Source organism: Pseudochaenichthys georgianus, chromosome 16, assembly GCF_902827115.2.
Source record: "Pseudochaenichthys georgianus chromosome 16, fPseGeo1.2, whole genome shotgun sequence".
Taxonomy (NCBI): domain Eukaryota; kingdom Metazoa; phylum Chordata; class Actinopteri; order Perciformes; family Channichthyidae; genus Pseudochaenichthys; species Pseudochaenichthys georgianus.
The window spans coordinates 5,070,843-5,142,931 of record NC_047518.2 but is presented as its reverse complement, the minus strand read 5'-3'; positions in this window follow the sequence as shown (position 1 = coordinate 5,142,931).

Below are 72,089 nucleotides of genomic sequence, written 5' to 3'. Positions count from 1 at the left end.
GATAGGGAAAGAGTATTAGCTACACCTAGAGTTGACAAGTTTAGTCCTCAAGCTCCTCCTGCAACGCTTCCTAGGTTTGAGGCTTTCTCTCCGGGTAGCTTAGGTGCAAGTAGTGATGCCAAACTAAAAGTTCGTCTTGTCCGTCTTCAGATGGAGGGCCAGGAAAAGGAGCGTAGAGCGGACTATGAACACAGGCTGCAGATTCGCAAGTTAGAGATAGAAGCTGAGAAAGAAATCACGTTAAAGCGGCTTGAAGTTGATGCCCTGAGAATCTCTTCAGAGCAGACATTTGAGAGGTCAAGACCTTCACATACAGTCTCTCATACAAAGAGTTTTGATGTTAGTAAAAATATTGCTTTAGTGCCAACTTTTAGAGAGTCAGAGGTTGACTCATATTTTTGTGCTTTTGAGAGAATTGCTACCGCACTGGTCTGGCCTAAAGACATGTGGCCAATCCTACTTCAGTGCAAATTAGTAGGTAAGGCTCAGGAAGTGGTATCTTCACTTTCTTTGGAAGAAAGCTTGCAGTACGAAGTGCTTAAAGAGTCGATATTGCGTGCTTATGAGCTTGTGCCGGAGGCCTACAGACAAAAGTTCAGAAACCATAAAAAGTCTGCTACGCAGACATTTGTTGAGTTTGCGCGAGAGAAGGGCATTCTCTTTGATAAATGGTGTGCGGCTAATGAAGTGAAGGATCATTTTGAGAGTCTTCGTCAGTTACTTCTCTTGGAAGATTTTAAGAATTCTTTGCCTGAAAGGATGGTGATATTCTTAAATGAACAGAAGGTTACTTCACTGGCTAAGGCAGCTGTTTTAGCAGATGAATTTATGCTCACTCACAAGACTGTGTTTTCTTCACCCTTGCGCCCAGATAGTGTTCAATATCACAACCGGAAGACCTGATCTTGGCCCAACAACTTTTGAAAGGTCTAGAGGACCACCATCACCTCCACGGGGGCCCCGTGAGTGTAACTACTGCCATAAAACAGGACACCTTATTTCAGGGTGTCATTTCTTAAAGCGTAAACAACAATTTTCGCAACGCTTTCAAACGCCAAAAGGCATGGGACTCATTAAAGGAGTTTCCCTATCAGACATAGAAATGTCCCAGGAAGATGATGTACCTGATCCCTGTTTCAAACCCTTTATTTCCAAGGGCTTTGTTTCTTTAACAGGGGATCCTAAAGACCAGCTGCCAGTACAGGTACTTAGGGACACAGGAGGTTCTCAGTCCATTATTAGGGAAGGCATCTTACCTTTAACCTCCAGATCATCATGTGGATCAAGTGCTGTTGTTCAAGGGGTAGGCATGACACTAGTTGCGGCTCCTTTGCACAATGTTTATATTCACTCATCTCTTGTCAAAGGATTCTTTAAAGTAGCTGTCCTCCCTGCCTTGCCCATCAAAGGTGTTGATTTCATCCTCAGTAATGACTTGGCTGGGGGCAAAGTTAAGCCAGTACCTGAGGTCATTGATTCTCCTGATCTAAGTTTAGACGCAGAGAAATCAGCTGAAGTACCTCCCGAAATCTTTCCTGCTTGTGTTGTTACAAGGGCACAGTCAAAGAAATACGGAGAGGACTTGTCTGATTCTTTTCTTGCTACAGGGCAGTTTCTTGAAGACATGACAGTGTCGGACCGACTGCCAGAGGAGGCCCGGTCTGCTGGTGCTGGATCACCCAGTAACAGCTCAGAGCTTGTACAACTGCCTGCCACTCGGGAAGAATTCATGGCAGCCCAGTTAAGTGATGAAACACTTTCTAAATGTCTCTCTTCTGTTATCAGTCAGGAAGAGGCCAAGTCAAAGAAGATGGCCTACATTATGGAAGATCACCTATTAATGCGTCGCTGGATTAGTGATGCCTGTGAGGAGTCAGACTCCTTAGCAATTTATCAAGTTGTCGTGCCAACAACCTATCGTTCTCAGGTGATGTCCTTGGCTCATGATCATCCATGGTCAGGTCACATGGGGGTAACAAAAACATATCAAAGAGTTTTAAAACACTTCTTTTGGCCAGGACTTAAGTCTGATGTAGTTCTTTATTGTCGAACATGTCATGTGTGCCAAGTTGTTGGTAAACCGAATCAGGTGATTCACCCTGCTCCTCTCATTCCTATTCCGGTAATGGGAGAGCCATTTGAAAGGGTGATTGTGGATTGTGTGGGACCCTTACCTAAAACTAAAACTGGAAACCAGTTTCTCTTAACTGTCATGTGTGCTTCCACTAGGTTCCCAGAAGCCATCCCACTACGGAAAATTACTGCCCCGGTCATCACCAAGGCACTTCTGAAGTTTTTCTCCATGTTTGGTCTACCGAAGGTAGTTCAAACAGACCAAGGTACCAACTTCATGTCTAAAGTGTTTGCCCGGGTACTTGACACCTTAGGTATCAAGCATGTGACATCCAGCCCATATCATCCTGAAAGTCAGGGGGCATTAGAGAGGTTTCACCAGACTATGAAATGCATGTTAAGAAAACATTGCCATGAGTCTCATAAAGATTGGGATGACGGTGTTCCTTTAGTGTTATTTGCTGCCCGTGAAGCTGTTCAGGAGTCTCTAGGTTTTAGTCCTGCTGAGCTAGTGTTTGGACATGAGGTCAGAGGTCCTTTAAGGGTTCTTAAAGAGCATTTGATCATGCCCACGAAAACAGTTTGCAGTATCCCAGGGTACTATCGCCGTTTCTGCAGAAACTTCTCATTGGTGGCGGCCCCACTCACTACGTTGACCAGTCCCTCAAAGTCTTTCGTTTGGTCCGGTGAGTGTCAGCAGTCATTTGAGAGCCTAAAAGGTATTCTGTGTTGTACTCCTGTTCTTTCTGCACCAGACTTTTCGAAGCCATTCAAGCTCGAGGTCGATGCCAGTGGAGTTGGGACAGGGGCTGTTCTTCTACAAGAAGATGCACAGGCTATCGATCACCCCGTGAGCTACTTCTCCCGAAAGTTCAACAAACATCAGTTGAAGTACTCTACTATTGAGAAAGAAGCTTTAGCTCTATTGTTTGCCTTGCAGCACTTTGAGGTGTATCTTGGCTCCAGTGTAAAACCTATTAAGGTATACACTGATCACAATCCGCTGGTTTTTCTTTCAAGGATGTACAACCACAATCAACGCCTTATGCGTTGGTCGTTGATTGTCCAGAACTACAACCTTGACATAAGCCATAAAAAGGGGTCCGATAATGTTCTTGCCGATGCACTATCTCGTGCTATGTAAATGGAAGGTTCATTGTAAGGGCCAAACATACTGTTTGGATTTATATGTGTGGGGGTGTTACGTGCCAGGCAGGCTGTACATGTGTGGTTTTCCTTCCCTCCTGTGTTTCTCTCTTCTCCCTGTCGTCTGCACAGCTAATCAGCAGCTGATCGGTATCTGCCTGTGCACCTGAGTCTGATGGCTGATTGGATCCTCTCACCCTCAGCTGGCCTATCAGCAACCAGGGCCGACCATAAAGGAGGCACCCAGGAAGTCTTCTCTCTCACTCTGGGCCTGTTGCTGAGGAAGGAACACGGCTGTGTTTAGCAACTAAAGCTATTTGAATAATCTGAACTTTGTTAATGTGTGTGTGTTGAGAGGTGGAGGAGTTAGGTAAGTCTGGGGTACCCTGTACATTTCTCACCACCGAGCTAACTATTGTTTAGACACACTAGGTAAGCGGATTGTTGCCACCCCTGTATATTGTTTTGTCAAATTCTTTGTAGTTAGTTAGTGAGGGTTTTTGTTTGAGTTTGGTTTCAAAGGATAGTTGTAGAGATAGGCCTGGTTTTGTTATGCTTGTTTCTTTTGTTTGGCACAATCCTTTGACTCCTCCTCCTCCTCACAAACAGAGTGTTTCTGTTTAATTGTATTATATGATAGGTTACAAGGAATAAACCTTTTGTCAACCTTTACTCTGACTCTCTCATAATTATTGGTTGTACGTTATTGTCTCCAGGTCCCCTAGACCTTAGTGGGGACATAACAGTTGGTATAGGTCATCCAGTGCTAAAGCACCGCCTCTGGCGGTCAGTAGGGACGAAATAGAACGATAGTTACGGCTGTAACTACGGTTCTATGAGTCCCGGATGACCGCCAGAGTTCCCTGTCACTCAGAATTCTTGTGTGCTCGCGAGAAGATTCGGGGAACAGATCCTCTGACAATACCGGCGGATATAGCCGGTGTCACGTGGGTCACAGGTGACTTTGTTGTTATTGGTACTCGAGCTGCGCATGCGCGCGATGGACATATCCAGTGCTAAAGCACCGCCTCTGGCGGTCATCCGGGACTCAAAGAACCGTAGTTACAGCCGTAACTATCGTTTTATGAGGGGTTTTGAGAACTGATTGGTACCATTGCATGACATTGTGAATGTCATGGTATTTGTCATTAACTAAGGATTGTACTTAATTATATTTCAAGGAAAACAATTATATTACAGACAGTAACGTTAAGGGAAAGTAAAAAGTGGTTCACGTTAAAACAGAGCATTGGTGGCATTTTCAGTTCATTGCTTACTTCCACACGCCTTTTCCCCTCCTTGTCTCTTTCATGACTTTATTTAATGCATTAGAACGATTGTTATCGTAACTTTCCGTGTTTATAGAATTCAAACTCACTGTTCACATTACGGAGTATATTTCCGGAACGGCCTTTCAAAATAAAAGCCACAGGCCGCTGTTCACCAGAGATGCCTTCACAATAAAACAGTAATTAGATTAACAATATATTTAACTTATATTACGTCCTTAAACATTGATTTTAATTCATTACAGCTTTCAAATACGGCGCGGATTGAATACAGTTATTTGTATTCCGTTACAACCTCACCATGCTTGTAACACAACTTAGATAAACAATTTGAAAATGAATAGAATTAACCAAGTAGATAAAAGATTAGTATAGTGGTTAAGGAGGGTGTCTTTGTTTTGCCTATTAACTTATAACTGAAGTAATAAAGAATAGGCAGACTACTATCATCATTAGTTTGTTTTAACACTCACATGTTTCAGCATTCCTGACCTCAGCCGTTTTATTTTGCAACCCGTTGGGAGAGAGATTTAAATTGAGTTTTTCTCAGTGGCTGGATGGCTGGGATTACAACAGCATTGGATAGTTCTGCACCACCTTTTGGGTTCTCTGAATCAGTGTGTTGGTGAAGAGTTGCTCACTGCGAACAGAAGAAGTGTGCAAAGAACGCATAGGAGATATTGACATTATGCTTGTGCCTCGTTGTCAAGGCAACAGTGGTGTGAAGAGGTACTGCGGTTTTGGGGGATTTCTGCTGTACAGCCGACAACGTGTGTCTGCAAGTGATTCCTTCCCTCATCCCAAAGCCAGGGAGAGTTTCCTTGGAGCCCACTGACCAGGGCCGGTCCTAGCTTTTTGGGGACCCTGCCACTGACTACAGCTGCATCACTGACTGTGCTCATTATGACAAGATCTTGAGACATGCTTGTCTCAGATTGTTCTGGAGGAATGATGCAATGATTTTACAGCATAATTGTGCAAGAGTTTCCCAGGGGGTGGTGTAGAAACCTTAATGCTTAGTGTTTAGATAGGAGGCTGCTTGTTTAAATGATGGTCTGGAATACTGAAAAGATTAAAGTTTAATATTCTTGTTTAGCAAACAAGACATCTGATTATTATGTCACACATAATAATCTTGTTATAGAAACTAGCTATGGGTAAAACGTGTGGTTGTTATACCATTGTTATCATGAACAAAAGATAAATAAGGAAATAGTATCTGCTTAAAGATGAACGGATTTCATACCCTAGAGAGGATTAGTTATTGTGAATACTCCACAAGGTATCTACTAATGTATTGTAAAGAACTTGAATTGACTTGATAAATAAGTGAAGATAAGAAGATGTATTAACCATGAATTAATCAATTGGTAAATAAACATAGCGGTAAAGAGAAAACTATTAAAGTGAAGTGAAAAATCATCCTAAAACACACTGAAAAAGGAGGGGGAGGGCATGATGGAGGTATGCACTGGACTTTAAGTAGTGGGTGTTTGGGAGTTAGGAGTACAGAGTAGAACCCTTTTCATCATGTTTACAAATTATTCTTTTAGAGTTTTTATTCAAGTGTGAATTTGGTAGTGTTTTAATTTGTTACAGTATTGATCAGTTCAAAGGGAGAGTTTTAGTAACAGCTCTATAAGATCAGACAAATATTTCTTTATATAGGTCATGTTGAAGGGAAAGCTAGTTCTAAACAAAATATAGTATTTCAATTTGAGGTACTGGTTTTACCATTGTGGCATAGTTATTACCATAGGAGGACTTTCGGATGGACATACGAAATGACTTCTGTTTTTAAATCCTTGATAAAGTAGGGAGTAATTGTTGCATGTTCGGACACCCAAGGTTCCACGCATTGTTAAAGAGGGTAACATTGTTCTTTAAGTGCACCAGAATTGAAGATAAATTAATATAATGAGTTATGAAATACATAGCAGAGCTTTACAGATCCTGATAATGTTTTGACTCAAGAAAATAATTATAGACACAAGTTTCTGAAGTGAGTTTTGTACCAAGTTGCAGGGAATTGGGAAACAGCTGTCCCAATGAAAAGTTAGAGATATCTTGAAAAATATAGTTGTAATCGTGAATTAATAAATGATGGCGCTCCATATATGACATATTTGTGTAGACAAAGGATACTGGCCTATGCTGACATGTCAAAGTCTCTGCAGAGCACGACACATGGCCAAAAAGACTGAGACCAAATGACCTTTGACCCTGACCGACAGTGTAACTTGAGAAGGCACTGACAATGACTGACTCTGGGGTGAACCTGACCAAACTTGACTTTACAACCTGACAGTGTGAGTGTATGTCTGCATGTGATCAGTGCAACTGCATGATTTAAAACAATGACTATCAAGCATGCTTTTGGACTAACACATTATTTTAGGGGCTACTGTGAGAGATGTAATTCCAGAATGGAATACTGAAGAAGTTGACCTGTGATAATGAAACCATTTTGTAATATTTCAACAGGTATTAAAGTAACTGAGGTTTGAAATGTAGAAAGAACATATTACAGTTAAGCTAAAACATAGTAATGTAATGACACATAATTTAGACAACATCATGTAACTAGCCTGGTAAAGAAGTAAAAGCCATAGACTTTATTGTTTAGGTCATTATGGGGATATACATTTAATCTAAATTCATAATAGAAAGACATTTGATGATAGTTTGTTGGAATTCTGTATTCATACGCAGTGGAGGATCAAAAAGCTGAGGGCCCAGGAGCCCTGAGCGTAGGCTTGAGGGATTTGTATCAGATTTCTCCACACAGGTTGCTGGCGCCAAAAGGGGGACCCAGGAGGCCGACACAGCGGAGTTCGTCTGGCTGAAGGTCATCAGGACAAAGTGGCTCTCCGGCCCCGACCGAGTGACCCAGCGGACCTCTCATGCCGTCCGCATAGGAGGAAAGGGGGACAGCTGGTGCCAGTGTGCGGCGGGGAAACCACCTGCTAGGACCAGGGACGACATCAGGACGGACGGGGCCCTCGCAGAGGAGGTCGACTCGGAAGGAGCCATCAGTGGACCGGAGAAGGAGGATCGTGAAGACATCTCTCCAGCATCGACCCGGAAGCCGCCATCAGCGGGCCGGAGGAGGAGGATCTGAAAGACATCTCTCTAGCAGGCAGCCCAGAAGCCGCAGTAAGCGGATCGGGGGGACAAAGACACGGCAAGCCAGGACGGCCTAAAAGGGGCCTACGCTGTGAGTTCGCGGACGAATCCACAGCAGCCAGAGCCAAAGGACACACAGAGGAAGCTGAGGGCAGCAGGGACGCTGAATACGTCCGCCTGAAGACGTCCGCCTGAAGACGATCAAACCCAAGTGGTGTGCTCCAAGGTTCTCTGAACCACTCAAGGTAACCCAGCGAACAGATCATGCAGTCAGAGTAGACGGAAAAGGAGACACGTGGTACCACTGGAGCAGGTGTGTGGAAGCACCAGCACCTACCAGGACCCTCGCTGACACCATCCAGGACCTAGGCCAACTGAACATCAGGCAAACAACCGAAGCCCCCCAACCCCCAAGTGCGGACATCGACTCAACTTCCGAGGAGGAGGAGACAACAGGAGAACCAACGGCAGCCCAGGAGATAACAGCCGGCGAGGAGGCACAACAAGGGACCGCTCCCCCAAAGTAGGCGGTACACCACACGCATCACATACACACACCACACAAGAGACACTCACCTACACTGATACACCAAAGAACTTTTACAAGAAAAACGAAGATGAAGAAGAACTCAGGACCTAACCAACACCTCTATTGCTTGGCCTTAACACTTTGTTTTTTCATCATTGTTGGAATAATCATTATCATAGTGGGTGAAAGGGGGAGGCAAATCATTGACCAAAGTAATAATCCAAATTCCCCACAAAATGAAACTACACAAGATATCAATGGCCGTGTTTGCAGCAATTTTGACCTTGTGCGGGTGCTGCTGCATCCCATGTATCCGCTCAATGGTGGACAAAATAATTAGTACCGCCATAGCACCTTCTACTCCCCTGGGCCAACAACTCGCCTTGCTATCCTTAGAAAACAACCCAGACATTGAGGAAGGCGAAGAAGAAGCAGCAGCAATGGACACTTTCCCGACAGCACCACCAGTACCACCGTATGGCAGAATGTGGGAAAGAGAGACAGAAGCCTAAAACAGCTGACATAAATGTACATAAACAATAGCGTTGTTTTGTTGCCCCAATCATTAGAATGGGGCAAAAGGGGGATTGAAGGATAAAAATAAGGCAAAAAGTAACTGTGAATATAAGATATAGTAAATCCTGTTATAGGAAACGCTAAAAACATTGAGCTGTCTGAGTGGAAAAATAACGTGTTAAAGTTTACTGTTGAGATGCCTCAGCCGTTTGGCCGGCTACATCCTGTTATCTTCAAGGACTAGAAAACCATGGTACGGTATGTGGGGCCCTGACCTTCAAAAGGCGCAACCGTCTTGTGAGAAAACCAGTTAAAACAGGTAACAAAGACACACCGAAATTAGGAAAAAGGGAGTAGGGCCCTGGCCGTGACCTTAGCTAAAACTGTGTGTGGCTGGGCAGAAAAGGCAGATTGCAGCACAGAGAGCACCAAAGGTGGCTTCACAGCAAATACTATAAAGAACAAGATTTATTCAGAATTCGACACTCACTTCAACTGGGATCTCACACTGACGAGCTTGTCACGGTGGGAACTCAAGAAGGAGTCCAAGGCGCTGGCGTTTTGTGGTATAGTATGGATTGATATATCTTTGTTGAACTGTGTAATAAAGTGCTTATTTGAAGAAACAATCCATTGGAGTGCAAAGTTTAGTTTTGTACAGCTAACAGAGAATAGTGTCTAGGACACAATTCCTTTTCCCTCAGAACTAAGAAAGGTCATCGGCAGATCCGGACGGCGACCCCGCTCTGGCCATATCCAAACGATCTGCGCGGAGGACGGACCTGGTCCGGTAGACTCCAACAGCAGCCACGGGGAAGGGCTGCCCGACCTCGGCAGGTTCATCAGAAGCAGAGAGCGGCCGGGTGGGGTGCGCCGTCTGCCCGAAGCTGACTGGCGGGGGGAGGTAGCGTCTCGGTGGGGGGAGGAAATCTCTTCGCCCGGGACGCGAGGGTGAATCTCGCCTCCTCCCTATTCGATGCACAGATTCCTTTGAAAACATTTTAAAATAAAGAAAAAGTTGATCTGTATCCAAGTCTAAGTGTCCTTTGTTTCCACAATGCTACACTTACACATGATGTCTGTACAGATTCCCCACTCGCCGCCCCAGCCATAGCTCCTGTAAGGGAGGAGGCTAGTGGGAGTGCGCAGAGGAGAGTGATGAAACGTAAACAAAGCTATCGTAATGTTATACGGGTACAGAGGCATTATGGCCGGCATATTGCTGTTGGGGAACACACTAAGCCTGGGGTTAAGACTCCAATTAATGCAGGTTACCAGAGTTGCATTATGGCAGCGCCCGCACTCATAGAAGAGCGCGTGGCGGTGCGTTCAGGGACGTTAGTAGACCGCACTACTCCTATGAGGACTCCGATTAATGATGTTCACCGTAAGGGTGAAAACAGCATTTTGAGGGAGCGCGCGCTCACACATCAGCGTGCGGCGGTGCGTTCAGGGTCCTCAGTAAATAATTGGCCCTTTCTGTGTCGACCCTCCATGGGCGAATCTTCCCTTCACGGGGAGTTTTGCGGCGGGACGGGTCGCCAGAGAGTACCACAGCTTTATAGCTGCGGCCCCACAGCTGAGGGCATGCCCTTTAACACAGTGTTATGGGGAATGGAAACTCAGCTGTGTACTATCAAAGTGGATGGACAGGACGCTGAAACGGGGCTATTCACTCCAGTTCTGCAGCGTCCCACCCCCTTTTATGGGCATGCGAGAGGTGAAGCTATCCTCTCGAGAGGGGATGAGTTTCCTCTCAGCAGAGATTCAGGCTCTGGTGCAGAAACAGGCTGTGTCTGTTGTGCACCCTCAGCGCAGGGAAGAGGGTCTTTATTCCATATACTTCCTGGTTCCCAAGAAGACAGGGGAATTCAGACCTATTCTAGATCTCCGCGGCCTGAATGGCCACATGTCCCGCAGGAAATTCTGCATGCTAACTATGAAACAGTTACTGGGGCTGGTGCAGCCAGGCAATTGGTTCACCACCATCGACCTGAAAGACGCGTACTTTCATGTAGAAATTGCTCCAAAGCACAGAAAGTGTCTGCGTTTTGCCTTCCAGGGAATAGCCTACGAGTACAACAGACTGCCGTTCGACTATTCCCTATCCCCACGCACATTCAGCAAATGTGTGGCCACAGCGCTTCAACCGCTGCGCGCACACGGCATGAGAGTTTTCTTTTACATAGACGACCTCATAGTCATGGCTGGGTCACGGGAACAGGCAATGTTTTGCACAGCACAATTGATCACACACCTAACCAGATTAGGCTTTGCGATCAATTGGAAAAAGAGCACCCCCATACCTCACCAACGGGCGGTGTATTTGGGTGTGGTGCTCAATGCAGGCGCGCTACGCGCCACCCTGTCAGAGAGCAGACGTGCGTCCCTTCTTCAGGGGGTACGCAGACTGCGACAGGGGGCAACAGTGACAGCTTTTACTGTCATGCAGACGCTGGGTCTCATGGCGGCTGCTCACATGATGGTCCCGTTAGGGTTACTACATATGCGCCGCCTGCAGAGATGGTTCTCCAGCCTGCGCTTGGATCCCAAGAGGCACAAGTGGCGGCTGGTGACCCAGTGAGGGGCAACCTCCAGTTTTGGGGGTCCCCGGATCACCTCCGGAGGGGGTCTCCACTGGGACGGGTGACCTCCTACATCACAGTGTTCACGGATGCATCCGGAACAGGATGGGGAGGGACCTGCCTGAAGAGGGCTATAGGTGGGCGCTGGGCTCTCACAGAGTCTCGACACAGCAACCTCCTAGAGCTACGGGCGGTAGTGTTAGTCCTCCGGCATTTCAGGCCCCTAATTCAGGGGGAACATGTAATGGTCAGGAGAGACAACAACACCACAGTGGCTTATATCAACAAGCAGGGCGGAGTTCGATCCGCCGCCTTGTTGACCACAGCGGAGGAACTGTGGTTATGGGCTTCAGAGGTGGTGTTATCTCTGAGACCCCTCCATATCCCGGGACTGGAGAACAGGGGGGCCGAACTCATATCGAGGGGCGGCCCCCTGCCAGGCGAGTGGGTGCTTCACCCGAAGGTGGTGAAGCAGATCTGGGCCCAGTTCGGGAGAGCGGAAGTGGATCTGTTCGCCAGCCGGCGAAACAGCCACTGTGCCCTGTGGTTCTCCGTGGCTCGGAGCGACGACCCACCCTTGGGGGTGGACGCGTTTGCACACGAGCCATGGCCAAGGAAGCTGCTATACGCCTTTCCACCGCTGCGTCTCATTCTCCCCCTCCTGAGGAGAGTGAGGCGAGAACGTCTGTCAGTCATCCTAGTGGCTCCGGATCGCGTTGGGGCGCCGTGGTACTCAGAGATGACACAGATGAAGGTGGGCCAGCCCTGGGCGGTTCCCCAGTTCTGGGGGGCGATGTCTCAAGAGGCAGGTGCAATCGGGGCGTTGCCCACTCTCGGCCGTCCTCTCCAGGTTTGGCTCCTGAGAGGGACAGGCTGAGGCAGGGTGGATTTTCTGATAGTGTTATTCAGTCTATCCAGGCAGCGAGAGCTGGATCCACCACAGCCTGTTACAGGCCAAAGTGGCTAGGATTCCAGCGATGGTGTGAGGAGCGGAGAATAGAGCCCCTATTTTGTGAGTTACGGCCCGTCCACACAGCGGCGTGCGCTGACGCTTGCCGGCGGGCGCTGACGCTTGCCGGCGGGCGTGTCTGAAACTCGACCAACAACCAATCACATGAATCTCCCGCCCCTGACACACAAGCAGCGGTTTGATTGGCTAGAGCTTGTACTGGCATATGATTCGATTGGCTGACGCCTCGCCGAGGCGTCAAAAGTTGAATATTGCTCAACTTTTGCAGCGAGCCACGCCAGCTACGCTCCACGTCGCTTCCCACGATGCATTTCGGCTAAAAGTGACGTCACCCCATTCAAAATGAATGGGGAAGCGTCAACGCACGCCGCTGTGTGGACGGGCCGTTAGGCTCTATTTTATCCTTCTTACAGTTACTGGGGGACAGAGGGCTTGCGCATTCAACAGTGAAAGTGTATGCAGCAGCCATCTCGTCCTGCCATGAGGGATTTGGCGGCAGGTCAGCCTTTAGTCTACCACTGATGTCGCGGTTTTTACAGGGGGTCAGGAGGCTGCGCCCAGTAGTGCACGCCTCCACCCCACAGTGGGACCTGCTCCTAGTGCTCGAGGCTCTGGCCTCGGGCCGTTTGAGTCTCTGGAGCTCTCCTCTCTGAAAGCATTGTCGTGGAAAACAGCTTTGCTTCTTGCCTTAACGTCAGCCAAAAGAGTGTCCGAGTTAACTGCTCTGTCGGTGCACCCGAGCTGTTTACAGATTCGGGGTGACCGGAGCGGCGCGACACTCAGACCGAAGCCCTCCTTTGTGCCCAAGAGCCTTAGGAGTGCGTTCAGGTCAAGGGCTATTCAGTTAGGGGGTTTTAGTCTTCCCCCCCATGTGGGACCAGGGAAGCTAAACTGCACCTCCTCTGCCCGGTGCGTGCGCTAGCATGTTATGTAGAGCGCACGGCTGCCCTTAGACGCACCGAACAGCTGTTCGTGTGCTTCGGGGGCGGGGTGATCGGGAAAGCTCTGTCCAAGAAACGCCTGGCAGGCTGGCTCTGCGAGTGCATTGCACATGCCTACGGACAGGCAGGGAGAGCCTGCCCCACGGGGGTTCGTGCACACTCCACACGGGCTGTGGCTGCGTCAACAGCCTTATTCAACGGTGTGAGTGTGGAGGATATATGCTTCATAAGGTTTTATCTCTTGGACAGGTCGGGCTCTTTCTCCTCGTCTGTACTTGCGGGGGCAACACAGGACTAGTAGGGGGGAGGGGGGTTGTGGGTCAGTTGGCATCTGACCCCCTCCCCGGACGTAATGCGCCTTCGCTGTTCTCGGGCCTTCGGAGGGTCCGGGAGGGGCGGGGGTGGCGCACTGGGCCCTTACAGGGCTGGAGGGCTGCTCTCCTCCTGCCGAGAGCAGGAGGGGGGGGAGCCCTCCACACTTTAGTCCACACACTCGGCATGGGGTCAGTGTTTGAGTGTGGGGCAGGGGCTCTGGCGCTCTCCCTGTTATCCTTAGGGATTCAGGGAGGCAGGCGTGTAGTAAGCCCTTTTGGGGCCGAGGGGGCTCTCCCCATCCAGGGTGGGGGGGTCCCCTGGCACTGTTTTTTGAGCACACTTTTTGCGAGGTAAGCGAGCAGGGTGTGCTCTGTCAGCCACAGCCCAGATTTCTCCTCGGTTACAACCAGGTTAAAGGAGAAGGTGGGGCAGCAGCTGCTGATCATAATAGCCGGTCAGGGGCAGTAGGGTGGAATATTGTTGGACGACAGTGCGCGTATACATCGCGGCTCCACCCACTGTACCCATAGAGTCCAGTAGAGGGCGGAGCCTGTGAGAGATATAATGTCGGGTTACGTAGTGTAACCCTTGTTATATTAGCACAGGCGGAGCCCTCTACTCGGGGCACTGTCTGTCCTATTCCGCTCGCTGAAAAGAGGTGTAGGATGATAGTCAGGAGGCAAGGCCTCCTTTTATACGGTGTGATGCGCGCACATTCAGGTAGGCCCGCCCAGGGCCGGCTACGTCTATAGAAGTCTCAGTGGGAGAATTATTGCGGGGTAAGAGAGTACCCATAGAGTCCAGTAGAGGGCTCCGCCTGTGCTAATATAACAAGGGTTACACTACGTAACCCGACATTTCCAGTAATTGTCACATGGGTGTGGTTAATGTTATTTAGGGCACCTGGTGTATGTGGTTTGTGGTATGACAATGGGGGTGAGCTTAGCTCAGAGATCTTTTGTTGACCGTATGGTTCTGCTTGGTTATTGTTTGTTTTTTTACTTTATCAAAAATCCTAAAAAACTTTACCTTTAGTTTGGACGTTTATTATTTATATGCATCGCAGTGATGAGGTTTAGCGCCTGAGCGGCTTAATTCAATGGGAATCAAGCACACTTGGGTTTATGAATACCATCAATTCAAATGTGATTCCCATCAGCTCCTGTACACTTTTGGTTTATTATAATGATACTAAATGATGAAAGTTAACATTATTAGATGGAGAGCATGGTTAACCAGTTGGTAAACAACCATGAGAGCTCTCAGCGTCACAGAGCTGCTAGCATGGCTGCAGAATGTTTTGGACACAAAGTAAAAGAAAGTGTTTGGCAACCCATGACACACCAGTACTATAGCACCATACATGAAAACAACTTCATATTAGACTTAGATGATGATGTTCTATTTCAATTTCTTACAGTATTTTCAAACTGTACGCATATTGTCTAAAACACTATCACATTTCTAAGATAATAATTAGCATCATCAAGGTTTCAAGGTTCTTTATTTGTCAAACGGACATAGTTACAGTGTAGTTATGTCAATGAAAATATTGTGTCACAGGCTTCTCCAACAGTGCAACACAAAACACAGATAAACATACAAATATAGTGCAAGTAAATAGTAAATACAAGAAGAAAAATAGTTTAAGAAAAGTGAAATAGTGAAATAGTGCAATAAGAGTCTATGCAAGTCATTGAAATATGATATATTAGGTAAATATAAATAATGTTTAAGTTGCAGCCAGATGAATATTGTGGATGTTGTTTCAACAGTTCAGGTGTTTAACAGAACTTATACTATAAGTGAATGAAATGATTATAAATATTTCATTCTAAGCCCTTTGGCTACATTGTCCTATTGACTTTCTCTTAAGAGTGTGTGTTGTGTTAAAGCTGCTTTACCCGCTCTGCCAGAACCCCCCCTTGTAATAACAGAGCCCGTCCACTTCTCCAGCTTCACTGTGTGCTGTGTGGTTTGAAACACAGATGTGTCAGAGTGGATGTAACCCAACACTAGATACACTAGGCTCCTTTTTCAAATGTCCACATCCTCACCTCTCACATTGTACCATGTATGTCGAATTACACCCTAGGCCACACACACACACACACACACACACACACACACACACACACACACACACACACACACACACACACACACACACACACACACACACACACACACACACACACACACACACACACACACACACACACACACACACACACACACACACACACACACACACACACACACACACACACACACACACACACACACACACACACACACACACACACACACACACACACAATAAACATCCTTATCCAAAGAGTCACATTAGCTTCCAACACTCTTAATAATGCTGCCCAAATAATGCTTTCCATTTTGAGTATTTTCTCATTTCTGTACATATCATTTTGCACACGCTGTGTATTGCTTTTAAATATAAGCACATACACAAGGACATGTTCAAACCCAGAGTATGACCAAGGTTACAACGTCCTGCCGGGCCCTCCCTCCCCTCACACCTGTTCGTCTCCTCCTGAACCCCCCTACCTGCCCCCACTCAGCACCCGTCTACACGCTGACTGACAGCAGCTCCATGTGACCTCTGAAGGTCATCACACTGTACATGGACAACTTTTTTATCGGTGGAGCAATGTTACCTTCATCAAGGATGGGAGTTGTTGTCATGGATACAAACTGTGTGGAGCACACAGGTGCGCTGGAAATGCTTTTATTATTACTGGTCGGTCGGTACCGATTTAATAGCTTATCCAAATAGTTGAAATATGATCCATGTTTTCTATGTGTTTATTTTTTAGATCTGTTTTGCTGATCTCCATCCTGCTTCACTCACCTCAGGCCTTGTTTACTTTCTTTAAAACAGCTGGAATAAAACAGTGTGTGTGGCAGTGCCACTTAGGAGCAGAGGTTCCTTTCTTGCACTTCAAAATAAAAACATTTCCTTATATCATTTTGAATTGCACTCATGTGTTGCTTATAGCAGCTTATGAACTTATTTCCCACATATTTACTTAAGTCAAAATTAATTAAAAATGGTGTTTCTGTAAGCCAAAACAACTTTTAAGTTAAATTAAAAGGTTAAGGGGAGCACATGGTCAGTAAGACACATCTTTTTGGTATTATCTCTACAAACTTTAATGGCAATCCCACCAGTAGTTGTTTTAATGCTGACAACAAATCATTATTATCCCTAGAAACATGCTGCTCTGGAATAAAGACATGACAATTCAAGAACATTCTTAAAAAAAATGTATTATCAAAATATATTGAATGGTCTATTTTGAAAAATAAGTCTGTTTTGAGGATTCAAAAACGATTCAAAAGATAGCATTTGTCGCACTACCTACTATTCTGCTTTTCCTTTATATCCTCACCTGGAGGCTACTGGGTACAGCCTCAGCTTTCTGTACAAGGTGTATTATAAATGTCTCCTAACAGCTCCCTATACCCATAATGTAGCATGTATCATTTATTATTATTATTATTATTATTATTATGTCTGGCTGGATAGTGGGCTGGCTGTTAAAGAATGAACCAAAAGCATAAACCCAACCCTCATTAGATATCTGATAACCTTATTAGTCATTATTCTAACAGTGCTTGAGCATAAGATGCCCCACTTAATCCTATGGCGTTACAAATGCTATTATTGAAGTGTGTGCAGTTGCATCAATATTCATCCCTCAGGGGAATATAGGTTTCAAAATTGCATAATGAAATGTAACAATAGCTTTTGCCAAAATATGCAAAAACCTTCTGTTTCCCATTTGGATTATGTTAATTCATATCCAGTATCCTGGTATCTGCAGTGTGCATAATGAACCAAATCTGTCGTACAATATGTCCTATGGGTTTGATATGGGAGGAGGCATTATGAATGTGAATGCAAATACAACGGCTGCTGTAAAAACAAAGTGAGGATTACGATTGGAGGAAAAATAAACCTGGCCTGGACACACAGCAGAGAAAACAGGGTCCTGAGAAGAATCTGCACACAGGCCCTGTTTGAACGCTAGCTGATTTAAAGGTCAGCATTGAGAAAATATTTAATATTTGGATTTTCCATCCAGCACTTGGGACATGGTATATCTGGTTTTCCATAACAAATACAAACTAATCCCTGATCTTTGCAGAAAAATCAATTTGCCCAGAAAGAAAGTAATGACGGACCATTTCAGTTTGCTGCAGAAGGCTAAAATGTAATGAAACAAATATAGCCACACTATAAAGCAGTGGGATGTGTATTTGTATCGTGATGAAAAGTAGAAAAGGGGCAGATTTTTTTCGGCTGCGTAATTTCAAATTCTAGCGCACTCGAGCTGGTTTCTCCATTCTTACCTACCCTACCTTTAATTTCTTAAACATATTTCCATCAAATAAGCCTTGATATATGAACTACTACATGTTAATAATTCAATGTAATTACCATTGATTGATCATTCTTTCCATGCAGATGTGAATCCTAACAGGGCCTAAGCATGTGGATCACAGGAAGTGATGCAAGATTGACAGGGAGTGATGCTTTCAAATAACTTTATGAACAATGTCAAACAATGTAAGTAGTCTCATTTCCAACTTATCCAACATTGGTTTGCCAGAACGTGGAATTCTCTCAACTGTTTTGTGTACAGATCTCTCTCTGAGAAATCGCCTATAGGGGAGGTGGAACACCGGTCTTTTGCACGAGAAGCATCGATGGAGAGAGGATCTGGGGTTGTCTGGGTCAGTGGATACTGGTACAAGGCTGCGCATTCAAGATGGCAGTCACTTCCGCCATTAAGGTAGAGAGCACTTCATGAGTAAGGCGAGTGTTTAGCTAGAGCAACATACAATCCAAGATTCTTCTCGCAGTCCCTATCATTCTTTCCCAACAGCCCCCCATATGGGAGGCGTGAGGTGGTTCTGCGTAAGGTTCATCCCATTTGCGATTTCACCTCCTTCACCCTCAGTGAGCATGTTGACCTAGAGCAGGGGCGTCCAAACTACGGCCCGGGGGCCATTTTGAATCGGCCCTCAGCAAATTAAAAAAGTATAATGGAATGCGGCCCACAAATTAAACTTGAGCTTGTCTTGTACTTCTTAAGTATACCGTAGTGTTCATGTGTTAATAAGCTCACGTTCAGTCAATTAAAGTCGAAAATATGTTCTAACAAATCTATGAAAAAAGCCCAATAACTTATTTACATAACAACCTTGAAATATACCCTTCCTATTTTTTCTTATGATAAGCAATCTAAGGCTTCTGTTTTAAGGAGTGAGCAGCTAACATATAGGCTGTTAATTGACTTACATGTGATTTATTTTGCTAACTTATAGGGCAATAAACCTGACCTCTAGTGAGCGGCCCAGCCCTTCGAATATTTTTCTGAATGTGGCCATCGGTGAAAAAGGTTTGGACACCCCTGACCTAGAGGTTGGGTTCTACAAAGGACTGCCTCCCATCCTCATGGCTCAAGATCCTGTGATGTGGTAGTGGGAGAAGAGAGCTACTCTGCCCCTCTTCACAAAAGTTGCACACTCTAGTATTTCGTTGGACTGCCTTTAGCTTGGAGTACGGCACCCATTCGCCGTGGCATAGTTTCGATAAGCTTCTGAAATGTCAACCCAGTCTCACGGCATTTCTTGTTATACACACAAAATAAATGTAATCTATTGATCCGTGTTCACCAACACGATTATTGTGTGCACCACGTCTTTTTGTCCGGTCGGGTCTTGGAAGACCATGAAGCTGTGTGGTTCATAAAAAAAATGTCTTACTCAATATCAAGCAACGGTTATTGTTTTTATTGTGGGTATTGTCCACAGTGACCATTGCATGTATATACAAAATATGTGTGTAATGTGTATCTGTAAAGCGCTTTGAGCATCTGGAAAAGCGCTATAATAAATGTAAGGAATTATTATTATTATTTTAAATTGTATAATTTCTGACTTTTTTTGCCATCCGTGAGGAAAATAAATGGGGCTCAAAATACTGAAATCTGTATTTTTTAAATATTTGTTTTCCGTTTAATTTGTTATTCTTTTCTAAATAACACACTGTTATTTACTCAACAATTACACACAATTATCCTTGTTTTTATTTTATTTGTTTAATTCTATAAAGTCTGGCTTTTTTGCCGTCCGTCAGGAACTTAATTTCAAAATAAAGTCATTAATAATATTATGTATGAAATTATTTTGTCTATTCAGGGGTCGGCAACCCGCGGCTCTCGAGCCGCATGCGGCCCTTTAAAGGTAGGGTAGGTAATTTTGGAGAAACCAGCTCGAGTGCGCTAGAATTTGAAAATACACAACCGGAAAAAATCTGCCCCTTCCTCCAACACACACGAACGCGCACATGACCAATGAGGGCACGGAAGTATTCCCCTCACTGTCAAATGATTTAACAGTGATATCTGCAGTACTCATCAACTAAAAAACATCAGTTTATCCTTGTTAATTGCACAACATTGATTGGTTTAAATTGTGTACAATGCTTTAATGTTTTTTCCCTTCGATTCGGAGAAACAAATAGTTTTTTCAGAGTTTAGGATAGCCGAAGACACTACACACCCATAATCCTCAGCTATCGTTTGGGACTAGACCAGTCCGCTTTGCTCGAAAAACCCTGTGATTAGTCCTCAAGCTCTGTGATTGGATGTTGGAGTGGCAGTGGTTACGCCGAGCGTCAAACAGCACTTTGAGATGGAATGAAGCCCATCCACGGCACGCTATCCAAAACAGGATTCGAACCAGTCCCCCCAGAACTACACATGCTGGCTACTTGTGTGTTTCGCAAGATGTTATATGGCACGTCTCTACTGGGAATTGTTGTTTTGTAAGACGTTTTTGTATTTCCCAAAATTAGAAGTTGCCAGTCTTAAACTGTGTAAACACATTGGTGTTATCAAATTTAAAACATATAATTAATAAATGGGTGAAAATTGCTTGTGTCCATAATGGGCAGCATTAATATATACCCACATGACAGCTAAGGTCAGAATAGCTTTATTTAACAGCTGGTCTTATGTCTGTGACCCCTCCTGTTGAACCTGTTAAGCCCTGAGCCTGTTTTTGAAGTCTCAGGCTCGATAATGAAATTTCCAGAACAAATGACCATATCTTCCCTTCTAAAAGGGTTACATTAATAATCTTTTTTCTCAAAGTAATAATAAACTTGTGAGTTGGATGTAGAAAAGTCAGAATCAATATAGATGTTTTTTATTTTAAAGGAAATTCAGATTGAACAGAGTAAAAAACTGTAAATTATAGTGTCCGTCCAAAGATTCTCTTTTACTTATAGTGAAAACTACCCTTGGATGATGGTAAGGTAGAATAAATGCTTTAGGAATCCAAATGACAACATATAATAAGTACCGTGTATCAAGATTGATGCAAAACAAGTGACATTTGACCTTTTTATAGAGATTTAGCAAAAAGAGGTGATTTGGGTGGAAATGGGCGTTTTTGCCGTTTCTCTGGAACCCATTGGTCGATTTTGGTGAATTACATTTATTTTTAACCGTTAGAGCCAATAGAATCGAAGGAGAATTTCCACATACACACCAACGCTTCGCGCATGCTGGTTTGCATCAGAGCGAACCTCACGCTCTGAAATCTGAAACCGGAAAAGCAGGTGTATTGCTTATGGATTATCAGAAATAATTTCAAAGTGACACAGACACATTGGATTAACCTATGGAGTAACTTCAGCAGTGTTTTTATCGTTTTAATGCCATTGAAGACAACTTTTGATCAGACAACAACGAAGGTAAGAGATATTTCTGTTTTAGCTACCTAGCGCCAAATGTTGTGATGTCTGTTTTTGTTTATAAAGTCGCGAGTTCTTATCAGAGTGATGATGTACAGATGTAGCACTCCAGATCAGACTCAAAAGGGTGTGTCCCAGTCAAAAGCCCAGCGGATGCCAGTGGCTGGGGGTGTTGCCAAATTGCTAGAGGGCGTTGCCCAATTTCCCCATTTGTTCAATTACAGGATTTAACCATGAGATGGCGCTTCATTCACAAAATACACAATGGGCGTTGTAGAAACATCAATATTTTAGATCAAATAAAGTATATAGTTTGCTTTATGCAGTATATTTCCTGTAATATTGTACAGTAGATTGAAGTAAATCAACTTATACATTAAGATAAGATAAGATGGACCTTTATTAATCCCGTGGGGAAATTCAGTAGTTCAAACAGCAACAGGGTGAGAGTGAAAAACAGGACAGCACAGATTCACACAGATTAATAAAATCAAAAATAAGATGAGCGATAAAAAATAATAATAATAATGAGAAACTATGAAATAATAAATGAATAAAACTAAAATGTAATTATCATATCATATATTATAATGTATTGTATTATTAAGTAATATCATACATTAACCCCATTATAGCTGATGCCACATTAAATGGATGAACACATGTATGCATCAATAATTACAACAGAGTATTTCTAAATACAAGTTGTAAAAATACTTATATGTATTTAATATTAACCCTTTGGAGTCGACCGTCACGCCGGCGTGATCAGATCACATGACCTGTTCAAGCCGGTGCCGCATAAAAACAACAGTCCGGACAACATTGCCGTGTGTTTCTGTCGAAAGTGCTGGCTTGAAACTACTGTATATCCCAGTCTTTGATTCATGCAAAAAGACCCAGTAAACACGGAGATACGGTGATATAAAGTTAATACATTTCAAAAGTATGAAATATGGAAGCACATATTTGAATATCTTCGCCATATTTGATCATTTTACGAAACGGAAACTACTGGAAACTGTAGATCCTGCTCAACAGGATGTATATGTGTATTTCTGTCGAAAGTACTGGCTCGAAACTATATGCCAGTCTTTGTTTCATGCAAAAATACCCAATAAACACGGACATACGATGATATAAAGTTAATACAGATATATTTCAGAAGTATGAATAATGGAAGCACATATTTTAATATTTTCGCCGTATTTTATCATTTTACGAAACGGAAAATACTGGAAACGGTAGATTCTGCTCAACAGGATGTATTTACCAGGAAGGGGTGAGGTAATCAGGTAAACGGAGTGATACGAAACGAGACGAAAAGAGACGAAGAGGGACGGCGGGAACCGAAGAGAGACGGCGGGAAATGGAGAGAGACGAAGATATACGAAGACAGGCTGCGGGAGACGAAGAGAGGCTGCGGGAGACTGCGATTGAAGTAAAGTGACAAACAAACATTGAAAATGTAGATATAGTTAGATATATTTAGAGTTTTGAAGACTCAACTATGATGAAGAGAACTCTGAACGTGAGTCAAGCTTTAAGCTTGTTTTTTGACATGGAGGAGGAGGAATCTGTGATGTTGCCCTCTGTGTCGTAGTTGACAGAAACCGCTTTGAAGCGTGGCACAGATAAAGACAGAAAAAACAGATTTTTGTACATAATGTGTATATATATATATTTGTATTATATTTATAATAACACTTTTGCCTTATCAGAATGAAATCCCATGCTACCTCAATCAAACTTTCACATTATCATAGTCACATCCCATGTATATATTTCCAGCTTTTAAATGGTTTCGTTGTGTATGTTTGTGTTGTGAAAAATAAAATCATTTTCAAAATCTGTTTTTACATATATGTTGTGATTTTGGGTCCAAAATGTTCATATAGTAGAAGATCACCTACATCCAAACGAAATAAATATAATTAATTATGATGAATACGTTAAGTCTTGTTCATTGTTTTTCACTTTTATTAAATGTTTGATATTTCCGGTGGAAAATCGGACATTCAAAATGCAGCATATTTTCACTCTTACACACATATATTCTCATTTTACATACATACATTTTCACTCTTACACACGGATATTCTCCTTTTGCTCTCATGCGAAATCTACTAAATCAAAGTATGTCATGTATATTTAGTTTTCGTTGATGAGACGAGACGGACTAAGGTGTTCATGGCGGACTATCGGACATTCAAAATGCAGCATATTTCCCCCAAGTGTCTGTCAAAATGCATTTTACGTTTCTAACTTGCAATATCAATATTTCAGCTCTCTTCACTCCAGAAGAGCGATCTCCCTCTCTCTCTGTGTGCAGGGGATCACAGGAGGGGGGAGAGCTGTGGAATGTGACTCCACACATTCCGATGGCCAATTAGTTTTAAACAAAGGGTCCCCAACATACATATGAAACATGGGGGGGTTGGGGCTGGAGAATGGTATGGTCCTACCGTTTTCATACTTTATATATCTTAGCATATTCATACACACTGTTCATACTGCTCACAGGCTGATATCTAGTGTATTCATACCCCTCACTGTTTATTCATCATTCAATTAATTATATATTTTATTCTGTAGATTGTGAACATTACTTTTCACTTTACTGCTTGTTGCTCCTGGTTAGAAGCTAAACTGCATTTCGTTGTCTCAGTATCGGCGGTCACTCCTGATGAACCCACCAGGGCTGTTTCCTCAGAACGAGAGGAACGTTTTTACCAGGACAGCTTTTTTAAGGGACAGCATCGCCCTGAGATCTATGCTGCTAATATGTTCATGGCCATAACGCCATTTGTAACATATGGGAGAATGGTGAAAATAACCAACTGGACTGGGACCAATGGGAAAATGCCTATTCCCCTCAATGTGAAGCAACAGATTGAGTCTTATGTTTCCAATCGGTTCCCAAATCTGAACATTGACCAGTGGCATAAGATCAGGAGCCGGGTAAACGAGAGACTGAGGAGCCCCAGAAAAACAGATCCCGAAATCGCTCGTCCTGGTTTCCGCAGAAGATAGGCCTACAGCATATGTCTGTTACTGTATGTCAGTTATTTTAAATAAAATGGTGAAAACTGAACTTGAAAATTGTTTCCTCTTTTTATTTTTGAGATGGGGAGACGTGTGTGATTAAAAATTCATTCGCAGAAATGTAAAGTGATCTAACTAAGTTCTATTCATATTCTTGACGGGAAGAGCCGTGTAAATGGGTGGCCATATGCATTTGAAAAGCAATATAAATCACACAGTTATTATGCAATAGGCTATAAAAGCACCACCGATTACCTTTCTCCAATTCAAACTCTTGACGGGAAAAAAGGCAGGTGTAAATGGTTGGGCTATACTGTACTGTATACATACAAAGGCCATTCAATAGACGTTCAATATATAGTATTCGTTTATTAGAGTCGGCTTGACTCGGTTTGCATTCATAAAGAATGCACAAATGTGTTTAATCGTTAATGTCATAGTATTCGTTTATTAGTCCCCGAGGGGAAATGGGTAGCAGCACATCACAGAGGCATTTAAAAAGTGAAGAACATTCAAGTTAAACAATACTAAGTAAACAATTAACACAGTAAATTATGTGGATTAAATCACATTTATTTCGTTAAAAATAAACGAAATCACTCGGTTTTAAAACGTGTTTAATCGTTCATGTCAGATATGTAGGCCTACTAAGTAAATAGCCTACATTAGTTCCTGCTCAAGATTAGATTCAACTTTATTGTTATTGCACAGATTATAGGTACTGAGACAACAAAATGCAGTTTAGCTTCTAACCAGGTGCAACAAGCAGTAAAGTGAAAAGTAATGTTCACAATCTACAGAATAAAATATATAATGAATTGAATGATGAATAAACAGTGAGGGGTATGAATACACTAGATATCAGCCTGTGAGCAGTATGAACAGTGTGTTAATCGTTAATGTCAGATATGTACTAAGTAAATAGCCTACATTAATTTCATGATGGATTAAACCACATTTATTTAGTTAAAAATAAACAAAATGATTAAATGTAGGGTGAATTGCCCTAATGTGGAACATTTTTGCATTTCAGACTTCGGAAATATATTGCGACATGAAACCGATACAATAAATCAAAATCCAGTAACATTCTGAAATCCCCAGGATGTGTCCTAATCAAACCAAAAGAGAACATGCAGATATTAAACTCATACAAGAAATGGTAGACATATTAGTACTCTTAGTGCCAAGTTGTCTCAGACAATCTGTTTTCCTAATGTGGGACAGTTCTGTGCAAAATGTGGGACACTGAAAAGTCTATATTAAAAAGCCTCAGTCACCTTCATTCATGTAATAAAAAAATCTCAGGCCAGTAACACTCAAAGCTACAGTAAATGTGCAATACCATGCTATGTTACTATTTATAATGTTATTGTTGTTACAACAGAAGATGTTTTTATTTAAATTGAAGTTAAATGCATCAATCTGGTGCACTGAGGGCAAAATTAGTAGATTTGTGGATACGGCTCTCAACACTCATATGAAACAGAACTGTTCTTACAATGTGTGTTGGAAGGTATTAAATTACTATGCATATGTTATTGTGTAAACACACAGCTGATCACCTGAGAGCTGCCGTTTCATTCAGAGCGTTTAAAAAAAACGACGGTCTGATTTCAACAACTCAATGTGTGATTATTATAGCAGTAATATTAGACACTAATAATACAGTAAACTATGAACACTGTACATATTATTGTTTGCCCGTGGGATTAGGATGATCGGTAGAGAGCCGCTGCGTCGGATGTGATATAAAAACAAAGCGATTATTGTCGTTGTTGTAAACTCACGTGGATTAAATGTAGTGCATTAATTTCAACTCGCGAACATATGATACATTAAATGATCGCGAGGATCACGATCGAACATCTTTTGTTTGACCCTGGATGCATTTCCTGATCTAAAAACATAGTGATGGTTTTGTACTTACGCCAACGTGAATTAAACATTATTTTGTTAAATAAAAACATGGTGATGTTTAGTAAATGATTACATGTCTCTTACTTAAGCACAGAATATGATCCTATCCGTGACATATATGGATCTTAACAAATATCCGCTATATCAGATCCCTGTAGATCAGCTGTTTATTTCACATGAGTTCCAGTGTGGCAGCTTTTCACGGCTCCCCCTGGTGGATCCATGATCCATTGCTGCTGGTTTCATTATAATTAAATGTATTTATCAAGGGGGCGTTTCAAGTCCTGCGGGGGGGTTTTCCTTTTCAGCAGGGGCCCACCCCGTGCCGATCACGGACCCGCCCGGGTAGGCGTCTGAAACGAAGCGCTACATCTGTAGGTACCGATCAATTCTGTGTCTTCTCATGATGCTAGTCGATATGTTAGGTTTGCAGCTACGATAAGTAATACGGGTGTTATGAGTGAGTTTCTGTGCAACCGCTATTAGCCTTTTTCCCGCTCGTGGCTAATTCAGAGGCTGAGCGTTAGCTTTGTGGGTTTTTTTGGATAAAAAAAAATAAAAATGATCAGTTAGCTGAGTTTCTTCCCATTACATAGATATAAAACATTCATAGTTTATTAAATATTAAGATGCCCTCAGATGCTGTTTCCTGCAGATGATGTGGGCGGGGCCCCCGGGCGGATGGGGAGAAAAAAAGGATGGGGTTCAACAGGTTAAATTATGTGTGTGTGTCTCTGTATTCCTGAGAGAATGAGCTCACAGGGCTGCTGATCACCATAAGCTAAACAGTCTGTATATTGCACTACATTTGTATAATGTAAGCTTCGTTGTTACTTTGCCTGTGGGAATAAGAAAAAAATAGTTAGATATACCAACCCAGTCTCATGGCATTTCGTGTTCAACAACACGATGTTCCCCTTTTTTTCGTGTTGCACAGCACGATTTTAAAAGCAATATATTTCTACTGGTAATGTGTTTCGTGCCTGCAGCACGTCTTTTTCTCCGGTCGGGTTGTGGAAGACCGGAAGCTGTGTGGTTCATAAAAACATGTTCTTACTCAATATCAAGCCACATTGCTTTTATTTTAAATCGTATCATTTCGGACTTTTGTTGCCGTCTGTGAGGAAAATAAATGGGGCTCAGAGCCTCAGAATATTGAAATCTGTATTTAAAAAAAAAAATTCCTTCTTATTTGTTATTCTTTTCAAAATAACACACTGTTATTTACTCACCAATAACACACAATTATCCTTGCTTTCATTTATTGGTTTAATTCCATAATCTCAGGCTTTTTTGGCGTCCGTCAGGAACTGAATTTCAAAATAAAAATAACCGGAAACAGACGTAGGCATTTCGAGCGATTACCCGACATCCTCAGCTATGATCTAAGCTCGCTGATTGGATGTTTTAGCCACAATGCATGCTGGGATTTAGTATTTATATGATATGAAATCCGGAAAACATTTAAAAAGAATACATTAATACTTAATTCCGAGTGTTCTTGCTTTTCTCTTTGAAAGTCATCACATAACGGCATTGTAATACACGGTTCGGCTGCATTACATATTACAGATATGTAGTTCTTTATTTATAGAGCCCTGATGAGAAGACCTTTGGAAAAACTGGAAGAAATGCCGCCGAAACTAAATACTTGACATGGATCATAAATATATCAACAATTAAACAACATCTTCAATTTCTCTTCACACAATACATCTCCTTGCAGTATCAACACTAATTTGATCTAATTCATAGACAGGTTATATTTACACCATAACGGTGCACAGCTGATATAAAAGGACTTGCAGTTTTTAAAGATATTACTGATTTTCTTTGAATATAAGAATGTAAATACTGAGTCTGAAATAGTATAGCAATATGCTGTGACCCAAGATTTTCATTCATTGCATACACCGTAGTTGTGTATATGATATGTCAATAAACCTTTACAAATCTTTAAATCTTGAAAGGGATGTGCAAAATAGCCATAATATACAGTCTTTAATTAACTATTAGTTGTGGTGACACCATGTTTGACCATAATTCACCTTTTGTATTGTGTTGCCACACGGACCCTTTAGTGGGGACACTTAGCTTTAGCTCGTGATTCCTGCCTAGCTTGTCATACTGTTAGGATTTGTCTGTGTTGGTATTTTTCTTGTCCTTTTCTATCTTTGGGTTTCCTGTTTTATTTTGTAAAGTGTTCACCCCCGTTTCCTGCCTGTTTGCTTTCTGTCGGTTTCCCTCTCTGATTACCCAATTGTGTTCACCTATGTGTTTTCTCCTCCCTCCTCACCTGTCTCGTGTTTATGTGATTAGTCCTGGGTGTATTTAAAGTGCCAGTGAAGTGCATTTTTTTGCACCAAAATGAAATGGCAGTTTCATTCCTTACATATCATTGTGCCTGTTCATGGCTAAAATAATTTTAATTATTGATTAATTAATTATGAAAAATTAAAAAATATTTTTTAATAATAACGGCCGTCTGAGCCTACCGGAAGTTGCAGACGATAGCGGCGGTGACGTCACAAGATGGGCCCAGTTGTGATTGTAAACATGGCGGAGACTTTGGAAAGTGATACAAGTGTAAGAGAAATGATTGATTTTGACAGTTTTTCTCGATTTAATTCCATTTCCTGCCTTTCTACAAATATATTAGGGACTATAGTGTTAACAAATCCAAGAAAAATGTGTAATGTACATAATGAGTGTGCACACTTATCTAGTATCCTATCCATGTGAACCTGTTTTATTTGTGATGACCTCACACCCTCACCCGGGAAGATCTGGTGCACTTTGAGGGCAACATTAAGAGATTTATGGATACAGCTCTCAACACTCATATCAAACATATATTTCAATAATCAAAAAACATTGGAAGGATTTCTTAACCTATTTTATACAACTAACAGATGGAAATATTTGTTTACATAGATGACCAAACCAACTGAGATAACTTAGGCTACAGTTTACAATCTAATCACTCAGAGTCCTTTACCTCCCTGAGCTGACATTATCTCTCTCAGTCCAACAGGAGAGGACTCTCCCTCTTGAAACAGCTAATCTCCGTTAGCTCCGAGCTAGCACTAGATGCTAACAACAACCCTGTAACTCTCTCAGTCTCTCTCTCTCGAATCGACCAGTGGCCTTTATTTGTCATGAACAATCAACGAATCTACGAAACAATGACACCAGCCAGACTCACCTTCATCTTTTGGGAACAGAAACATCGCCACTTCGGCAGACTTGACATTACTACAGCCAGCGGCAATGCATCGCTTCCCGTGTGTTTTTCCTCCCTTTTTCTTCCATTGTCAGGTTTTCTCGATTGGCAATCACTTCCAGTCGACTCCGACACACTTTCCAGTAAAATACTCGCTCAAAAACTTTGATAAATTCGACTTTGAAACAGAGAAACAATACACTGTGATGAATGTAAACACTTCGGAGGCGACCATCTTGTGACGTCACGCAGTAGCTCGCAAGCCACGCCCACGAAGGCGGAGGTCAACTGCGGATTTCACGGCAGCAAATTCAAAACTCATCAAATTAGTTGCTATTCCAACATCTTTTGATATGGGTTTCAATGGACAATTTTGGTCATTACTATATGTATTAGCATAACAGATCATGCACAGGCGCACACTTCACGGTAGGGCTGTGCATCTTCACTGGTCTCACGATTCGATTCGATTACGATTATCCTGTCAACGATTCGATTCGGTTCGATATCCCGGTGCATCACGGTGCATCACGATTCATACCAATGCGTTGCATCCTCAATTTTCTATATTACTGCACATGGCTTATTTTTCATCAATGCATGCATGCAGTAAATACATATGAACTCTCTTTTTATTATTTAGAAAGTGCTTCAGAAATCAATAACATAAATGTCTTGACATTCATTTATAAACCAAAATAAATGAATTGTATAGGTCTAGCCTCCGTGTGTGAAGTTGTTCCATCCTCAAAAACAAAAAGCTAATGCTCCTGCAGTCGAGCTGCAGCTTCTAGCCGCGGCCTGCTGTTAAGAAAGGACACTGAAGGTCCTGAAGGAGGCATCACGCACAGGACCTGAGTCTGAACACAGCAGACAGCAGGAGGATTTACAACAGCATATACAAACAAAGATACTGCATGTGGGTGCACACTTACATTCTCTGTCTTACTGTGACATGAATCCCATGAATGTATGAGACTAAGTTAGCTTCATTATATCTCAGTGATTAAGTGAATAACAAAGTTTCCATCGGGTCACTGTCAGCCTGTCACTCATTATTTTCAGGGAGGGGGCGGGGCTTGGAGGAACGGAGGAGACGGTGATCGCGGAAGCTTTTTTCCTCCTGCCTTCACAAACTTTACACACGTATATATCGTCTGAAAATTGCTAGAGGACATTCATACTTTGCAATCCAAGACTTAATTAAATCCACCAGAAACCTGACCTGATTGTAACGCGATTATTTTTGAAAAACATAAATCCCTGTCTGTGTCTCTGAGCCGCAGCGACACGGAGTGATTCGGAGCGGGTCCTTCTGCTGCTGGTTCTGGTCTGGTGTTCTTGTGTTGGTGGATAAAGCAGACTGCTCCGTGTTTGGTGTTGCTGTGCCGCTGTCACGTCTGTTCCCTGATCTCTGCGTCACCGACCGGTTTGATATTAAAGTGACAGAAAAAACGTTATAGTAGAGCCGCGGCCGGAAAATCAGGAAGCAACGTTACTACGCTATAACCGATTATCTTCCGTCACTGCATCGAGACCGAATCGTCCACTTCCGCATCGCAATGCATCGTAGAAACGATTATTTTCAACACCCCTACTTCACGGTGTCTTTAAGTTCTGGGTTTTCTGTCTCTCTTTGTCGGGTTGTCTTGTGTGATAACTAAGTTCGTCGGTGAGTGTTCTGTTTTGTCCCCATAATGTCCGTTTCAAAGAGACGGCATTGTGACGGCGCACGCGGCCCCCCTCCCCCGAGGGCGGGCCACGGTGCGTTCAAAGACCTCAGTAGAGAGGTGAGACGAAGGGAGAGGTGCCGGCATGGAGATCCCGTGCCTGTGGCGCCCTCCACCTCTTCGACTCACCCCGTGGAACCGGCGTGCCGGTGTTGCCGTTTAACTGGTTACACCGGGGAACTCGTGACGTTACGTTAACGGTAGGAATGGGGCGTGTACTTTGAGGAGCCATTGTCGAATAACCAGGAAATACACATTTCGATCGCTTCTTTTGTTGTTTACATTGATATGTTGGTATATTTGGCTCCATAGGAACACTTTGATGCACATTCAGTACCAGTGTGTGAGGTTATGGTTGTGATGCCGTTCTTTTTTCGTATAAGGCTTCGCCCTCTAAGGCTATCGCTATTGGGTAATCCCACTGCACGTGTGCAGCACTGACAGACTTAATCCACGCCCACCTATGACGTGGGCCCCACCGCCGGCCTCACTTCCGTATAAATAGGAAGTACGCCCGTCCAACTGCTCCCACTTTTCTTCAGCACTCCGTTGCAGAAGCACTGTACAGGCACAAGCTCTTTTCAGAGCTGTTTACTAGAAAGCAAATATTTCCCCCTGGCCCCATTCTCCCTCTCCTCCGGACGGGGGAGACAGGGTGGGGCTCGGTGTTAGCTGACATATGAGTTACGACCGGCTGTGGCTGGCTCGCTCCAGGGAGGAAGCGGCTTTACACAGACGATACAGGTGAGTCCTGCCGGGGATTGGAGCACGCAAACGCGGCTCTCAATTCCCAGGTGTCGTGCACTCATTGTGTCTGTCTTCCTCTGGCCCACAGACAGCAGAGAGCGAACGCTCTCGCGGCTGCGACCGGGGATGATTGGCCAAACCCTTAATTATTGGATCCGAGTGGCGGGCAGCAGTCAGGTGACTACTTCCCCTCCATTCACAGATCACCATGTGGTTCCCCCGGCCCCATCCTCCCTCTCCTCCGGACGGGGGAGACAGGGCGGGGCCCGGTGTCGGCCCGGCGGCCGCGCCTATAGGTTCGGCTGCCGGGCTGACACTATCCGGCATCTCGGCTCTGCCGTATATCAAATCAAATCAAGTTTATTTATAAAGCACATTTTAAAACAACTTTCGGTCGCGCCAAAGTGCTGTACATGAATAAAAAATATACGGAACATATTGCAATTTGTAGCATTTAAGTTAAAAACAACAAATATAAAGGCAGACACAGTTAAAATACAAAATGAAAAATGTCATGCTCTGCTCACTTTTAAAAGGCCAGAGAGAAAAAGTGTGTTTTTAGAGAGGATTTAAAAGCCCCTAGTGTCTGGGCCGACCTCACAGGTAAGGGCAGAGTGTTCCAGAGCCTGGGACCAGCTGCTGCGAAGGCTCGGTGCCCTCTAGTTTTTAGCCTGGTTTTCGGCACTACCAGCAGCATTTGGTCGGCAGACCTTAGAGCTCTGGCTGGGGTGTATCGCTGGATTAAGTCAGCTATATAACCCGGAGCCAGCCCGTTTAGGGCCTTAAAAACAAATAAAAGGAGTTTAAAATCTATTCGGAACCGAACTGGAAGCCAGTGAAGTGAGGCCAGAATGGGGGTAATGTGGTCACGCCTTTTGTGGCCAGTCAGGAGACGTGCAGCTGCGTTCTGTACTAGCTGCAGGCGTTTTATGGATGCCTGATCCATGCCCACATACAAAGCGTTGCAGTAGTCCAGTCGCGATGTCACAAAAGCGTTAATTACCCTCTCTAAGTCTTTAAAAGATAAAAACGACTTGGTCTTAGCCAATAGTCGTAATTTAAAAAAGCAGGTTTTGACTACGCTGCTGACCTGTTTATCGAATTTAAAAGTGCTATTGAAGGTTACTCCAAGGTTCGTTACAGCGGGGAGGATGTTTTTACTCAGGGAGCCAAGAATGTCAACCTGGGAGGCCGGAGGTTGGGGTCCAAAAAAAATTACCTCGGTCTTGCTCTCGTTGAGGGTGAGGAAGTTTTGGCTCAGCCAGGATTTAATTTCAGCCAAGCAGTCCATCAATTGCTGTAAGGAGTTGGCATTAGCATTGAGAGGTAGATATATCTGAACGTCATCAGCGTAGCAGTGGAAGGGGATGTTGTGCTTGGAGAGAATTGCACCTAGGGGCAGTATATATAATAGAAAAAGGATGGGGCCCAGAATAGAACCTTGGGGAACCCCACAGGTAAGGGGGGCTTTTGCAGAGGAGAAGGCACCTAGCTGCACTGAAAGGCTACGGTCTGTTAGGTAGGACCTGAACCATGCCAGAGCAGAGCCTGTGATGCCTGCGGACTGTTCGAGCCGCGAAAACAGAATGCTGTGGTCCACGGTATCGAAGGCCGCTGTAAGGTCCAACAGCACCAGGACAGCTGGGCTACCTGAGTCGGCGGCTAGGAGGAGATCATTAAAAACTCTTAAAAGGGCTGTTTCAGTGCTGTGCATTGGTTTGAAACCAGACTGAAACTTTTCATGGATGCCATGCGTGGTTAAAAAAGACTGCAGCTGGGCGTAGACTACTCGCTCCAGCGCTTTAGATAAAAACGGTAGCTGGGAGATGGGCCTAAAATTTGCAAGAATGGAGGGGTCGAGATTTTTCTTTTTTAGCAGTGGCTTGACCACAGCATGTTTGAAGGCAGCTGGGACAATCTATTTGACACAGCTGAAGCTCTGGCCTTCCTTAAAAACTAACTAATTTAATAAAAATCACAGTTGCATTACACACAATGCACTGTTTTTTGAGAACACAAATTCGTAACTAATGTAATTTTTACATTCTGACGAAAAATTAAAAATAATTATGAATACAAATAAAATAAAAGAAGCCTCCGTGAGTTACTACAAGATATAAAGTAGATTTAAAAAACGTTTTATAGAATAAAAGCTCACTGCGTGACGTTGTAGAAATGCGTGTGTGCACCACGACAAAGGAGCCTCATTCACTTTACATTGGGGTTGTTTGCGTGGTGCCGACACGTAAATGTAACAAAGTTCGTGACTCCACCACGCATTGTGGTGTTAAGGAGTCGTGGTGGAGTCACGCATTCTGGTGAGATCAGGTTGTTTAAACCTGATGCTCCTAACCTGTCGGTTAGCGGCAGCAGGGCTCGTGGCGCAAGCCAGCTGTATTTAACCAGGCGGTTATTAGACAGCAAGGCTTGACGTTTAAACCTGATGCTCCTAACCTGTCGGTTAGCAGGCAGCACGGTTTTTTTCCTCTGTCCCAGATGTGCCTACTACACACGGTCGTAATGAGCCCAGGGCTGTTATTATGCACTGTGTGAATAGCACTGCACACACCTCCGTTCATTCGTCAGCAGGTTTGAGCGTGAACGCGCCTCAATGTCCAGTTTACGAGCCTTCTCCTAAACAGAGACAGGATGAGAGTGTTGTGACTCGACAGATATGTTAGGTTTAGTTATGTTTTTATTTTGAAAGTAATCTTTCCTGTCATTTCAGATCCCACAGTTCCTGTCTTTGTGTGTTTCCCGCCCGTGAGATTGCTTGGCCCTGCCCTGATTGTTTTCACCTGTGCCCATCCCCCTCACCTATATATAGCCCTGGTGTTTCTTTGTTCCTTTGTCAGTTCGTTATGTTTCATGTCGTGAGCACCCAGGCCTTTTGACTCCTGATACCTACCTTGGGATTTAGACCTTTTGTCTAGTGAGTTTTTGTGTTGCTGTACAACTTTGTTTTGGCTTTTTATCTACTTTCTATTTTATGTGAAAGTACGATTTAATTTGTGATTAAAGAACATTCTATTTTTGGACATCTGTCTCCGAATCCTGCTTTTGGGTCCTGCGTCCTGTATCTCGGTTCATAACAGTGAGCTGGTGTGAGATGCAGCGTGTGGAGGCCCCCTCGCAGATTTTCGGTCCGGGCCCCTCTTGGGTTGCTTTATGGGCAACGGCAGCGAGGGCTCTGACGTGGCTCGTCACCATGACAACCACAGCACATCCAGAGCATGTCGAGCGCTCTCAGAATATTACTCAGAATGGCGATACGGGTGTTCGATGGACAGATGAATAATAATAAGCAGCAAGGCCCACCGGGTAAGCCGGCTGCCCCTAACCTGTCGGTTATAGGAAGCATGGCTCGCTGCATAAATAGGCTGTCTTTAAAAAAAAAATATTGGTTTTTAGGCAGCTCGGTTTTTCTCCTCTGTCCCAAACCTACCTCCTAAACACGGTCGTAATGAGCCCACGAGTGCCATTATTACAATGAGGACAGCACTGCACACAGCTCCGCTCATCCCTTAGGGGTGTTGAGCGTGAACGCACCTCGGTGTCCAGTTTAACACAGTAAGCTACTGTTATTTTTCAGCCGATTTTCAGCACTAATCTACTGCCAGCCCCCTAACCAGAATGTTACTGTGAATTATTTAATTTTTTACAGTGATAAACTGAAATTGTCCAACAGTATGAATACTGTATAATTTCAGTGTATTGCTGGCGTCTCTGCTGCCGGTATTTTACTGTTAATGAGTGGCGGCGCGTGTGTTCAATGCACAGATGGAAGATAATATGCAGCAAGGCTCCCCGGTTAAGCCGGCTGCCAATAGCCTATTGGTTACTTGGCAGCATGGCTCGCTGCCTAAGCCGGCTGGGTTTTTTAACTTATCGGTTAATAAAACAGCTGGGCTTATTATTCAATCCGTCTACCTTTAAACTTTTTGGGTTTAGTGCAGCATGGATTTTTCCTCTGTCTCAGACGTACCTCCTACCCACGGTCGTAATAAACCCACGGAGGGCCATTATTACGCCTCGTGTGGACAGCACTGCACACACCTCCGCTCATCCCTTAGTGGTGTTGAGCGTGAACGCGCAGTTTACGAGTCTTCTCCTAAACGGCGACATATTGAGAGCCTGTGTGAAATGCAGCATGTGGAGGGCTCTGGCGTGGTTTGCCACCAACCACAGCACATCCAGAGAATGTACACCTGGCGCTATCAGAGTACTGGATGGTACTCAGGGTGGCTGCGCGTGTGTCTGATGCACAGATGGATGAGCAGGCGGATGGGCAGAGAGTAGTCTCTGCAGTTCGCCTCTCCCCCCGCAGTTCTACGGGATACAGGGAACCCTGTCATCCTGGGAACAGTGTCTCGCGCTCCGTGCAGAGCGGCAGGAACTCTTGTTAAAAGAAAGCCTTTTTCCAGGGGTTCCTCATGGGGAAGAAAATCAGGGTTTTTTACTCCCGGTATTTTCTGGTCCCGAAGGAGACGGGGCGGGGGGAATGAGACCCATCCTCGATCTATCAGTGTCCAACAAGGGAATGGCCTTTTCCCATGCTGACGATCAAACAGAAGGGGCATAACGCGAAACCCGCAGGTCCCCACCAACCCGTTCACGTATCTAACAGATATTCCCCACTCAGCGAGACACCCGCTGAGAAGCCAACTCTGGTTATTGGTAGCTCTATTATGAGACACGTGAATTTAGAGACCGAAGCCTCCACAGTCACATGCATTCCGGGGGCCAGAGCGGGCGACGTTGAGGCGCATCTTAAACTGCTGGCTAAAGATAAACGTAAATACAGTAGGATTATTATTCACGTCGGTGGTAATGATGTTCGTTTACACCAATCAGAATGCACAAAACTTAATGTGGAGTCGGTGTGTAGTTATGCTAAAACAATGTCGGACACCGTAATCTTCTCTGGTCCCCTCCCCAATCTGATCAATGATGACATGTATAGCCGCATGTCATCATTTCAGCGCTGGTTGTCTTGGTGGTGCCCAGCAAACAATGTGGGCTTCGTAAATAATTGGACAGCCTTCTGGGGAAAACCTGGTCTGATTAAGAGAGACGGCATTCACCCTACTTTGAAAGGTGCAGATCTCATTTCGGCAAACATTTCAGGGCTTTGTGGACGTAATCCATGACAAACTGGAGTTGAGACCAGGAGGCAGAGTCGCAGTCTTACACGCTTCTCTGCGCTCTCTCCTAGGCAGTCACCCATAGGAATCCCGAACCCAATAAAATACCCAATATTAGCGGTGTGTGTGTCTGCCCAAGGACAATTTAAGGTAAAACCTAATAGAGGTGTCATACATAATAACCTAATAAAAGTAAATGTAACAACTACTACAGTGCAACACAACAGGAAGATTAAATGTGGTCTCTTAAACATAAGATCTCTAGCATCTAAAGCAATATTGGTAAATGATTTAATATCAGATTATAATATTGATATATGCTGTCTCACTGAAACTTGGTTGAGACATGAAGAATATGTCAGCATAAATGAGGCCACTCCACCCAGCCATGTCAACACTAATATTGCTCGAGGCACGGGCCGAGGAGGTGGAGTTGCAGCAATCTTTGACTCAAGTTTACTTATCAATACTAAACCAAAATGTAATTATACCTCTTTTGAAAGCCTCGTTTTTAGTCTTACGCATCCGACCTGGAAAACTTTGCAGCCAATCTTATTTGTTACAGTGTATCGTGCACCAGGTCCTTATTCAGAATTCTTATCAGAATTCTCTGAGTTTTTATCAACTTTGGTTCTTAAAACAGACAAAGTAATTATCGTAGGTGACTTTAATATTCATGTTGACGATGATAAAAATAGCCTTACTGTTGCATTTAACTCTATATTAGATTCTGTTGGTTTCTGTCAGAGTGTAAATAAACCAACCCACTGTTATAATCACACTCTCGACCTTGTTCTGACTTATGGTATTGAAATTGAGCAACTATTAGTCGAACCGCATAATCCTGCTTTATCCGACCATTTCTTAGTAACTTTTGAAGTACTGTTACTAGACTACAAAGCATTAGTCAAAAGCTCTTGCAGCAGAAACCTGTTAGTGCTATAGCCACATTTAAGGAAGAGATTCAACCAATACTTAACTCGATAGCATGTCTGCATGTAGGGGAGGAAACTTATACAAAATGTACACCACCCCAAATTGATCATGTTGTTGATAGTGCTATAGATGCGCTGCGAATAAAATTAGACTCTGTTGCTCCTTTGAAAAAGAAGAAAATAAAACAACATAGATTAGCTCCATGGCATAATGCCGAAACCCGCAAAATAAAGCAAAAGTCTAGACAACTTGAAAGGATATGGCGTTCCACTAAACTTGAAGAATCTCGTTTAATTTGGCATATTACTCTCAATGAATATAAGAAAGCACTGCGTAAAGCGAGAGCAACCTACTACTCTTCATTAATAGATGAGAATAAGAATAATGCAAGATTTCTTTTCAGCACTGTAGCCAGGCTGACAGAGAGCCACAGCTCCATTGAGCCTTCTATTCCCTTAGCACTCAGTAGTAATGATTTTATGTGCTTTTTTAACGATAAAATTGTTACTCTTAGAAACAAAATTAATGACCTCTTGCCTTCGACCAGTATAGTGTTATCAACAGCTCCCGGAATCGTAAGTTCTAATATTACACTAGATAGTAAACTAGAATGCTTTTCAGCCATTAACCTTGAACAATTACATTCAATGATTCTCTCTTCTAAACCATCAACGTGCATGTTAGACCCAATTCCAACTAAGCTGTTGAAGGAAGTTTTTCCATTAATTAGCACTTCTTTATTAAATATTATGAATATGTCTTTATTATCAGGCTATGTTCCACAATCATTCAAAGTAGCAGTGATAAAACCGCTTCTTAAAAAGCACAACCTCGATCCAGAGGTTTTAGCCAACTATAGACCTATTTCTAATCTTCCGTTCCTCTCAAAAATTCTTGAGAAAGCGGTCGCAAAACAGTTGTGTGATTACTTAAAAAACAATGATTTATTTGAAGATTTTCAGTCTGGCTTTAGAACACATCATAGCACAGAGACAGCTCTGGTTAAAGTCACAAATGATATTCTAATAGCCTCAGACAAGGGACTTGTCTCTATTCTTGTTTTGCTCGATCTTAGTGCTGCATTTGATACTATCGACCATGATATCCTATTGCAAAGACTAGAGCACTTAGTTGGCATACAGGGAACTGCTTTAGGCTGGTTTAGGTCCTATCTATCTGAACGCTCTCAGTTTGTACGTGTTAACGATGAATCTTCCACGCAAACCAAAGTTAGCCATGGAGTGCCACAGGGCTCAGTGCTCGGACCTATTTTGTTCACATTATATATGCTTCCGTTAGGCAATATTATAAGGAATCATTCTGTAAACTTTCATTGTTATGCGGATGATACTCAACTATATTTATCAATCAAGCCTGATGAAATTAATCATCTAAATAAAATTCAAGACTGCCTTAAGGACTTCAAAACGTGGATGACCTTAAACTTTTTGATGTTAAACACGACCAAAACTGAAGTTATTGTACTTGGCCCGAAGAATCTACGAAACAAATTATCTAAAGACATACTAACTATGGATGGCATTCATTTGGCCTCCAGTGAGACTGTAAGGAATATTGGTGTTATATTTGATCAGGATTTATCCTTTAACGCCCACATAAAATCAATTTCAAGGACCGCCTACTTCCATCTACGTAACATTGCAAAAATCAGGCATATCTTGCCTCAAAACGATGCAGAGAAACTAGTCCATGCATTTGTTACTTCTAGGCTGGATTATTGTAACTCTTTATTATCAGGGAGTACTAAGAAGTCAATCAAGTCGCTTCAGCTGATTCAAAATGCTGCGGCTCGTGTACTAACCAGAGTTAGGAAAAGGGACCACATTACTCCTGTTCTGGCTGCCTTACACTGGCTCCCTATAGAACACAGGATAGAATTTTAAATTCTTCTTCTCGCCTACAAAGCCCTTAATGGGCAGGCGCCATCTTACCTTAAAGAACTCATTATACCCTACTGTCCTACTAGGGCATTGCGTTCCAAGAATGCAGGGTTGTTGGTTGTTCCTAGAATCTTTAAAAGTACAATGGGAGCCAGAGCCTTTTCTTATCAAGCTCCACATTTGTGGAATCAGCTTCCAGTTTGTGTTCGGGCGGCAGACACCCTATCCGTTTTTAAGAGTGCGCTTAAGACCTTCCTTTTTGATAAAGCTTATAGTTAGGGCTGATTAGATTCAGCCCCTAGTTTTGCTGATATAGGCTTAGTTTGTCGGGGGACATCTTACTTCTTCCTTCTCTCTGTCTATACCCGTGTACACTCATGTTCCGATTAACCCAGCTTCCCCAAATGTCTTTCTTTTTGGTGTCTATATACGCTGGGATCCGGAGTCATGGATGATCCTGCGGTCCTGTGTCCTGGATCGCGAGCGCTGGATCTTGAGTCGTGGCTGTGGTTCTGGATCATAGGTCCTGGATGGATATCCTCGTGGATTCATCTTCCTATTATACACACATGCATTTCCAAACATTTGGACTACCTATGTTGCAAATGTATTATCTTTTCAATTTACACACGGCATCTATTGCACGTATGTCCGTCCTGGGAGAGGGATCCCTCCTCTGTTGCTCTCCCTGAGGTTTCTCCCATTTTTCCCTTTTAAACTGGGTTTTCTTTGGAAGTTTTTCCTTGTACGATGTGAGGGTCTAAGGACAGAGGGTGTCGTATTGTCATACTGATATTCTGTACACACTGTGAAGACCACTGAGACAAATGTAACATTTGTGATATTGGGCTATATAAATAAACATTGATTGATTGAAACAGGTGCTGGAGTGTTCACCAGGGAGACTGGTTCACATCCATAGTCCTGAAGGATGCATTCCTCCACGTAACCATCATCCCGAAACACAGAATTTCCTGCGTTTCTCATTCCTGGCTCCATGCACTTTTTCAAAGTGGGTGGAGACGGTTGGAGCAGCTACTCAGAATGGGGATGAGTGTTATTTTACCTGGACGACCGGCTGTGGCTGGCTCGCTCCAAGAAGGGAGGAAGCGGCTTACAGACGATACAGTTCGTATCTCATCTGTCAAACCTGGGTTTCATTATCAACTGGAAGAAGAGCTGTCCTCGTCCCTCCCAGGTTATCTTTTTAACTGGGAGTGGAATTGAACTCAGCCCGCATGAGAGCGCGACTCTCACAGCGGAGAGGGGAGAAAGTGACAGCTCTCCTCCGGCGCGTCACACCCCGCGGGGCGGTGACAGCCCTCTCCGTGATGCAGCTGTTAGACATGATATCAGCTGGTCACGTGGTGATCCCCCTGGGTCTCCTTCATAGTGAGGAGACTCCAGGTGGTTTATTCGCCTGTGCATCGACCCCGTGCGTCAGAGGAGACGCATGGTGTACATTCCTCCTTCCGTGGTTTTGGTTTTGACCTACTGGAAACATCTCTACGTCAGTAGGGGTGCCACTGAGCACAGTGACGTCACACACCGCAGTGTTCACAGACGCATCTCTCGCAGGCTGAGGAACGTGCATGTCGCAGGCAGTGGGGGGGACAGTGGCCGGGTCACATGTCTCTCCATATAAACGTGCTGGAATTACTCTCCGTATGGAAAGTGCTCCAGCACTTTGCCCTGTTGCTGTACAATCAACATATGTTGATTCAAACAGACAACAAAGCAGCGGCGGCCTACATAAATCGCCAGGGAGGTGTTCGATCAGCGCAGCTGCTGAACACACATCCTACACAGCCAAATGGACAGCGTTCCGTGTGGTGTGCAGGGAGAAGCCTGGACCCCGTTGGCCCCCCTGCCTCGTGCTGTCGTTCCTCCAGCTGTTGCTGGACAGGAATTGGCTTATAGCACGGTAAAAACATATGCTGCTGCCATTTCATCTTGCCACGTAGGTTTGGGGTCAGCACGGTGTTTAGTCACCCTCTGACAAAACGTTTTCTACGGGGAGCATAGAGACTCAGACATGTGTCACGCGCTTTGGCGCCTCAATGGGGTTTTGGCTTAGTGTTACGCGCACTGAGTAAAGCTCCATTTGAACCTTTAGATCAGGTCCCCCTGAAGTTCTTGTCAGCCAAAGTAGCTCTGCTCCTGGCTCTGACATCAGCTAAAGGGTGAGTGAGAGTCTGCTCTCTCTGTGGCTCCGTCATGTCTCCAGATCCAAGGAGATGGCAGCTCAGCTGTTTTGCGCCCTAACCCGGTTTTTATGCCAAAGGTGATCACAAGCTCTTTTAGATCGAGAAGGATCACTTTGGATGGTTTCTTCCCTCCTCCTCACACATCAGAGGAAGAAGCCACATCTCATCTCCTCTGTCCCGTACGTGCGCTGTCATGTTATATTCCACGCACAGCCACGTTGCGCAAGCCTCAGCGCCTGTTTGTGCATTACAGAGAGCACTCAATAGGGCAGCCTCTGTCTGCACAGCGGCTGTCACACTGGTTGTGTGAGGCTGTGTCACAGGCGTATTTCTACTCAGAAAACATCAAAGCGCACAGCACCAGAGGAATTTCAACCTCTATGGCATTGCATGGAGGAATGACAGTGGAAGACATTTGCACTGCTGCATCTTGGTCTTCCCCCTGTTATTTTATTCTTTTTTATGCTGTCATGCTATAATCATGTGTATTTTCTCCATTCCTGTTCATGTGTCTTCTCGCAATTATCACTGGCCCCGTGTATCTCCTAATCGCTATAACCGGCCTGCTCTCGTCTATCCCACGTGCTCCACTGAGATCCAACATCTAGTTTCAGGCGGCCTGTGGAACTGCCAGTCAGCTGTTCCTAAGGCTGACTTCATCTCTGGCTACGCCTCCCTGCAGTCTCTGGATTTCCTTGCTCTCACTGAGACCTGGATTACTCCATTCAACACATCCACCCCAGCAGCTCTCTCTACAGCATATTCCTTCTCCCATACACCCAGACCCTCTGGCAGAGGAGGTGTCACTGGTCTCCTACTCTCTCCCAAATGGAGCTTTTCCCTCTTCGAGCTACCTAACTGCACTCCTTCCACTTTTGAATTCCATGCCGTCACAGTAACCCATCCTATACAATGAACCATTGTTGTTCTCTACCGTCCACCAGGCGCCTTGGGGGACTTCTTGGAGGAATTAGATCATCTCCTCTCACACACGTATCCCTGAAACTGGCCCTCCCGCTGTACTTCTCGGAGACTTCAACCTCCAGACGGGGAAGATAGACAAACTAACATCTCTGTTAACCGCCTTTGCTTTCTCACTGTCTCCGTCCCCACCAACTCATAAAGCTGGCAGTGTCCTTGATCTCATATTCTCAAGGAACGGCACTACTTCTAACCTCTCTGTAAACCCGCTCCACACATCTGATCACTTCTTCATTTCATTCTCTCTACCCCTTTCCAAACATAACAAACTAATCTCTTCTCATCCTGCACCTGTCCGCCGTAACCTCCGTTCCCTCTCCCCCTGTACCTTTGCCTCATCGGTGCTCTCAGCCCTCCCTTCCTCTGACTCGTTCCAACTCCTGTCTCCAAACTCTGCTGCGGAAACTCTCCTCTCTACTCTCTCATCCTCTCTGGACTCTCTCTGTCCTCTCACATCTCGACAGGCTCGTCAGTCCCCTCCTGCTCCCTGGCTAAATGATGCACTGCGTGCTAATAGAACCGTCCTTAGGGCTGCAGAGCAGAAACGGTGGAAATCCAAACACTGCGACGACCTCCTCTCCTCTTTCTCTGCTTCGATCTCTCAGGCAAAAAGCACTTTCTTTCAAGATAAGATCCAATCTTCCTATTCCAATCCCAAAAAACTATTTTCCATCTTCTCCACCCTCTTGGACCCTCCCAAAGCCCCTCCCCCCTCCTCACTTCTGTCAAGCGACTTTGTTAACCACTTTGAAAAAAAGATTGATTATATTCGCTCTTCTTTTTCTGACTCACCTTTACTCACCGCTGGGTCACCAGACCCTCCTTCCACCCGCACACTGACCTCCTTTTCCCCTCTCTCTCCAAGTGAGGTTCTTACCCTCATTACCTCTGCCCGCCCTCCCACCTGTCCTCTGGACCCTATCCCTTCAAACCTCCTTCAGACTATCGCTCCTGATATTCTACCGTTTCTCACCCATTTCATCAACACTTCTCTAACTTCTGGTCACTTTCCAAACAGTCTCAAGGAGGCAAGAGTAAACCCTCTCCTAAAGAAACCCATTCTCAACCTGTCTGATGTTATAAACTACAGGCCTGTCTCGCTCCTCCCGTTCCTGTCTAAAACACTTGAACGCGCTGTCTTTAAACAACTCTCCTGGTATCTCCATCAGAACAACCTTCTGGATCCGCACCAGTCTGGTTTCAAGGCAGGTCCTTTTGGACCTGTCTGCTGCATTCGACACGGTGAACCATCAGATCCTCCTTCGCACTCTCCAAGAACTTGGAGTGTCAGGCTCTGCACTTTCCCTCCTCACCTCATACCTCAAAGACCGTACCTACAGGGTAACTTGGAGAGGCTCCGAGTCCGACCCTTGTCAATTAACTACAGGGGTCTCTCAGGGCTCTGTTCTTGGTCCCCTCCTCTTCTCCCTGTACACAAACTCGCTCTGATCTGTTATTAGCCCGCATGGTTTTTCATACCACTGCTACGGTGACGACACCCAATTAATTCTGTCCTTTCCCCGCTCAGAGACCCAGGCCGTCGCACGCATCTCTGCTTGTCTAGCTGACATCTCTCAGTGGATGTCTGCTCATCACCTCAAGCTCAACCTTGACAAGACTGAACTGCTTTTCCTTCCGGGAAAAGATTGTCCCACTCTTGACCTGACTATCAACATCGGCACCTCTGTTATTTCCCCGACCCAGAATGCAAGGAATCTGGGTGTGATCCTGGATAACAACCTGTCCTTCACTGCAAACATCGCTGCTACAACCCGTTGCTGCAGATACACGCTTTACAACATCAGGAAGATACGTCCCCAGCTGACCCAGAAAGCGACGCAGGTTCTGGTCCAAGCTCTCGTCACCTCATGCCTAGACTACTGCAACTCCCTCCTGACTGGTCTACCTGCATGTGCCATCCGACCTCTGCAGCTCATCCAGAATGCAGCGGCTCCTCTGGTCTTCAACCTTCCTACATTTCCCCACACCACTCCGCTCCTCCGCTGCCTTCACTGGCTTCTGGTAACTGCTAGAATTCACTTCAAGACACTGGTACTTGCATACCATGCTGCGAATGGATCTGGCCCTTCCTACATCCAGGACATGGTTAAACTGTACACCCCAGCGCGTGCACTATGCTCTGCATCAGCCAAACGACTCGCTGCACCCTCGCTGCGAGGGGGACCTAAGTTCCCATCAGCAAAAACACGTGGGTTTGCTATCCTGGCTCCAAAATGGTGGAATGAGCTCCCCATTGACATCAGGACAGCAGAAAGCCTGCACATCTTCCGGCGCAGACTGAAAACTCATCTCTTTCGACTCCACCTCGAGTGATAGAATTACTAACAAAGAACTGCTAACAGAGCACTTATATACTAATAAAGGACTGGCTTATCTATAGCCAGTTGAGAAGCACTTGAAATGCTTGGCTCTATGAAACCTGATGTACTTATATGATTCTGTTTTCTTCAAGGTTGTGTCTTCCTGGTCGAATGTACTTATTGTATGTCGCTTTGGATAAAAGCGTCAGCTAAATGTAATGTAATGTAATGGATGTCTCCCATTCCTCTCTTACACATTCAGTTCTGAGTGTTCTGTCAGATTGAGTAATGTCAGGGACTAAACGGCGTGCCCTCTCTCCTGCCTATCGGCATTCAGAGAGCTGCCCCTTTTGCCCTAGTTTTAACAAGTGGGATTTGTTTATCTCTACTTTTTTTAAACGACGGGTATTCACCTTCATTCCCTTAAAGAGAATATTCATTTGGAATAATGTTATATTTCCAGGGACTGGGATGCTCCTTTCTTTTTCGCATGGGTTATTAATTGAGTAGATGTGTTTTTGTACTTCTGGTAACGGACCGAACCAGTGGGGCGTAGACTACATCCTGCTTCGCCCTTAACCCAATAGCGATAGCCTTAGAGGGCGAAGTCTTATACGAAATAGTCCTGAGGTTACGTACTGTAACCCAGCTTCTATGAGTATCGGCGCAGCCCTCTAAGGTTCGGGCCCCACTGGCTCCGCGAATAGCTGAAGAAAAGCTGTTTGTGTGGGAGCAGTTGGACGGGCCTACTTCCTATTTATACGGAAGTGAGGCCGGAGGTGGGGCCCACGTCATAGGTGGGCGTGGATTAAGTATGTCAGTGCTGCACACGTGCAGTGGGATTACCCAATAGCGATAGCCTTAGAGGGCTGCGCCTATACTCATAGAAGCTGGGTTACAGTATGTAACCTCAGATATCCGGACGCGTACAACGAGGACTACAAAATTACAATGAGGTGACTGGGATGTCTGTTCAAAACATTGCAAACGTCAATAAATCATTTCAAATATGTATTTGTCTCCGACTTTCATTTGTACATCGTTGTTAATGTGATGTTTAGTAGCGTTGATAGCTGTCCATACCTGCAGACAGCCAGTAAGACACAAGTTGTTTACTCACAGCCCGAATGCAGCATCGAGATCCGTGGCCAGCTGTGATCCTCTCCGATTAACTTGTGACAGGACTTCTGTAGCTATTCTCCAGCGAGCAAGGTTTTTATTAAATACCTCCATCCCTCATCACAACAAGACTCTACACTGTGCAGAAAAAAAACAACATAAATGAAAATAACCTTGCTGGATAGCTTAAAATGAAACAAACAAACTATCCATGGCTGATACTGATGTCACAGTAACGGCTAAACCACAGACAAGTCAAGCGGGGCACAAGTTGAATCCATATAATGAAATTGTTATTTTATATTTATATATATATATATATATATATATATATATATATATATATATATATATATATATATATATATATATATGGGGTTGGGAGGGTTACTTTGTAAATGTCAGTTAGTGATTACTGAATACATGGCTCTGAAAGTAATCCGAATACAGTTACAGTTATGTGTCTTAAAAAAAGGGACGTAATCAGATTACTTTTAGATTACTTTCTTTTTCCTTCACAGATGGGTATGTTTTGGTGAACAGGAGACACAAAAAGCAAAAGGAAACTGAACGTGTTTTTACCGTTTAAATACCTTATCAAGAGCACAACTGAAACATAACATCTGAAACGATGTAACAACATAATACACTTTTTGGGGATGCAGCTTGGGATGTGAGGAGTGAGGGCTTTGAACGGGCGTGTCGCCTTCTGTCCTGCCAGTGTTGGCAGGACATGAATTACAATGTCGAACTCGGACTTCATTTTAAGGACATTTTGGCCAGGGGTGTAGAGCTATATTTGTTCAAGCACCGGATTGGCAAAACAGGAGACTCTGTGCACCAGTCTGCCTTGATCTATGAATTCATGTCCGTGACACTCACAGTCATCCGCAGTCACCTCATTGTCATGTTGTAGTCCTCGCTGTACGCGTCCGGATATCGGCATCGCAACCACAACCTCACAGACTGGTTTTGAATGTGCATCAAAGTGTTCCTATGGAGCCAAATATAGCAAAATATCAATGTAAACAACAAAAGAAGCGATCGAAATGTGTATTTCCTGGTTATTCGACAATGGCTCCTCAAAGTACACGCCCCATTCCTACCGTTAGAACGTCACGAGTTCCCCGGTGTAACCAGTTAAACGGCAACACCGGCAGGGCCGCCTTAATGCACGGGCTGACCTGGGCTGAAGCCCAGGAGCCTACCATGAGCCAATAAAAAAAAGTTTTTTTATTTCGGCTGTTTTTTGAAAAATGTTAAATAAACAAAGTTTTGGCTTTCAGAATATGAAACTTTTATTTCCAAAATCACACGATAAATACATTTTTGAAGCTAGTAAAGGGAAGAAGACAGCTCTCCCTCGCCACTCTGCTGTTCCCCTCCCTCCGCTGAAATTATGAATGTAAGCGTATAGTAATCATAGAAAACACGGCAGGGTCCGTTACAGTTTGTTTTCATCTGATTTTAAATAAACAAAATGTCTTGGCTTTCAGAATATTAAACTTGTTTCGGCAAATTAAGATGATAAATACAACTTTGAAGCTTGTAACGGCATAATTACAAGAGGAGAACGGAGTAACTTGACGTCACAGCAGGCATAACAACAGCCGGTGTTTCTCGTGAGTGTTTTCCCCGGGAAACAAACACAATACACACAAACGTAAAAATACACAAACACGTATACACCCACACTCGTGAGCTTCCCCCAGACCAGTAATTCAAACGAAAATATCTTCCCTCCGTAGTATTTTGATCATTTGCTCCGCTAATCAATCAGATCGATGGATTCCATTTTTCTCAAAAATGATCACCACTTAACAGCCAATCAGAATGAGAATATGTTTCACATGTGACTTATTCAAATTGCGAGCGATTGAGTGACAGATGAAGGTTGTTTAGGAGAAGAAGTTCGAGAAGAAAAAGTTTGAGAGTGGCGCTCGGAAAAGGAAATTGTTGAGGGAAAAGGAGTTTCAAGACAAGTAGCTATTTAAAAAATGCCGAAGCCAGGCCAGGATGAGGAGGAAGGACAGATTAGTTCTGTACCGAGCGGCAGCGGTGCCGGCCGCGGGGCCTCGGAGCCAAGTAGGCCGTCTGGTTCTGATAGCGATGGAGTAGCGGGAGAGGAAAAACAGACAGGAGGGACATTATCTGTTGGAGGAGATGGAGAGGACGACGAGGACTTGCTGCGTGGAGGGGAGCCAACGGCAACCGGACAAATACATGAGGGAGGCCCGATACGTCACTCATCTGGAGGAGAGGACCAGGCGCGCGTAGAGCAGAGTGGAGAAGTGCGATCACAGAGCCTGCTGAGGCTATAAATGACTTTGATTTGTTGTTTAAATAGGGGGCCTACAAAACCCCAGGGCCTGATAGCAGGTTAAGGCGGGCTTGAACACCGGCACTCACGGGGACAGGCTTTCCGTTTTGATCTGACTGGTGTTTGGGGATGGGGTTTTTACAACCCAACTCCTCTCTGCGTGTCGTTTGGCGAGTCCTGCTTGAAATCATAACAGGGAGGAAATTAGAAGACACCAGGATACCAGTTAAACAATAATCCGTTTGAATTAAACAAGGTAATAATACATTACTATACAATATAAAGAATCATATAAGTAACGTAAGGAGTACTCCTGCCCTGATTCACGCGCTGTGATCCTTCTGTCTGGGCAGCGCGCGAAGAGAGAGAGAGAGAGAGAACAACAGGCTGAACAGCTTCCTTCATACCAACACCAACAGGAAGGGGTGGAGTTTACTCAGTCGTCTTTTCCGGTCATTTTATTTGGGAGATACCAAAGACGCTGTCTCACAGTGAATCAGCGCGGGCCAGCAGAGAACCAAACAGTTTCAGTTTGAAGCAAAACACATTCTTATTATGTAGCTTATCACACAATAGTCCATATGTTTTCCCTCTATGAAAGCCACACGTGTTGGGAATGTATCAGTCATCATCTCATGACCCCCTCAGGACCAGCTAACCCACAGAGCTTCTCAAGGCCTGCAGGATGCGCATCATTAATTTAAGAAGAATTTAACCATTATATCTGGGGAAAATGTCCCTCGCAATTTCCAAAGCCTATCAATGGTTTAACCAAGAAAAACACTCAAAGGGGTAATCTTTTCACTCACAAGTAATTCTGCATCTTCCCTCTTCAAAAATAGCCTAAAAACACCCTTTTGATAAAAGGCTAAAAGTGAAAGAAAAAGACTATTGCGCTAATCTACTTTTAAGAAAAAGGGAACATTGTTTCAGGAATCTATAAAAAAACCTCTATATTTAAGAGGAAAAATGTACTTTTTGTTCCTTCAACTATTAACACACAGGAATGTATAAACCCACACATATATTAGGGATAACATGATGCAATACACCTCCTATATATGGGTGACATTAAAATGAATATACCAAAGATATGCTGCCTCACTTCTTCTGTATAATACCAATTCCCCCTTTTGTACTCTTTTAAAAGAGAGCAACTTACACAAGGCACTTGAAACATAACTATTGTCATTCCTCCCCACTGTGTTCATCTCTCAACATTATATTTAGAGCCCTTTAAACATTTGGAAACAGCCCTTCATAGCAATTTCTTATGGCAGAAGGAGAGGGAGACCAAAACATGTAAAAAAACTGCGTCCTTGTCTGCTGAGTCTCCATACTCGTCCTCTCCCTCCGAGACATAGGCCAACAGTGGCATTTGATACAGAGGGGGAGAAGCAGCTTTTCCCTCAATGGTGGAACTGATTAGTCTGACACATAATGAGCGGATGCATGGCACACAACAACACCCACATGTTATTAAAATGGCCAAAAAAGTACCTACAGAAATAAAAAGAGACATTATTAAACCCTTCCATTGACCAAACATGTTAGTAAACCACTCTTCAAGGGTCGGTAAAAAAATAAGTAAAAATAAAAATAAAAGGGTGATAAAAATGTCTAGGCAAAGGCTCTTTTGAAGAGATGGGTTTTGAGGCCTTTTTTAAAAGCCTCCACGGTCTGTGGTGCTCTCATTTGGTCGGGGAGAGCGTTCCACAGGCTGGGAGCAGCCGAGCAGAAGGCCCGGTCTCCCATAGTACGGAGCTTAGTCCTGGGGGGTTTGAGGAAATTGGAGTTGCTGGAACGGGTGGTCCGCAAGGAGGGTGAGGAGTTCCTTGAGGTAGGGAGGGGCAGTTCCATGGACACACTGGTGGGTGAGGACGGAGACCTTGAATTCGATCCTCAGTTCCACGGGTAGCCAGTGTAGTGCTTTAAGGATGGGGGTGATGTGATCATATTTGCGCACCCTCATCAGGATCCTAGCAGCGCTGTTCTGGATGTACTGGAGCTTCTGGATGCTTTTGTTAGGGATCCCGATGAGGAGTGCATTGCAGTAATCCAGCCTGGAGGAGACAAAGGCGTGGACCAGCTTTTCGGCATCAGACAGAGTGAGTGTGGGGCGGAGTTTGGCGATGTTCCTGAGGTGGTAAAAGGAGTTCTTGCACAGCTGTTTAATGTGGGCCTCAAAGGTCAGATGGGCGTCCATTTTCACACCCAGGTTGGTGACTATTGAGGAGAGGGTAATGTCCTGGCCGGAGAAGGTGATGGTGGATGACCGAACCTGGTGTGGGGTGCCAACTATAATGGCTTCGGTCTTGGAGCTGTTGAGTTTCAGGAAGTTTTGCTTCATCCACGCCTGTATCTCCTCCAGGCAGGCAGTGAGTGTGGGTGAAGGCAGGGCTGCAGAGGAGGTAGGGTTGATCCTGAGGTACAGTTGGGTGTCATCAGCGTAACAATGGAATGATACTCCATGTCGGCTGATGATAGAGCCAAGGGGGAGCATGTAGAGTGTGAAGAGGGTGGGGCCGAGAACTGATCCTTGAGGGACACCACAGGTGATGTTGTGGGTACCCGACTCTGCCTCGCCCAAGGAGACGTACTCTGTTCTCCCGGTGAGGTAAGATCTGAACCAGTCAAGGGGAGAGTCAGAGAGTCCGATGGTGGAGTGCAGACGATGGAGGAGGATGCAGTGAGATCGAGGAGGATGAGGAGAGAGGGAGAGCCAGCATCAGCCGTCATCAGCAGGTCGTTGGTGACCCTGACCAGGGCAGTTTCTGTGCTGTGGCCTGAGCGGAAACCAGACTGGAACTTCTCAAATAAGTTGTTGGAGTTTAGGTGGTCCTGGAGCTGAGCAGCAACTAGTTTTTCCAGCACTTTAGATAGGAAGGTTGGAAATGGGTCTGTAGTTGGCCAGGACTCCCGGGTCAAGGGAGGGTTTTTTGAGATGAGGTTTGATGACAGCGGTTTTTAGGGCAGAGGGGACATGGCCAGCCTGGAGTGAGAGGTTTACAATCTTAGTGATCATGGGGCTCATGGAACAGATGTACGATTTTACAAGAGCTGACGGAAGGGGGTCCAGGACACAGGTGGAGGGCTTCATCCTCCTAACGATGCCCTCAACCTCTCGCTGAGAGATGTCCGTGAAACAGCGAAGAGGCTGGGTTGTCTCAGGCTGTGGGTCAGCAGTCGTAACTGGAGGTGCAGAGGGGCTAGAGAGGATGGAGCGGATGGTGTCAACTTTGTTAGTGAAGAAGGCGGCAAAGTTGCCACACTGCTTCTCATTGGAGTCGGAGTGTAGAGGACTTTGGGGTTTGAGGAGGTGGTTTATGGTGGAGAAGAGTTGCTTGGAGTTTCCAGTACTGTTGTTGATGAGGGAGGAGTAGTACTGGGACCGTGCATCTCTGAGGGACTGTGCATAGGCCTTCTGGTGTTCATGATAGGCTAACCGGTGAACAGTGAGTCCTGAGGCCTTGAGCCGCCGCTCAAGGACACGCCCAGCTGTCTTCATTCTCCGCAGTTCGCCGGTGTACCAAGGGGCTGAGCGCGAGAAGGTGACCATCCTGGTTTTGAGGGGGGCGTGCAGATCAAGGAGACTCTTAAGGGACTGGTTGTAGTATGCAACTGACTCACTTACTGATGAGAAGTTGGCGGAAGAAAGATGCTGGAGGTCCAGGGTCATGGTGTCCGGGTTGATGTTCCTCAGGTTCCTGAAGCGGATTTGGCGTTTGGGCTTGCTGAGTGGGGATTGGAAAGAGAGCTCGATAGAGATGGTCTTGTGGTCAGACACCCCCAGGTCATACACTAGCAGATTGCTGATGGGGGCGGAGTTTGTGATGACCAGGTCGAGCGTGTGGCCCTTGGCGTGTGTGGGGACATTAACATGCTGTGTCAGATTGAGGCAGTCCAGAAGTAGCAGAAACTCAGTGCCAAAGTGGCAGGAGGGGGAGTCGACGTGAATATTAAAATCTCCAAGTATGATAATATTGCCAGAGGTTGTGCATAGCGTAGTGAGAAGGTCTTGTATCTCTGGGATGAAGGCTGAGTTGGGTTTGGGTGGCCGGTAGATCAGAAGTATTGTCAGGGCAAAGGGGGGTTTACATTTAAATGCAAGGCATTCAAAAGAGGACAATACAGGCAGGGCCAGGAGTGACAGTTCCAATTCCTTTCGGTAGATGACAGCTAGGCCTCCACCACGACCAGTGCTGCGGGCTTTCTCCAAGTAGCTGTAGCCAGGAGGGCAAGCTTCATTGAGGGTGGAGTAAACCTCTGGCTGATGCCAGGTTTCCGTGAGGCACATGAAGTCCATTTTCTCATCAGAGATGTGGTCGTGAATGAAGGATGCTTTATTACTGAGGGATTGTGTATTCAGAAGTTCTATTTTGGCTTTGGAAGATGTGGTGAATCTCTGTAGGGGCCGGAGCAGGCTGTAATCCACTCCACGTTTTCCAGACTCCTTCGTGTGTGGCGATCTCGCGATGCTCTCCGTGTATTCATGCAGCGGTCTCGCGATGTTTCTGGCGCGATTTGACCCCGCCATGAACGGGCTCTGATGACGCGTCAGATGTGCGACACGACGGCAGACAGAGTGGATGGATGGAATATCTGCAACTCCGTGCTGGGAATATACAGTTTGTCTTCTTCTTGGGCTTCGGTGGATATAGCGAGGTCTGTCCTGATGTCGTCTAGGGTCCTCGCAGGTGTTTTCCCGACCGCACACTGGCTCCAGTCAAGTAGATTAGAAACGGGTCACATGTGCGGTTTCCCCTTTTGTGGAATGTTAGGAAACCTCTCATTTCACACAGAGCCCCAAAAATAATGTGTTAGTCCCAAAACATGCTTGATTAGTCATTGTTTTAGATCATGCAGTTGCACTGATCAGATGCAGACATACACTCACTCACACTCACACTGTCAGGTTGTAAAGTCAAGTTTGGTCAGGTACACCTCAGAGTCAGTCATTGACAGTGCCTTCTGAAGTTACCCTGTCGGTCAGGGTCAAAGGTCAGTTGGTCTCAGTCTTTTTGGCCATGTGTCGTGCTCTGCAGAGACTTTGATGTTTCAGCATAGGCCAGTATCCGTTGTCTATACAAATCTGTATATCCCCGGGCGCTGTTCAAAAATGGCAGCCCACTGCTCCTAACACTAGGATGGGTCAAATGCAGAGAAACAATTTCCCCACGGGGATTAATAAAGTATATCAAAATCAAAAATCAAATCAAAATATATATGGAGCGCCATCATTTATTAATTCACAATTATAACTATAATGTTCAAGATATCTCCAACCCCTCATTGGAACAGCTGTTTCCCACATTCCCTGAAAAGTGTCTAGCCAAAACATGTCACTTCCCCATTGTACACCACTGCAGTTCATCCACATATAATCTACATCAAAATGTCCAATAGATCTATTTCAGAAACTTGTGCACACAATTATTATCTTGAGTCAAACCTCTACTACGACCTGTGTAGCTCTTCATCGGTCACTATACCCATGTATCTTCAATTCTGGTATACCTAAAAAACAATGTTAACGTCTTTAACCGTGCATGGAACCCTGGGTGTCCGAACATGTAACAATCACTCCTTCCTTTATCAAGGACCTAAACACAGAAGTAATTTCATCAATGGTTTGTAGCTGAACTTAGGAATTATCCCTCATGGTAGGTATGTTTTTACTTTTTAACATCTCTAAATGTCAGTTAATTACTAACTAAATGAATGTCCATTAGGAGGTGATGCCGCTCGTCCTCTAAACTCATAATCTGGTGCCGTGCGCTTCCTGTGAAGCTGCAAGTAAGATTTTAAAACCCACTGCAGGGTGGGTCGAGTGACCCCTCCTCCCTATTGGTCGTCAATAATATGCACCATTACAATGGGTGATTGAAGGCCCCACATTATTTCCCATTTCAGCATCAGCCTTCTTTACTCTAAAATTACTTTTTAAATAGGAATATTCAGAAATGGAACAAATATTCAATCTTCAGAAAAGTTCTTAACCAATGTCTATCTAGTGAATAGCCAACATATTTTAAAATGTCAGATGTATAAAAATAAGCCTAAATACTCCCTTACCATCAAAGTCCAAATCCAGACATAAGGTGAACAGTTTTGGTAACGGACAATTTAATCTAAAAACAAAACAAAATTGGACTTGTGTCCTTGTTATTTGTTCTTCAAAATACATTAGCAAATACCCTGCGAGGTATTCGCAACATAACTAACCCTCCCTAGGATGTGAAATCCATTCATCCCTTTACTCATAGTTAGTTTATATGTCTAGATTATTATGTGTGACCTAATAATCAGATGTCTTGTTTGCCAAACAAGGATATTAAACTTTAATCTTTTCAGTATTCCAGACCATCGTTTAAACAATCAGCCTCCCTTCTCAAACACTAACCCTATTGTTCTACACCACCCTCTGGAAAACTCTTGCACAGTTATGCTGTCAAATCATCGCATAATTTCTTCAGAGTCTGAACAGTCTGAGACCAGCCTGTCTCAAGATCTTGTCATAATGTGAACAGTCAGTGATGCGTTGTCTTCTGCAGCTGTAGTCAATTGGATCAATGAAACTCTTGTTTTGCACTGGGATGTCCTGAGGAGGAAGGAACCTCTGGATCAATGTGGTACAATCAGCAGACACACGTTGTCCTCTGCACAGCAGGAATCCCCAAAAACTGCAGTTCCTCTTCACACCACTATTGCCTTGTCAACGAGGTACACGCAAAATGTCAAACCCTCCTCAGAGATGCGTTCTTTGCACAGTTCTTCTGTTTCTGTAGTGAGCAACTCTTCACCAACACACTGATTCAGAGTACAACCCAAAGGTGGCGCACAACTTTCCAGTGCCGCTTTAATCACAATAAATCAGCAACTGGAGAAAAACTCAATTTAAATCTCTCCCCCAAAGGGTTACAAAATAAAACGGCTGAGTGTCTATATGGTCAGGAATGCTGAAACAAACCAATGGCAGTAGTCTACCCAGATTCTTTACTTCATTGAAAGTAGTAAAACCACATTGTAAAATCTCTTTTGTCTAGTTGAAGTCCTGCTTCTAAAATTCTAGTCAGAAAAAAATAAACTTTATGAAACGTCAAGCTACCCCACAGCACCCCCTAGAGAAAATCTCCGGCGCCGCCACTGCTGACATGTAACATTTTATTTCACCTTGCTCTATGTTTTTTAACGTACTGTAACTTTCACAAGGTGAGTCGGAAACAGGCTTCTCGTTATTAGGCTTTAATAACTCTTGTTCTTTACAGATGATCACAGGTACATGTCACTTCGTGGGTTCTACCTCACACTCACCTAACTCCTACCCCTCACATATATAAATAGCAGTGTCTACGTCACAACTCCCCGCCCTCCCCCGTCCACTCCCCCAACCACAGGCCCGCACACCAACCAGCATCACTGTGCAGCTCCATGATTGGCAGAGAGACAGGGAATGCCTGAGTGACACCCTGGACATCCTATGCAGGGTTGCTACAGTACATTCAAAAACGGGAACATTTTCGGGAGTTTCAACCGGGTACCGGCCACCGAAAACGGGAACTTTGCCCGGAAAACGGGGACGTTTTGTTCGCTCATCGCACTGTGTTTACAGCTAAGCACACACGCTTACATTAATTAAGACTTCAAGCTCACTTGGGGTTGAGGCTTTTTTACACGTTGCTTGACTGCCTGCCCACATATCTGATCTAAACATAGTAACGTGTATTGGGGGAAATAATTATTTAATAATTGTGACATGTATTGTACTTTTTGATGGATGAATGGTGCTCAAAGTGAGGGGGCAAAGAATACAACTGAGGGGCCAATGCCTCTTTTTGCCCCCTTGTGAAGCCGGGCCCGGATTGAAATACTATATTTTGTTTAGTACTAGCCTACAGCTCTGGGGCCTCATTTATAAACGGTATGTACGCGCAAAAGATGGCGTGCGCCAGTTTCTAAGCAATATTTGCGATTTATAAAAAACAAACTTGACGGGAAAATGTGCGGTCCTCCACGCAAACTCTGACCCATCCGTACACGGTACACACAAAAACGGGAGAGATGAGAAACTGTGACACCGTTGGCAGAAGGAAGAATGGAGAGAAATATATAAATATAATGTTACCTCTCATGTATCATATTTCGCAAACATTTATTGAATCTTAAAATTATTAAACAAACGCCTGTTTGAGACTCCTCAGTGCACACAAAAACATAACTTGGAGAAATAAATATATATGGATATGTTATTGAAAACCACCTCGAATATGTTGTCTTAATGTTATGACATGTATTCTCATAAATTATGCGGTAAGCAGAAGGACAGAATTACATCTAAACTGAGGCCGTTTTGCATTTCTATAGGTTGTATAGATAGGAGCATGGTTTTATATATGAGAGGCCGTCTAGCTCACAACTCGGTCTTACAAACAATATCAGAATCTCTCACACGCTTTCACACACAGTATCATACCGTCTTTAACGTACTGTCATTCCTTCCTTCATTTACTATCATACTATCATACATAAATAACTATTCTCTCTCACACACAAAAACAAAATCTCGTACACACACCACTATTGTCTTTCACATACAACTATAATCTAATAGAACAATAGTGTATGTGAAAGAGGATAGTAGTATGTGTGTAATCGGTAAACAATGTATGTAAGACAGAATAATAACCTATGTAAGAGGGAATAGTATTTCATGTTAATAACAATAGTTACGGAATAGCAGTGAATGAAAGGCCGAATAATAGCTTATATAAGAGGTAATAATAGTTCATGTGAATGACTATAGGTATGTGCAGGGGCGGACTGGCCATTGGGAATACCGGGAGTTTCCCCGGTGGGCCGGTGCTGTGTGTGGGCCGGAGGGCCCAAAAAAATAATAATGTTTATATAAAAATAAAAATAAAAAAATAAATCTTTTTTTTTTCCTAAATCCTACCGTCCCACATTTGTAAGTGTTCCGGCCACTCCCTTTTTTTTTTTTGCTTACCTAAATCCTACCGGCCCACATTTGTAAGTGTTCCGGCCCAGCCCAGCCCAGTGTGGTGTGGCCAGGGTTGGGTTGTAACGGAATACATGTAACGGTTTTGCGTAATCAGAATACAAAAATCAAGTAACTGTATTCAGCTCGCGTTACATTTGAAAAACGAGTAATCTGATTACAGTTACTTTCGTAAACCTGAAGTGAATACATTTTGGATTACTTATTGGAATTATTGGTGGAAAGATTTCCTCCGCAGATGGACCAAAAAGGGGAGCGTTTGAAAAAAATGTGCGGGTCCGCTCAGTGAAACAATAACAACGAAACATGGAGGAACAAAAGCCTGCCTTTACATCGTGTGTGTGTGTGTGTGTGTGTGTGTGTGTGTGTGTGTGTGTGTGTGTGTGTGTGTGTGTGTGTGTGTGTGTGTGTGTGTGTGTGTGTGTGTGTGTGTGTGTGTGTGTGTGTGTGTGTGTGTGTGTGTGTGTGTGTGTGTGTGTGTGTGTGTGTGTGTGGTTAAAACACATCAGCCAGACCGCTCTTTAGCCTTTCTAATGATTCTGAAGGTAAACACAGTGAAGGCGGTGCGTGAAAGGCGGTGGGTGAAAGGCACGGCGCGCTCCTCTTCTCAGAGGCTGAGCTAACCCTCCCGCTGCCTCCTGGCGCTGCAGAGAGGTCATGAAGTGAAGGAGGTGTTCCTTCTATAAAACAGCTGTGGGCAGCAAATACTGTGAGAGTCACGGATATGAATACATAGATCAAGGCAGACTGGTGCACACACTCTCCTGTTTTGCCAATCCGGTGCTTAAACAAATATAGCTCTAAACCCCTGGCCGAAATGTCCTTAAAATGAAGTCCGAGTTCGACATTTTAATTAATGTCCTGCCAACACTGGCAGGACAGAAGGCGACACGCCCTTTAAAATGTTATTGCATCAATGATCTGTTAACAATAAAATCACTAAATATTAGTGCTGTCAAAATTATCGCGTTAACGGCGGTAATTAATTTTTGGAATTAATTGCGTTAAAATATTTAACGCATGTGCAGAATGGCCCGCCCCATACGTGCCAGCGCCAGGGTATGGCTGGGGTAGGCTACACCCAAACCAAGAAATGGCTTAGCCCCACCATGAAAAATGATGTTAAAGTAAGCAAAATAAAGTCTGCCAACTCGGAGTAAATTGCACAGAAAGCAGTTAGTAAGATTGATTTCAGTAGCCACGGTTTTGAAAACTTTTGTCACGTAGTGATCGTCTTCTCAATAGAACATCTTTGATAACGGCGCTGTGTTGTTGCAGGAAGTCCCGACGGAGAATACTTTTGCTGTAGGGGTGCACATAACTGGTACGCAGGTTATGTGCCTAATCTGAAATGCGTACCGTCACTTGTGTCACAAAGCGCATTTGCATACCGACGTAGCCTACTTGTGAAGCTTTTCCAGAAGGCGGTTAGATCACCGGACGACAGAGTCGGTCTCCGTGTGCACAGACAGGGCTGCTGTTAACGTCGGTCTGAAAAACGGACTTGTGCCAAAACTACAACCGGCTGCGGAGGGAGACTCCCCCCCCGTTCACTGGAGAACTGCGCTAAAACAGCTGATCACAACGTTCACACTCTGTGGTCACGAAGTACTCCACTAGCCGCCGCCCCCCCCCCTCTGTCGACTTTCCTGAAGTACTCCTCCGTTGATAGAAATCAACACGTAATGAATTAACACCCCACGGTTTGATGATTGATAGGTGTGTGGGTTGTCTTTCATTTTGACACGCAGACATTTTTTATAATAAACATAGATACTGTATGTTAAATGGATATATCCGCCTTCTTTCATTTATCTTTCCATTCCCACAACAATATACATAAATAAATGGCATATGTTGGACATAGTTCGAATGGTGATTAATCATGATTAATTAATTTTTAAGCTGCGATTAATCTGATTAAAAATTGTAATCGTTTGACAGCCCTACTAAATATATATATATAACTATTTTGCTCTAGGCAACTCAAGGGCTGCTCAGGTAATGTGATTACTATATGAATAATTGTCCAAAATAACATAAAATGCATAGGGTTGTTTGTTAAGTAACATACTTTCGTCGCCGGCCGGCCGATAAATGCCGCGCATTAAGTGGGCCTGTCTGTCAATTAATCCCCGGGCCACTTTTTCCCCCCAGTCCGCCCCTGGGTATGTGTATACAACAGAATGAGTGTGTGCATAAGAATAGTTGTGTGTGTGAGAGACTATGATTGAAAAGGCAGTAGGCTTGTTTGAGACAAGCAAGACCTGCGCAGACCTGCGCAGTTGCGATCAACGTCTTGCTAGTGCGTTGCATGATGGTTAGTCATTTTGTCCGACTTGCTCTGGAGTCTCGCCCACATGAGACTTTGAAATCTCGCGGGACAAAGACGCCCGCAGCCTTGAGAGCGAGGCGAGGCGAGTTGGCGCAGTTGCTCTCCACGAGCTGTGGAAGCGAAATGCTTGATGGGAAACGGCTCGCTGGTATCTCGAGCTGAGCGCTCATTGGTGGTTTTTACCACGTGCTGCTGATGAAACTCTCCAATTGGCTGGCAAAAGTTTGTTGTTGTTTTGTGTCAGTTTTACGTCGCCACATCCATTCCCATTTTTCATCATTGTTCCACAATGTTTATCATCATGAAATTAATATCTATATATTTTATACTATACTGCTTACCGTTTTCATACTTTATATATCTTAGCATATTCATTCATACTGCTCACAGGCTGATATCTAGTGTATTCATTCATACCCCACTGTTTATTCATCATTCAATTCATTCTATATGTTATTCTGTAGATTGTGTACATTACTTTCCACTTCGCTGCTTGTTGCACCTGGTTAGAAGCTAAACTGCATTTCGTTGTCTCAGTACCTGTAATATGTGCAATAACAATAAAGTTTCTCTTTAAGTTAAACCAAATCATTAAAATAAAATCTATTGTAATGTAATGATTTGGTTTAACCTTATTTATTGAATACATCATTTAAAATGGCAAGATTAAATCAAATTACATCCATGTTGTACACATCATAAAGCTTAAAGTGGCAGCTAAAGAATTAACACAGCAGCAGGTCTGTTCAATTAATGCTCATTAAGCTTCATGTGTGCGGATCTGAAGGGACTGATCATTAATTCAGTCCACCTATCAGTTTTGCAAACATTAAGAGGGAGGAGCATTTCTAATTATGGAACCCAGTCACTGGTGTGGTTCATCATCATGACTGAATTAACAAACCTATATAAAGCAATGGAGATCACCTTTGTCTACAGTGGGTAAAATGGAATTTCCGCCATTGCAAACCCAGCCAGTCAAGCCGACTCCGAGTCCGAGCTGTCCGACTTGAGACGAGCTTTTTGACACCTCCCCCGGCTGCGATCGGCTACTCTCGTCTACTTTCGAGGCGAGCCGCAATGTGTCTCAAACAAGCCTAGTGAGTATGATTGAAACGGAAGTTGGACTAAATTCTCAGTTCCTGATTGGCTCTACGTTTTTTGTTTGATGGACTCCGCGCACCCCCACATAGTGCCATTGTGAGATGAGAACATGGTGGAAAGGGAGCGACTTAATGAAGCCATAGGCCTCTTAACTAATATTTTAGATAGGCCTTCTCCAAATGTTGTCACATCGCTGTCAGGAATGATGGATCAAAGATGACAGTCGATGTCGTCCACAGTAGGCAATTCTAGTGTGAGCGTTGACGAGGAATTGCAGCGGGCCTTCAAGTTCAGACGCGGATCAGGTGCATCAGGGAGTGGCGGTGGATCCTCATTAGGCGCCAACCTGAACCAAGTGCTGCAACCCCGATATCAAACTCAGCAGTATTATGGGGGATGGACTTCAAAGTCAAGGAAGAGGTACGTTTATTTTTTAAATGTCAACCGTGGTCATTTTAATATGTATGTTGTTGATTGAAGCCTAGGTTTTCTTACTGCTTAAGCTAACGCTTTTAGCCTACTATAGCGGGGCAGTCAAATGTTAGAAACGAGACTAGTCACAGGGTTCCCGCGGGGTCTTAAAAAGTCTTACATTTAATAATCAGAATTTAAGCCCTTAAATATGATTTTAAAAATCAAGAAAGGTCTTTAATATGATTTAATAGGTCTTTAAACGGATTTAAGTTCCCCCCAAATTATTTATATGAAAATAAATCAACATGGAACCAATAACTTGCTGCAATAACTTTGCATCCCCTGGCCCCTTATTGAAGAGCACCCAGCTAGTAACTAGCAACCAAGCTTTAGCGTCAGTCAGAGCCAGAGGTATCTTCACATCTTTTTACAAACATTATGGGGAAGTGTAAGTTTAACCGAATATGGTTGGAGAAAGGGGAATTTAGTGCTTGGTTGAAACTAGTGGAGAGGAACGTGTTTGAAGCCTGCTGCACCTTATGCTAGTGTGTAAAGGCTTTTGGAATCACACACGCAGTCAGCGAAACATAAGACCCAGGTAAGGAATAAACAACAAACGCCTGCCATGTCCTCTGTGTTCGCCAATGCTTCTCGAGCATCACGCGTGTCCAGTGTGATGTTACGCTGTAATTCAGCTCCCGCAACAACACCGGGGATAACCTTGGGTCTGCGTCAACCCTAAAAGCGGAGGTGCTGTGGAGTGTGGACGCTAAATACCGTAGCCAAACATCAATCATACAATTATATTGAGCGTGAATACGTTTACTTATTTCTTCTTTCATTGCAATTTTCCTTCATACTTTCTTGCCGTGAAATAGGTATTACATTTTATTCAAAGTGGTCTTGCATTTGAGTGTTTGAAACCTGCAGGAACCCTTATTCAGACCATAAGCTTAATTTCAATACTTTAACATAACAAACGGTATGCCCTTGTAACTGCGACTGGTACTCTTACGACTAATGAGAATACACTCTCAGGCCCTGCTGTATTGTTTCTCACATACAGTTTTTACTTAATTGTTACAGATTTAATTTAATTTTCAGTTTCTCAGTTCTCTTTTAGTATTTTGTTTAATCTAATATTGCAAGTGTTTTTATTGTTTGTGGGGGGGGGGGGTTGTTGTTTTTGTTGTTTAGTTTGCATGTATATTGCTACTGGATGTCAACATTTCCCTCAGGATCTACAGAGTATCTATCTATCTAACAATAATGATGCTTTCTTTTTTAGGACCACTGGCACCGTCCACAATCACCCCACCTTCACCAAGGATGTCATTCTGTTACCTTATCCAGAATGGGATGCAGTTTGTAAGCACAAAACAAAGAGAAGGCTTCATCAAGAAGGCTTTATTTTAAATGCCTTCGAGATGAAGAAAATCTGGGACTGCAGGACAGTCATAGCTGAGCTAAGGGAAGCATTCAAGGACAACATTCCAGAGGGAGTCAGGTATTGTCCGAATATTTACGCTATGTTTGGTATTGTTCATGAGTTGATTGCTTCAGAATAATTGTATGTATTTGTAGTTTGCTCTTTTTTTTTCAGTATTGAACTTTTGATGCCATGTGGAAACAAACTTGTTTCACCAAAGGAACTGGAACTGAATGGCTTTCTAATTCACAAAGTGTTCAAGTCAAAGGCAGTGTACATCAGGCCATCAAGCATGCTTCAAAATACGGTAACACATTTCAAACGATATGAAGCAATACTTATATTTTTGTAATTTGTTTGTAGCACAGAGGTTCCTTGTTTTTCCAATGAACTTAACATCTTATATTATGTTTTTAATTATTTGTTCACATTTTTGTTTGTATGTTTTGTTTTAGTTGGGCAGCTCAGATTCAGAGGATGGTATGATGGCAGACACACAATCCACATCCAGTGAACAGCACATTTCCACTCAGGCTACCCCTGACTGTGTGACAAGTGCTAGAGGAAACCAAATTGCACCACTGGTTTCTAGTTATCCTTTCACAAGAAGTGGCAGAGCGAACCGAGCCGGGGCAGAGCAGCAATCTTCAAGTGGAAGAATAACCACAGAAACCCAGGCCGTGCAGTTGAGCAAGAATCCAGTGGCAGCATGGCCAGAGAGACCCAGCGCAGTGCAGTTGATGACTATACGACCTACCTCTCGATCATGGGTTCCATCTCTGACCATTCATCTGATGAGGAGGAGGAGGAGTTAAACCAAGCGATTATGGCCAGTCTTCAGAGTCATATGTGAGTGAGGGTGATACAAATAGTGCAGTAATTAAAGATAAACAGGAACAGGGTGAGCATGAAGTGAATCTGATAGGACTTTTTACAATATTGACTTCATATAGGCACACTAGCCATTTTCCACTTGTAAAATCCTTTAGGTGTGCAATGGGGGTTTGTTGTTGAAAAGTATGCTCTAATCCCTATCCTAAACATTTGTTTTCTTTCTACAGGGAAATCGCAAACACCAAGTCTTCACAGGAAGTGCTCCTCGATCTTGCATCCAAAATTGACACAAACCAAAGATGCAAGTTTAACATAAATAGGTCGGCAGTTCTGGATGGTGACTTTCCTACAATCCTGCATCCCAGATGTTCGTCAAGTTTTCCGATGACTTGAATAGATGAAGAGGCTGTGGACCTCGGTGGCCCAAGGAGAGGGTTTTTAAGACTCCTTATGGAAGCATTGGCACTGTCACCAATGTTTGAAGGAAGGGAAAGCAAATTAACTTGGCTCTACACAGTACTGGTAAGTGTGATATATTTGGCCGATGTGTATTAATTTATTGGGACTCCTTATGATCACAGCCCTTTAGTCACATATTTCTCCCATTATTTTAATACTGTGTTTTTTCATAAATCAAATTTTTCTCCAGCTTTAAGAGAAGATGGTATTTCATTGCTGGACAGGCCGTTGCTGTTAGCCTTGTTCATGGCACCAACACTGTATTCACGTCTCGTTGGTGGGCACTCCTCAATTAAGCCTGACTTGGAGGACATTGTTGACGCTGACCTTTATGAAAAGGTTAAAAAGGTAAATGCATTGTAAATATATTGGAATATGCAAATCTTGACTATATTTTCATTCGATATTAATGCCACAGCTTGACCACAAAAATGTAAATAATAATAGAAACAATATTTGTTTTCCTCAGTAATCTTGGGTGTCTAACATAAATGGATATAGCACTGAGTTATAATCAGCCAGACAAATGTGTTCAGAATTTAAACCACTAGTTTTTTTTAGCGAAACAGATATGTCACACAGACCCTGTCTGCCTCAAAGTCCCCTGCAAATGCTATAGGCTCATTGGTCCTCGTAACTGTGCCATTCTAGCTCATCTCAAAGTCTTGCTGAAATTCTGCAATTGGCTGCGGAATAACTACGTTACTTTCGTTATAATTTTTCAGCATTATGCTGCAATCTTTATGTAAATCCACGTTGGCAGTACAAGATGTACTTAAGAGGATTTCTGATATTAACAATTTAATTTCTTTTGACGTCTTCCATATCTTACACTGGTCTAAACTCCTGAAAGAAATAATTGGTCTGCCTTCTATATACATGATTTTAAACTATAACTAAACTATTTGTAATGAAAAGTACAGGTTTAGGTTCATTGTGTCACCAACAGAAAAGATGTACTGCTCTGGTAAAACAGCAAGATATTTGTGGTGATATATCTGGTTTCTTCGATTCATGCCTCTGTGATGGTATTTGCTGTTGATTAGAACTTAATCCGCAGTAAAGGCACTACTTCTGCCGTTGCAGTTGAGTCGAGCCAACCCTAAGCTGTTTGACTTGACCCATGCTTTGTGGTTCCTCCCCCGACTGCACTCGGCTACACTCGTCTACTTTCCATGCAAGCAGCAGCTCATCTCAAACTTTCTTTTTTGTTTTGTTTTTAGGTGTCAGAATGTTCTTCTTTGAACGGCCTCTCACACATCACAGAACCACAGAACCACTGCAAGATGTTCTTGCAAATGCAGGGTGTCTCAGGCCGTTGAAATGCATAGAAGACAGAGAAGACATGACCATGTTCAGGTGGTCCACAGAGTTGCAGGAGCATTTGAAAGGTGTGTGCAACACTATTGCCTATAACCCAAACTAGTGATATCATTTAGGTGCTAACAAAAAAGCTAAAGCTGACTATATTTTAAACCTTTTTTTCAAACAAAGATACAAGAAGAAAAATGTTTGAACGTGTATATTTGTATTGGAAAGAGATTGTTCCTTATAAAATAGGGCTGTGTAAGAATAAAATAAACACAATCAAATCAGTTAATGTGGTCAAACATATTACTCCCTGTAAAAGAAGCTCTGAAGTATGTATTTTTGAACAAATTACATGTACTTAATTTCCCCAATTGTTTGGCAGGTCTGAGCATATTAATTAAAGATTGTCACAAACATCAAACTTTGTTTTTGCCCTCTTATATTTCATACTGATCTCTGATGGACATTTTTTATTTTCAAGCTCTTTTTCTGCAATGGTGATGGAAGTTATCTCTTTAGTTCTTTACTAGCTAACACAATTGTTCACACACATTCTTCTCTTGACCCTCATTTGTATCCTGTAGATTTAAGGAGGGGCTAAAGGTCCTTGGCGTTCTAGATGCAATTAAAATGCATCCAGAAAGTGTCCGGCCTCTGATGTGCCACGAACCATCGGCTCTGACTGCCGGCGTGATGGACCATCTTTTCCATATCCTGCTGTCTGAAGTGGGAAGCAACAGAAGAAGGACAGAGGAGGTTGTGGTACCCTTTTGGAGGGATTACCTGCAGGATGTGGAAGCTTAATACTGCTGCTAGATGGAGTACTGTCTCCAATGATGTTGATCACTTAGTGTGCAAAGGCTTGCTACAACATTACTCTTTTCATTGTCTGCCTTTTTCCTTAATCTTGGGTTGTTTCTATTTCCTTTTTCTTCCTGTCTTAACATTTCAGTCTGGTTTTAAATCACGCCACAGCACGGAAACTGCTCTTCTAAGAGTTTTGAATGATCTTCTTTTAACTGCTGATTCTGGGAATTCTGCTGTGCTTGTGCTTTTAGATTTGTCTGCTGCTTTTGACACCATTGACCACCACATTTTGTTATCACGCCTTGAACTGTGTGTCGGTATTAAAGGTAACGTCCTAAAATGGTTTAAATCCTATCTGTCAGAAAGGACCTTTTCTGTGCATCTTGGCCAGTATTCTTCAGCTGCAGCCCCACTAGCATATGGGGTCCCACAAGGCTCTGTCCTGGGCCCCATTTTGTTCAGTCTGTATTTACTACCTCTGGGGTCAATTTTTAAAAAGCACAACATTTCTTACCATTGCTTTGCAGATGATCTGCAGGTATACCTGCCTATAACAGCAAATAAGGAATCTAGGATTGCCTTGCTTAGCTGTCTGAAAGACATAAAATCATGGATGGAAATCAACTTCTTGACTCTTAATGAAAAGAAGACAGAGATTATAATATTTGGACAGTCTGAACTCCTGGATGGCTTTAATAGTGTACTCGGCCCCTTAGCCTCCTACAGCCGTCCCTCTGTCAGAAATCTTGGAGTCATCTTTGACAACTGTTTTAAATTTGACAAACAGATAAGCTCAGTTGTCAAGACAAGCTTCTTCCAGCTGCGGCTTCTGGGGAAGGTAAAAGCCTATCTTCCTAGTAAGGAATTTGAACAGCTAATCCACTTATTTATCACGTCTCGTTTAGACTACTGTAACTCCCTCTATATTGGTGTTGACAAGTGCTTGATCCGTCGCCTGCAGCTGGTCCAAAATGCGGCTGCACGCCTTCTTACTGGGAAGAGACGTTATGACCACATCACACCCGTTCTGGCAGACCTTCATTGGCTTCCTGTCAGTTACAGGATCCAGTTCAAGTACTTACTTGTTGTTTTTAAATCATTGCATGGACTGGCACCACATTACCTGTCTGAGTTGTTGCACCGCCATGCTCCTGCTAGAGCATTGCGCTCAGCTCAGCAGAATATGTTGGTGGTTCCTCGGAGCAGGAAAAAAACCAGAGGTGACAGGGCCTTCAGTGTTGCAGCTCCCAGACTGTGGAACAGCCTCCCAGCACATATCCGGACTGTTGAGTCTATTGAACTTTTTAAATCCCAGCTAAAAACTCACCTCTTTGCACTGGCTTTTAATACTAGTTGAAAATTAAATTTTTATATTTGTATGTGTTTTTGATTTATTTATTTTTTATATGTTTCTAGTTATTATGTTTTTAATTATTGTTTTATTATCGTACTCCCATTGGGTTATTCACTATTGTAGTTACTGCCTGCCCTGTACAGCACTTTGGTCAGCCGAAGGTTGTTTTAAATGTGCTATATAAATAAATAAAGATTGAGATTAAAATATCCTCTTACTTGTCACATGTTTGGTTTCTTTGTCTTTCATTCTTTACTAATAGTTTTTTTCTGTATGGTATTTTGTACTTGCTGGTATGGTTTGAAATTGTAATGATTGTTTTGCTTGCTTTACTGTGTTTTAGATCAAGAGGGACCACCAGAGTTAGGGACAATCCTTGCCTTTGCAACAGGTGCAGTGTCCTCCCTCCAGTTGGCTTCTCTCCTCAGCCATCAATTGATTTCCTGCATGGGCATCCCTCCAGCCCCAAACAGCGTCTGCCATGGCGAACACTTGCATAAACTGCCTGAAGTTGCCGCTGCTTGAGACTTATGATGATTTTAAAGAGTGCATGGACTTTGCACTAAGTAACACACAGGGTTTTGGAAGATAGTAATGGGAACACTATGTTCGTTCCACCTACCTCGTTCAGCAGGTTTCAGTCAGGTTCTTGAAGCAATGTGAACAACAATTTTATTTTTTTATTTTAGCAAAGTGCAAAAAAACATTATTCTTTGAAAGTGACTTTTATTATTTATCAACCATACATTGCGTTATTAGTGCTGACTGAGTAACTGGGCACATCATCAAGGTATTATGGCCCAGTGGTGCAACAAATCACATACATATATAACTGTTACTTTCAGTGTGTTAAAAAATAAAAAACAAACAGTGCTTGTTTTGTTACTTTAAGTGTGAACCATTTCCAGTGTTTACGGTTCACGAAGAGCATTCACCAGAACTAAAAAAATGATATGCCGTGATTACCATCATCACTCAACGGGTCAATTCTGTTCATCATGGTTTCAGTAACATTAAAGTCATTCACCGGAACCACATTGTTGTTGTCTGTCTAATGGAAAGGGGATGTGTTCATTGACTCCAACTGTCTCGTTTCCTTCAAACATGTCATCATTGCCAAGTTTCCAGCTCCAGCACTGTTTAGAACTCCTCTCTGCACAGATGGAGAGGACTTTGTCCACCCAGTGTAGATAATCCATGGTGGTTCCACTGATTTTGGAATTCAGCAGCTGACCTTTGAACTCTTGGCAGGAAGATGTAGTGAAGACAAAACAAATGGAGGTCATTCGTAGAATCCAATATGCCCTCATTTTCCATGAAGGTAAAAAGGTTAGTAAAGTGGACGAGACAACTCTGTTAAGCTCGGCCCACAGCCGTTCTCTCCTCTGGTTATGGACACTGCCTCTGTGTAATCCCCCTCTCTAGCATGGACCTGGCAACCCCTGTGTTTTCCATGCCATGGTCACAGCGTACTCTTGAGGGAAGACCAAAACAGGGGAGTACAAAACAGTCCCAGAACACTTGATGGCCTGTTGTTATTGAGGCATTGCAAATAAATGATGGTGCGACTAAAGCCGTCAACACATCCATGAAACACCACCCGCCATCTCACCAGTTTATGGTTTCCGTCTATATGCCTGTAGGGAGAAACAACTTCAATATTTAGGGTTAGGGTTAACCCTAACCCGCACGCTTTAGTAACTCGTGCACACGAGTTACTAAAGCATGCGCACGAGATACTAAAGCGTGCGCACGAGTTAATAAAGCGTGCGCACGAGTTATGTGTGCGTGGGCATTTGTTTATGATAGTATCGTTCGTTCCGGTGCACTCCGGCAGGACTATAGCACATCGAGATTAAGATTAAACGAATTTCTTTCACTTGGGAATACACATATAACTATGGAGAACCAGATTTGTGTAAATTACTGTTCGTGGTAATTTGAAAACAAATGCCGGGGGTGTCGGACACACACCGAACACGCACACACAGAGCGGAGCTGAGCGCACACACACACACACACACACACACACACACACACACACACACACACACACACACACACACACACACACACACACACACACACACACACACACACACACACACACACACACACACACACACACACACACACCATGCGCCCCGGTGACAGGACATCTCCTTCATAAAACGAGGGGAATACTCTGGTAGTTCGATGTGTGTAGAGGTGTGTGTGGTTAAACGTAGCAGCCTCGATCTCTATCCAGCGGTTCTAATGAAGGGCAACGCAGTGAAGTAAACAGTAAAAGGCACCGCTCTTTGCAGCTGGTGCTGCTCTTCTCAGATTCTGCTGAATTACACGTTACTGCCTCCAGTGCCCTGTACGACGAAGCCAGTTCAACAGACCCTGGATATGTTTGATTTACCCGGCTTAACTAACCCTAACAAACGCGATGTCGCTAAGCGGTCCTACGAAGCTGGTTATCAACTCAGCAAATCAACCAGGGTTTCTCTGTCCGGCTGAGAGTGCGTTCACGTGAAAGGGACGGGGTTAGCAACATTTGACCAATCACAAACATGGAGACGCGTGCTGACAGCGCAGCGTCATACTTCATGAATGAATAGTGTAAATAGCAAATCCTGCTTCGTAGTACAGGCCACTGGTGCCACAGAGATTTCATAAAGTGAAGGATGTTTTCCTTCTATAAAACAGCTGTGGGCAGCAGCAGATTCTGTGAGTCACGGACAGGAATCCCTCAATTTAAATAAAACGAGGCCATGCTTTATTAACTCATGGGCACGCTTTATTAACTCGTGCCCACGCTTTATTAACTCGTGCGAACGAGAAAGTAAAACGTGGCCACGTTTTATTTATTTTTCTCTCAATGAACCCTCCAGGGCTCCGTACCTTCCACATTACAACGCCTTTTTTATTTCACAGCATGAACTCAGTTTGTGTTGTTTAAGACAAAAGCACATGATAAAGGACATCCTTTATTGACTATTATATAAGTATTTATATTTTTAACGTAACATAAAGTTCTAGTGGAGGAAGACTAGCAACAAATAATAAGTGTATTTTAAAGTTTTACTTGCATTTTAGGCCTACTTGAAATAATGTCATGTGTTTCTACCACTAGCAATATCTACTATTACTTGTGCATTCATGGCACATAACTTAACATTGTAAACTCTTCGACGAATTGCACGCCGGCAGCGAAAAGCCCGTCCAACCGGGTCAAGTTGTTGCAGGCAGCGTCTCACAAGAACGAAGACTCCCCAAAACATGCCTTTCCCCTACATTAGGGGTAGTTTGAAGGATCTCGCGAACAGTGTTTGCCAGAACCTCACCAGACATTCCTGCATAGGTCAGTGGTCTAATTGCAGGCCGCTGTCTGTGCCTGTCAAGTGTGCTCCTGTTGATTCCTAAGCAGACTGCAGTTCTTTGCCAACTCATTCCAAGTGATACACAGTGCATCATATGCTCACGTTGTATATTGTACTGAGGGGGACCAGGATGGCCAGTTCTTGCTGGAGGTACCCTTGAGTTAAGGCTAGTAATTTGTCTTTCATGCAATGATCTTGAGCTTTCAGATGTGTTGGTAATTACACAAATAAATACATACAGGGCCGCAAGGACGACTGCCGTTTCTTGACTATCAGTCCCTGCAAACTCCTGGCTAATTGATAGAAAAGTAAAACATGTCCGTTGGTATCCAGCAAGTTCACTGAATAATCTGTCCAAAACCATGCTCTCACCTTCCCTCATAATGTTCTGAGCACACCGCACCGTTAGAGTGAACAAAGTAGCAATGTCTTCCTCATTAACCTCCCCTGAAGAACAAGGTACATCAAAAGAAATATCATGGCTTTCTTACTGTTCTTACAGACCTATAAAACAATCTTAAAAGTTCTTACTGCAGCTCAAATAGCTAGCAGTGCTCCGAGCAGCTTCAGGCTTCCTTTTCAAGGCTGTAAACCAGCCAAGGAATGAATATTTAAACTGGCTTCCTATTGGATCAGCCTGACTTCCTTATACTCTCTCACACCCAGTACAATGTCCTCTCTCTCTCTCTCTCACACACACACACACACACACACACACACACACACACACACACACACACACACACACACACACACACACACACACACACACACACACACACACA